This window comes from Ambystoma mexicanum, chromosome 6q, assembly GCF_040938575.1.
Source record: "Ambystoma mexicanum isolate Mex_15411 chromosome 6q, UKY_AmexF1_1, whole genome shotgun sequence".
Taxonomy (NCBI): Eukaryota; Metazoa; Chordata; class Amphibia; order Caudata; family Ambystomatidae; genus Ambystoma; species Ambystoma mexicanum.
In genome coordinates, this window is record NC_090937.1 from 1257444280 (window position 1) to 1257516368 (window position 72089).

The window sequence follows — 72089 nt, forward strand, 5'->3', positions numbered from 1 at the left end:
ACTTTGTAGGACGTGAAGAGTTTTCTTTGTTCAGTAGCTGTCTTTGTCAATCTTGTTTTTTCCTGTAATTGTAAAAGAAAGTTAGTTGGTATATGTGGTAATGGTGAAGTAGTTTAGTAGCAAATAGTGTTATTTATTGACATGGACGCAATTATTGGAAAAAAGAGTGAATAATGTTGTGCTATGCGTGGAGTGCTAAAGTATGTTGTTACAATCTGGGGCGTGCTTATATAAACTGTGCACTGATTGAATTGGAAAATTGCACCATATTAGCAGTAGGGCAAAGTGTGCCTTAACAGTGGGATACATTAGAAAATGATTGAACCGTGAAAAGTGCAGTTTGGCATATTATAAGCAACAGGGTAAAAATTGGCATGGTGTAAAAAGGATGCATTTTAGTGTATTTTTGCAGTAGAGAACAGTTTGCAATAGGGCTAATATTGAAGGGTATTAGCCGCATAGCGAAGGTTGCCTTAAGGTAAAAATGTATGAAAAATCTATTATTTTGCAGTTAAGCAATTTTTGTCCTGGTGCTTTTAATATGGAAACTGCACTTGTTGTGGTGCAATGGAATTGTAATGTGTAGGGGTGTTTTTTAAAGTAGGGAAAAATGTGGCGTAGGGGTAATACAGTCCGTGGAACTTTGCAGTTACGACAGTGTATGTTGTTAGTTCATGTGTTAAAGTAGTGGCTGGAAAAGAGTAGTCTTTTTTATGTAAGGAAAAGAGTTGTGTTTAGGTTTGCATGATTTTTGTAGGAATTTGTTGAAAGGCAAAAAATGTATACATACAAATGTATTTGCAAAATATTATAGCCACTCTGTTAAGAGGCACTTGTAATACTGTGCAACTATGTGACACGTGGTAGTATTGGGTGTAAAGCACTGTATGATATGATATGATATGATTATGGCATTTGTAACGGGCCTATACACAAGTGTTTCAAGGCGCGACGAGGCGGGGGGGACAAGGGGAGACAGACAACGATCCTACTAGGCCAGGTGTCATTCAGATCGCGCAAGTGCAAGGGTAGAGGGGAAGGGAAAAGTGCAAGGGGAAAGGGAGAGGAGAAAGTGCAGGGTTAGTAGAATACAAGATAAATAATTAGGCCCAGCTGGTGGCAAGTGCAGGGTAAGTGCAGGGAGGAGGGGCTGTTGGGATACAGAGACAGTCCCGTAGTGCAGGGGTTGCCAGGGAGGCAGTGCAGGTAAGAGTGGCTGAGCCAAGGACCGAGATCGGTGAGTGGCCCAGTTGCAGATTCAGTGCAGGTTCAGTGCTTTTAGCAGGGGAGAGGGGGAGAGAAAGCAGAGGCAAAGAGGAAGATTTTGGGGTGCTTCCGTAACCGGAGATGGTTCTCCTCAAGTTTCAGGGAGGCAGGAAGGCTGTTCCAGAGGGAGGCCCCTGCTACGGAGGGAGATCTACCCCCAACTCGTTGCTTGGAGAAGCAACGAGTTCATCTGTACATTTAGCTGTAAGGAAAGCAGCTGTGTTTTAGTAATGCCTAGGTTCATTTGTATTTTAATAAGAAGAAATGTACAGTGTGTAGGTACAGCAGTAGTATGAACATTTTAATATTTTTGTAAAGGAACGGAAATGTAATTGGTAAACACTAGTATGGTACTACTATGTGGTATTTAATGTGAGCAGGTGGAGAATGGTGGCACTATAAGGGATGTGATAGCAAAGGTTGGAAAATATGACTTTTATAGGTAAAAAAAATGCAAATGTGCATTTAGTAGAAAAAGAAGGTCAGGCGCGCACTCTGGTTCCAAGTCATTTAATCCTGATGTAAGTAATAACAGGGTTGAATCCCAACACAGTTCAAAAAATAATAACAGGGCTGAATCCCAGATGCAAATAGTCCCAACAATGTTCAAAAATTACCAGGGTTAAATCCCAACTGCTACAGTTCCAAAGTACAATAGTTAGTTCTACTCCTCCAAGTACTTTCAAGTCTCAAACTCTCATCAGGGAGGCTGTGTTAGCTGTGTTCCTTTTCAGGTGTTGCTAATTACTTTTTTCAATTTCAGTCTCAAAGGATTCTGGTTATTGTAGTGATGGCACAAGTGTTTCATTCAGGAGACCATGTGTGCATTTAGAGCTACAACATTTGTAACTTTTTTTTACAAGTAAGGGAAATGTAATTGCAAAGGATTTGTAGAATGCTGTTTAGTGGCAGTTGATGTGAGGAAGTCCAATATTCTAGCAGTATATTTAACTGCTACTTAATGTGAGCAGGTTCAGTGTATTACAATACATGGAATTTGATTGCAGTGGTTAAAAAAGAGCATATGCTTATTGAGATGATTATTACACGGTAAGTGGAAGCAATCCTTTATACATATTTATGAAGGTGGTGAAGAAAATTACTTTTAAAAATAAAAGCACACCTGTTCTGTGTCTTGTTAGAGGTAGGTATCGTTGAATCAGCAAATTCAAAATCTGGGAGAGTTTCACAGTACTTTTTGATGCAGGAGGCTGTGAATGGCAGTAGGCATGTACTCTGAGAGTTGAATAGTACTTCTGAAGGGTTGAACTGAGGTGATGGGAGACAGCTGCGGGTATCAGGTGGCAGACAGTTTGGCGAGCGAGGCTGGACGGACGGCTGCAGGCTGGCCTACTTGTCAGCTCAGGGTCAGGAATTGTCTCAGTGCTGGTCGGTGGGTCTGAAGCACTGGTCGAGGCATCTTGGATGGCGTGAGCGACTGCAGCATATCAACAGTCAGTGGTGCAGTCGGTTGCAGCTCGAGGGGCTCGACTGGCTCAAAAATGTCCTTTAAGGTGGACATCAGTGGATGCTTGTCGATGCACTCCTAGCATCTTCACTGGGCTTGTGTCGTCCTTTAAGGCAGACGGCTCAAAGCTGAGGAGAGTGTTGCAGGCAACTGCCTTGTCCTTGGTTTGGTTCAGAGACTCTCTGGCACTTCCTACCTAGGAAAGTTTGCTGCAGTGCGTAGCAGGACATGCTATGTGCTGGCTGGGTACCAGTTCTGGAGCTGCTGGAGGGTCCTCTGGATTCAGTATCTCCCTCTGTTCCCTGGGAGATGTTGAGGGGAGGGTCTTGCTTCCCTCTTTGGAAATCCTGACCTTCCTTCACTGGCGGAAGCAGCAAGGCAGACTGCACCTTCAGCCAGGGTCCAAATGAGTTCTTCTTGTATTCCTTGTAAAGTCTTCAGATGATCTGCCCAAAATCAGGGTGCAGCCCTATTTTGAAGCCAAATAGGCCACAGTGATTGCTGTAGGCTAAGCCTACCTTCTTGAAGCTGCAGCGAGTACAGACTTTCTGTCTCCTGCAAACCACATTTGCGTACCTTCTGAATGGAGTCCCCCTGCAGAGGATGTCTACTGTAAACACCTATTTCCAGACATGACAGTTCACTGTACTTGACACTTTAGGGCAGGAGCTGGCTTCAGGTTGACACGTGCATATCAAAGATGTTGGGGTTTTCTGTCTATTTTGTTAGCCCTGCGACCAGGTCCCCTGTGGGCCTGTTTGAATGAATTCTGATTAGTATGCAAAGCTGCATCATTGATAATTAGGCTGGCCATGGCAGGAGGAAAGATGTGACGCTCACCTGGTATCCACGGGGACGTCACTCAGCCTGTTCTGACTTCTTACGACCTTGAACCCTTCCCTGGAGTCTACTCGACTGGAGACTGGGCCTGAAACACAGGATTGGTAGAGTTTAACTCCCTATTGTCTCTGTGTGCTTGAACCCATCTTCCCCGGGGTCCAACCCTTCCCCTTGATCCACAGCTCACTTTGTTTTCTTGGAAAGTGTCCTGTCCGTCCTGCTTTCAGCGCAGGGGTGCGTTGATTGATGTGGGCTTGTTGCTACCTAGTTACTTCACTAGCGAGAGTCCGACAGGTTAGTATAATGAGTCTTTTGAACAGTTCTCTAACTTCGTTCCTTTCCTTCCTTAGATGATGGCCGGCGTCCGGGGATGGCGGCGTGCTGCTGAGATGAGTAGCGCTGACGGTGAGTGAGAGCGCGATGCACAATGCGCGATGCGCCCCTTTTGTATTTGTATTGAACTGATTTCTTTTTCTGTGTCTTTAAGGTGCCGCAACGTTTTCAGCGTGGATGCCGGTTATGAAGAAGAAATGCGGTGAGTAAGCGCGGTATCCGGCACCTCTAGATGTTTCCACGCTAACCGGGAGTGTTTTTTCCCTCTTGCAGATGGATGAGAAGTTCCGGAGACAGAGTTCCCCCAGAGCGACTGGGATTCAGGTAAGCATTTGAAGCTTGTACAGTCTTTAAAAATAAGCGAAGATTTGCTGAATGCTTACTAATGTCTTTTTTCTGTTCTTTTCCCTTTTCCTTAGGAAGCGGCGTGCTGGGATGGGAATGACACCGCCGAAGATGCCCGCAGAACAGAAGGAACAATGAATGATGGGCAGAAGCGCCGCAAGGTAAGGCAGTTCCTAACGGTGTTCTTGCAGGAGCTGAGCGCAGAAGAAAGATGCAGGCCTACTGGAAACCGATTCGAACGCGGTGAGTGTCACGCTGCAGGTGCAGAAAACGCAAAGCATGTTTCTCAGCCTGGGCGTGGCTTAAATAGTCTCTGGGTATCCCAGGTATCTCTGGGCTGAACGACACCCAGAAAACTAGACTGCACATGCAGTTCTGGGAACCACAATGTGTGGGGGCATCCATCTTGTCCCCATCAATGCACTACAAGTCCAATCCCAATGTTACCCTATGGGAGTGAGTGAGTCTGGTGCCACAAGCACCAAGTCTGACTTCAAGTGGGTCTTTGGAGGGATGGAGAGGCCCTTGAGGGCCATGTAGGTGATTGTGGCCTGGCTCCAGCCTGACATCTTGGCGGGCTGGGGACATGAGGGGCATGAATCATGACATTGAGATGCCTTGATGTACTCTTGGCTGTCATAGCCCAACTAAATAGGATAGGGGCGGCGCCTGTAGGCTGTGTCCACCCAGAGTACATGGGTCTATGTGTATGTTGTGTAGTGAGCGTAGGAAAATGTGTACAGATTAGCCCCACACATTTTGCAGAGGTTTGTCTATCATCACTCAATTTCTTGTGAAATGTTTCTAAAAAACAGACGAGCGTACACCCACCATGCGGATGGTCGAATTCCTCACATGTGTAGAGTTTTTGGATGTGATTGGTAGATGGATGTGTGACTGTTTGAAAGTAGCCAATGAGGGAGTGTCGCAAACATAAAAGTAAAAAGGGTAGAAGGGCTGCACTGTGCGACAGTGTACATGGACGTCTGCGATAGACCACCATCTGGATCTTTTAAGGATGCCCTCCATGGAAAGAACATCCGCGGACATCAGGGGATTAACTAATGAGGTTTTTTGGTTGTGGAGTAGGAGTTGAAGTGTGCAGGAGCACACAGTAGCAACTGTTTTCGTTCTGGTGTGAAGTGGTAGAAGGACGGCTATGACTATATAGAAGCAGAGTGTATGAATGCTGTGTGATTCATGGATACACTGTTGAAGGTTTACACAGAACACTGTCCCAGGAGGATAGCTCAGTGGCAACGTGCTTGCCTTGGAAGCAAGATGACACGAAGCAACACAGGTTTGATCCTCGGGCCAACGCTTAGAAACCTCTGGGTATTTAAGCGTGTTATAAATATGCAACTATGACAATAACAGCAACAACAAAAAAATTCTGTAACAGCATCTTGATGCCCCTGAGCTAAGTGAGCGCTTTTAAAAGCAAATATATAAAATAAATAAATAAAAATACTGTGAGATTTATGCTAATATTGGATTAGAAGTAGTGGAGGTCTTCTGGTATGAGTTTGAGGATTAAACTGGGGGGCATTATTACTGTTGTGTGAAAATATGGTTCGGTTTAAACATCCAGATATCATTGTAGTACATTGTGGAGGCAACAGTTTGGGGTATGTGACTGGAGCATCATTGCAGTTTGCCATGAAGGATACATCCAAAAGACGTATGGAACTGTTCCCAGGTTCAAAGATTCTTTATTCACGGATAACTCAAAAGCAAATGTGGAAAGGTTCAAACTTGTTTTGTCCACAAATTTAAAAAAGCAAGACAAATGTGAATAAAGCTTTTTTACAGGATGTAGAAATGGCAATTTTCCACAATGAGAATATAAAGTTTGATGACATGAACATTTTTCGAAGAGATTGGGTACATTTAATAGATGTTGGAAATTAGATTTTTCCTTCAATGTTCAGAATGCTGTGAAACAGTTTTTTTTCTTAAAGAATGAAAGCGGAACACATTAAATATGTAATAAAGCATCTGTTAGCAGGCATGGTAGATAAAAACAAAAACCACAAAGTTTTAAGCAGTTTTTTGTAGAAGTTATAAAAACAAATCAGTACAGTGTAGCGTTTGCTAGTATAGTACATAAAACATTTTTTTTCAAGAGCCACCATTGCAGAACAAAAAAAGAACATTGAGTTTAAATCCCCCCTTTAATTCTCCCTGAAGTCTGCGGACATTAAAACTGTCCATGGACTATATGATTGCAGAAAAGGAGGCTGGGGGATGAGTCATTTTGTATTACTGTCACCTTTTCTTTTCTTTGCAAATTACCTACAATTTTCATTAGCATAACATTTTTAGATATTCTTATATACTCTTATAGGGCCTCATTACAAATCAGGCGGTCCGGAAATAACAGTGGCTGTAAACCCGCCAGCACCGTTGTTTCCGGACCGCCTGATCCCGACTCCTGCAGGCGGGAGGTGATGTTCCCGCCAGGTTTGACCTGGCTGGTTTAACACTGCCCGCCTGCAGGCGGACGAGGAAACACCGGCAGCATTACGAGATGCTGCCGGTGTTTCCATGATACCCATTCCCATTGAGTCCAGTAGGACTCAATGGGAGTGGGGATTAACACCATTCCGCCTCCGTGATTCCCGGGAAACCCGGGTTGTAATGCCCCGGTAATTCCGGGAATCACGGAGACGGAATGGTGATACAAGTCCGGCGGTAACCAGGCGGTTTTACCACCTCGGTTACCGCCGGACTCGTAATGAGGCCCATAGACTCTTAGGGCCTCATCATGAGTTGGGCAGTAGCCCTTAAATGCGGCGGTAACACTTGGTAACACTTGGACATATTTGAAAACCATTGCACCATGACAAGTGCAGTTTGGCTTTGTAGAAGCACCTGTGCAAACATTGCTCTACTGCCAGAAAGATACATTTTTGATGCATTTTTGCATTTTTGCAGCAGGCCAAAGTTTGCCCTAGTGCTAATACCGTCTAACTTTGTACTAGCACGGTGTAAACTTTCTGTAATCTGGCCCCTTTTGTGTATAGGTCCTGTTTAACTCTCTCTCTCTCTCTCACTCTCTTGCGTGCATTCTCTCTCTCTCTCTCTTTTGCTCCTTCTCAAAAAGAAGCATTATACCCCATGAGCCATCTCTGGCACTGCTGACTCTGTTGTTGCTGCTTATTCTGCTGCAGTTTCTAGTGCTTCTGTGGCCCAGTGGTTTCATCCAGTGCTGCTGGTCCTGCTGCTGCCTTTTCTGGTGCTACTTCAGCCACTCCAGTTTTCCCTTGTATAGATGCAACTGCAAAGGCCGGCGTGCTGTTCCGGCTGCATATGTTGTAGTGCGGCATAATCTTGCACATATGTCTGAATCTGGGTAAATGCAATCATTGCTCGTTCCTGAGTACTAGAACCAGTCCCGAACAATAAAGGGATACGTCAACCCTGGAATAAGCCTTGCCTTGGGAATCTAATGAGTCTGCAGACTCTGCTACCCTTTGCATGAGATATTCAGATACATATCACCATCGCTGGGTGCTGTCCAGTCCAGGCGGATGTCCAAGAACCTGAAGTACAGCTGCAGTAAACTATGAGTGTGCTAAGCGAACGGTAATAACACCTTAGTGAATGCAGCACTTGAAGACAGTAATTAAACCTAGCAACGTTGTCGCCTGACTGGAAAGATATTTACCTGAATGCGCCCTCCACCATCCATACTGGCCTGTTAGCTCTGACCTTTGACTCTACGCCTGACTTGAAGAGCACTGGGTTTCCAGACAGAAATTAGGGAGCCCTGCAGAACAAGGGGGAGTCAACATATCTGATCAAAGGTGGGTGGAGAGTGGGAGTTACATGGAGGCATCTGAACTGCCTACTAATTATTATTACAATAGAGAAAAAAGCTATGTAAATGGACCTATTCTAACAGAATGCCAAACATATCACTACGTATGTCTCCGCTTGAGCAATGCTACCATGCAGCATTCCATTCTGTAAATGAAAGTTCAGTTATGGTTTTAACTTTGCATTCTGGGACTTGTAACCCTGAATTTATAAGGGGGAAATCCAGGACCACAAGTCCCAGAATAGAAATGTAAAACCAGGATTGGACTAGCATCTCCAGGGACGTAATTTTGGGGTTGCCAGGGGAAGCAACTGCTACCCCTGGCTCCCCCTCTGATACTCCTCGACCTGTCCTCTGGGCCACTGGACAAAGAGGCAGTGCCAGGAGCAGATATCTATGTTGCACCTGAAAAAGGCAGTTGTTAATGCTGCTAAATGTGCCATAGCAATGTTCACCTTGAATCTAGATCTCGTTAGCTGGAGAAATAACAGGGATGCAGGAAAAACCATGAAGCCGCCATCACTAACAGGTTGGCAGTCCATTAGTGAAGAATTGCTGAATGGTTCAGAGGCGGGGCTGTCTGTGCAGCTCATACCCAGTGCTGTAGCAGCAGGAAGGGTCTGGGGGCTCGGTCTAGCTACCTGGGAATGGGTAAGAGCAGCATGAAGTACTCAGTGTCAGCACAGCACAAACACAAATCGCATCAGATTTTCTCGTTGTCTGCTTTGCACATTCAGTGAACCATTGGGCCTGTAATTTGAGGGGTGTGTCCCAGTGGCTTCTGCCACCAATCCTGCCAGGGCACTGTGTGACCTAACCCAGAACTGCCAGACCGGCATCACAGGCAAACTGTAGATAGACGCAATCTGAGATAATTAATGTACATGAAGTTGCCCTCCACCTTTGAAATAAACCATCTGTTGCTTCCTAAAGCAAAAAATATATATATTTGGAAGGACAGCTCTGGAGCAACGCATTTGCTTTGGGAACAAGAGGAAGCTGGTATCAAGCTAGATATAAAGGACCAAAGACAATAATAAAATTGGCCTTTTCTATGGGTAATGTTATGGAGCTGCTGCTGCTGTTTACATTTAAACCATTTTTTTAAAACTGCAATTACTGTGACCTGCAACACATCCTTCCGCTCTATTTAATGTTATGGAGGCTGGTACTGGAGACTTAAGATATTGTACTAATGGCTTACAGATGTTAGGAGAGAGTGTTTGAGACGTGATGTGTTGTAAAAGAGTTGAAATGCATTGAATGGAGATATAAAAATGTTTGAGGAGGGTAATTAAGGCTCACACTGTTGGGGTTTTGAAGGAGGGTACTGGGGACTTAAATTGCTAGTTTGCTTGAGATTGATGGTGGTGGAGAATGCTGGAGGCTTAAGTTGCTGGAGGGTGGCAATGTGTAAACATGAAGGTGTTGGAGCAAGGCATTGTAGGTGTTGGAGGGCGGGAGTGGGTGCCAGACATTTAAAACTGTTGATGGAGGGCCCTTAGCGACTCGCAGTGGATGTTGGGGTGCCCGTGGTGAAAATGATTGGAGGATATTCAGGCTCTGGGTGACTGGTGGAAGTGGGTTTCTGTGCAATGGTTCAAAGTGCACTATTGACAAGAAAATCCCTGCGCGTATTGTCCAAGTGTAAAAGCATGAAGTGGTACAGCATCTGATTGTCTTCTGGTTGGACTTGTGTTGGTCAGTTGCTGTTTCCAGTACATGGCCAGAGACATGGCAGGCACTGGAGGTCTTTGTTTTGGGGTTTAGGCCACTTCGAGATGCTCTGTCTGTTTAGAGTTTAGCCCGAGTGATGTACAATAGTCCAGGCTTTCATCCCTGCTGGTAGGATCAAGTGAATTAGTCACTTGAAGTTCAGGTGTTCTCTGTTCTTCTGAAATATAAAAAACTGGGTGAGTTTCTTGAAAAATAAGTGCATTTTATCATCAGCACTGCCTCCTAAAATCTAAACATTACTACTTCAATGCTTCTATTTCTTCAGAATATTACTACCTCCTAAAACACTGGTCACAAAATGTCTTCTTTTTCTTTTAAATTGAATGGCTGTTTCTCCTCCCTCTTGTGCATACTTTAGTGTCACATGTGTTTATCTATGTATGTACCTGTAACATTGGACCAAAACGCACACACATATGTTGTTTGACCCTCACTTGCCCCACCCCTTTCATAAGTTCACATCCCATTGTGTCTTTCTCATGAACGTGCTGAGCTCAAATGTCATCGCTAAATGCTTCTTTTAATTTAAAAAGGAATAATTTCTCTCTGTCTTTTGATTAATTGACTATGAACTGTTATATTATTAATATTACTTGGCTTAAACCATCCCCTTTCTTTTATAATCAAAATAATAAAAAACAAAAAAACATACAGCAAGACAAAACCAACAATAACACAAAAGGGACAAATGTCTTTGTCTGCTGTTATTTTTCTTTTTTCTTGGCGCACCCATAGATGAAATATCCTTTACTTTCTGTAAAAACCAAATGGAGGCAAAAGTCATGATATACTAACAAACGAAAATGTACTTTCCATTTAATACGTCTTTTCCCTTCTCTGCATGTAGTGCATTAGCCTTGCCGCTAATATTTCCTTAGTGTGATGATGCTCGGGTCATCTCCATTTTTTCTCTGGCCACGTTGGCCACAATCTCATCCTTTTAAAATAAAGATGGTGTTGCACTATGCTTTATCTTTTTTCTATGGATTTGTTGGCAGGCCTGCTTTTTGGCTCCCTCAGTGCAAATCGTCTCTGTATATTTACTTTGCATAGTCTTTTATCCGATGATATAAGACCACAGTCTCTTCTTTCTTTACTGTAATTATCCAAGCAAAACATACTTAACACTTAGTGTTACCCTTCCTAATATGCCTACCCATGAAACTGAAAAGAAGTGTGTGAACTATTTAAATGAACGCATGTGTGACATATATGCATACAATGCTTGCCTACCACTTTAATTTTATGACAAAATATTTCTTTGTTCTTTTATTAAAACATATCATATATCAAACATACCTCCAATACTTTACATTGACACAATCATAAAAGGGTTACTCCACTTTCTTGCATCCAGGGGGCTTCTCTACCTTCTTCAATATAGATGGCCATACTTATATATCGCCTGTACCCACTACACTCTACTTAGGAGAAATGCTATCAGTGTGAAACCACTGCATTCCTCACTATCTTTCACTTGTACTCACCTGGATACTCTTTCCTCTAATAATAATCAATGAGGAGATCCACACACTTCTTGTGTCCACAGGTACCTACCTTTTCTATCTTTGGTCATCTCCCTCTGTCATTCACTAACACTTACCACTTCCTATAATGTTTCGTCCAATTGTATCAATATATTCCACTAAGGCCATATAAAAATTCTTCCTGTGCTCCAAAAATGATACTTTTTCATCTGTAATATAAATTACCATGTTTACATAAAAACATTAAATGGACGCAGTAGCGTCCATGTAGTTATGGTTAAGTTGGTGTTTCCATAGGAAGAGCACTTTTTGGGTGACTTATAACTTCGCTCCCTCTGGACGAATCCTCACCAAACTGTGCAAAAAAAGTATATGGCCCAGTCTGAATTTTTTTGCAAAGTTTGGAGAGGTTTGATCCAGGGGGGGCAAAGTTATAGGGGGGGTCCCAAAACTTTTGTTTTTTCCTATAGACATAATGGGAAAAAACTTTGCGCACGGCTTCAGCCCGAACCGCTGGACGGATTTACACAAAATTTGCGGCAGGAGTGGCGGCTTGGTCCCGAAAGCGTGCTTTTGCAAATTTGGTGTAAATCCGTCCAGTAGTTTTTTTAAAAATGTCCAAAATGTAAGGCAAAAAAATTAGGGATATCTGTGTTCGTTTCGCGGACGGACTTCCCTGTTCGCTCCGCGGACAGCGCCCCGATTGGCCCATGGGCTTGCGTCATGTCCGCAGACATGCGACGTGTTCGCTGATTGGATGGCGTGGGGCGTGGAGCGCGTCAGATTTTCTGTGGCGCCCGCCATCTTGTATTCGCCGTCGACCGCATACAGCACGGTGAAACTTGGATTAGAAATTGTATTTAGTGGAGTGTGTTGGTGTGTAAGAGTGTCTGGGGAGGGTGGGGGAGTATGAGATGGGTTCAATATTTTGTTTTTTTATGTGCTATACGCTTTTGTTGTGTTCGATTTGTCCGCGGAGAACACGGCTGTTCGGAGATTTTGTAAATAAATTAAATGGTGGGGTGTTCAGAGGACTGAGTATGTGTCCTTTTTGTTCGCAAGGAAGGTAAAATTGAGCTAAAAACACTCGCGGTGTATTTAAATGTTCGTAAATACACAAACTGGGGTGTCCTGAGGACGCTGTCCGTATTGTAATCTGTCAGGTTGAATGTGTTCTAAGAAAAAACGCGGGGTCCCGAAATGGTTGCAATTACACAAAATGGGGGTGTTCTGAGAACGTTGTTTGTATTGTTCGTTGTCAGGTTGAAAGTGTTCTACGAACCCTCCTTTTGTCCGCTGATAGTACAATTTCCTATGGGCCTCACCCGACTTTTTGTCCACTAAAGAAACGATAAATCAGGCTGGTGTGTGCCGACATTATGTGATAATCCTATGACTAGCGCTATTGACCTGGCTGACTTGCTTTTGCGACACTAAATCATATCTCCCGCCCCTAAGCCTGACATTATGAAAGCATTCATATTCCCCGCCTCTCTCTGTGACGTTACAGGGTGCGTCATCAAACGCGCCCAGTCGTCTCCAGTCCTACGCGACTTTACACAGAACCCGGAAGACAACACACATTATGTCACAACACAGCGCGCCACAATTCGGAATATGAAACTGTGATTTAAAAGCAAACAGCAAGATTGTAAATTTTGTAAAGTACATTTATTTGACATCAAATGTTTAGAGAATATTCAGCAATTTGCATTTGTCTTTGTTGTCGATCCGCAAAAGTTCATGTTGAGCCACTCGATGTTCCGTTGCGGTACAGAGGGTGTTAGATCAGCTTAGAACACAGTGCGCCACAATTCGGAATATGAAACTGTGGTTTAAAAGTAAACAGCAGGATTGTACATTTGGTAAAGTACATTTATTTGACATCAAATGTTTAGTGAATATTCAGCGATTTGCAATTGTCTCTGCTGTCGATCAGCAAAAGTTTATTTTGAGCCACGCGCTGTTCCTTTGCGGTAGATAGGCTGTTGGTTTATGATAAAAGCAGTAAATGGTCGCACTGATAATCGGTTGCTGCAACAACGAGGCATTAGGCCACCATAATGGTTGGTATGTTGCTTCTAGCCGCTAGTACTGCGTAAGGGCATATTGGTCCTTGGCGATTGTCCCATAAAATGGTGAGGGTCATGAAGTTGCTTACATGGAGCTGCACCTGGCAGTTGAAAAATCCATCCGCTAGAGTCTGAAAATCGTGACATTGGCAAAAACGGGGGAACATACCTGTTTTAAAAAACATAAATTAGTCTCACCAGCCGATCTTTATTAAAAATATTCATTTTATTTATTAGGGCGTGAAACTATTTGCTATTAAGTATGTTAATAATAAAATAATAATATTTTCGCATTTATATAGCGCTAAGAACCATCAGGTATCTCAGCGCTGCTTATTATTACCCACGGTGCGTGGTGCTCATTTATCGACCACGGAAGGATGAAAGGCTGAGTTTGGCCATGCCAGGATTCAAACCTGTGTTAGCAAGCTGTGCACGGATGTCAAAGCGAGCGCTCTACTCGCTGTGCCACTTGACCGGCTACGGTGAAGTGGCACAGCGAGTAGAGCGCTTGACCGGCTACAGACCAGTTAAATTATTTCTATTATCCCACCCTGTGTCGTCTGCCTTTTTCAGAGCCCTCTAAACGACAGGGGATCAATTTGGCGGTGATAGTGCGCGGTAGAAAACAATATGCCACATTGAACGAACAAGTACAACTTGACCGGGCTTTAATGCCACGCTATTGTTATTATATTCCGGTATAAAATAATCTAAAGGGTTACTTACATTATAATTGCATTTTCCATTGTCCAAGTGTAGTGCAGTCCCAAAATACGACTCTGCGTGTGCCAACGATCTTACTCAAAGTGATATAATATGCAAAAGTGGTTTTGTTTCAGAAATTTCATTTTTATCGTGTCTTACGTTTTTGCTACAGTTCTTCAAAAGACGTCTTTCAGCACAATCTCTGTCTGTCAAGGTAAAGAAAAATAGAACCTTATACTGGGAGTCGTGGGCCTCTCCGGGCCGCGAGAAAAAAATGGAAGCAGCTGACCTTCACTGTGAACGAGCATAAATGCTTACTTTGCAACATTCTGTGTAAAGCCATCTGTGAGAACTTGCTGTTTACACTACATCTCTGTATATTGTTTGCGTGCTAAGAAAAAAAGTTTGTTTAAGGGACGTTATGGTTCCAAGTAAAGCCGAAAAACCCCTGAAATTCGCCAGTTATGGTAAGCTAAGCAACCATAGCTCGCGCCACCACCGTGTACTGCTAAGACTAACACCCAGGACATCAAAGATGTCATCGCAAATGTCATTGATGACATCAATGATGATATCACATGTGTATTTACTTTTTACACAAACTCTGTACAAGGGATTCTTATTATAATGTTGACAGAAAAAATATTAAGGATCATTGGAATAGATATCTTGAGCAATGATCCTTAACACTTTTTCTGTCAACATTATAATAATCTTGTGTACAGAGTTTTTATAAAAAGTGCTTCTTCTTACTTTACTCCTAAAATCTTCAAATTACCTTCTCCAAAGCAACCCTTACATTCCAGAACAGCATGGCATTTCCCATAAAAGATAAAGAAATGCCATCTTCCATAAAATAAACAGCATTACTGGAATCAATATTATCATTATTACAGAAGGAGATACCAGCTCTAAGCATGAAAGCACACATGCCTTGGTTGATTGCACACCTAGCAATGTTTTGCTGAGGACAAAAAACAGAACTATTGTCCCATATTGCCCTAGGTACTAATCCAGAAAAAATAAGTTTGGCATTTGTAAGGATGTTCATTACTAGTTGAACCAAGTGTTCCAAATCTGCCAACAAAGTAGGGGCACTGGCATAGCCGAAATGGAAAGCACCATAGTGCAAAACTACCACATGGGGACTGTTCATCCTGCCCATATCTTCACAAACTTGTACAATTCCCTATACATTGCAATCAGGCACAGTGCTCCACAAGACCTCCACTCAGATGTGTTTACCACATGCCTACATTGAGCATGCTGCTGTAAACCATGCACAAACATATCCCCAAGCACCAACACCCTGACTTTCTCCCCCTCTGTCATCTTCACTGCACACAGTCTCTTTCAACACAAATCCACAACCACAACATCTGATTGGCTGATCCCTACAGTCCCCTTTCCATGCTGGATTTGCAGGAAAACCACAGTTGTGGCACGCCCTGTCTGCGGACAGTCACGGTGTCCGTGGACAGCGTAACTCTTACACAGCCCTTCTACCCAGTCCACATCACTCTCTGTGCCATTCCCTCATTGGATTCAGCTAAGCAGTCACACAACCATCCATCAATTACATCCAAGACCTCTACATTTAACTCCATCATCAGAGTTCAGCACTTCAAATGTACTATTGATCACTCTGAGTACAAGTCTCATATCATTGGAAAGCACCTTCTACAAAAACTACTGTACAAGTCTCCAAGATTTCTACATACAGCTACAGGCATAGCCACATACAAGAATACAAACTTCAGGTATGCATATTTTCTGCACAGTATATGAACAACTCTTATGAATGCATATAAACAGAGTAACTGGCACTTAACCTGTAAAATCTATTTTAAAAAAGTACTGTCATTTTTCCCATCTGCTATAATCAACTCTCACTTCCAAACCTGTCTGCTATCTAATTTCTTTTTTACACACACAGCTATCTAAAAAATTATAATATTACAAGATGGGAGAAATAACAGTATAATTATAGAAAAACACTTAGTAGTGTATTATAAAATTACACACAGTCAGGATAAGATTATGCATCTTCATACATTCACACAGATAGACAGTATCAGTGAAAAGCTCCCAGCTGAAATAACACCACTGCCTATGAATCACATTCTTCTGCTTTATTACCCATACCTTCACAAATGCATACATGCCATGCTTCTCTATACAATTTCCGCCATTTACCTTATATAAATTGCAAAATAAGTATATAATTATTTCTTCCATCTACTAACATTCAATAACACAGCCTTAAAAAAACCAAGTGAGTTTCATACACTTAGTATTCTACTCATTTGCAAAGCATATTGAACTAACATATTTTGTAAGGAAAATATAAAGCCTGCACATAGTCAAAGGAAACTGCATTCACACACTATGTTCACTTATCAAGAATACTACTACAAAAACATAAAAATAAGCTTCTAAATTAACATCAGTGCTATAAACACACAACATTACTAACTTCTTTCTTTTACAATTGCAGTGAAGACCACTCTCCTGAAAAGCAGCAACATCTAAAGTACAAACAACATCTCAGAAGAAACCTTTTCATTCCAAACAAAAAAAGTAAGTACAATACTACCATAATATTCTTACGGTTACTCAAGCTCACTGTGCAGTTGATTCATGGAATTTGTGTGCCAAAAAACAGAGATTTGTACACCATTCTGCCCACAAATCCCTATTTGTTAAAAAGCGATTAACAGGCAGAATAGCACACAAATCCCCGTTTTTCGATGCACAAATGACATAACTCAGCCCCTAAAATGTTAGTATTACAGAACAAAGAACTGTTTTAATTCTATACCATTAGATTTAGTATTACTAACTTACTTTGTACTGTCATCTGAACCCAAGTATAGTAACACACAAATACAAGAATAGCCTTTCCAACTACTTGTAGCTCCCAATGCACAATCACACATCACCACATACATCCTTACCATCATACTCACACACTCATGCACACAGCACACATACATTGCAGAACAGCCCAACCCATACCTTACTTTTTTTTCAACAGACCCCAAAGAATGCCTACCAAGAACCAGGTCCGTAGAAAGCAATGCAGAAGTAGAGCAAATGAAAATAAAAGTGTCCAAAATAAGCATCCATCTCTAGCAGAATTTGTACAAAAAGTTCAAACAAAAGATCTAATAGAGTCATTAAGCGAAACAAAACAAGCTTCCAGAACAAAAACGTTCCCTCCTCTTTCAAAATGTAAAATGAAACAACATGTGATTAACAACAATTCAACTACCATTACTGCTAACACTGCTCCTATAAATCTTGATGTAGTGGCAAGTAACCATACCAAAAAAAGTATATCAGAAAAAATGTTCCGCCACAGAGTCCTTCAAAATCTTATGAAAACAGGAGAAAATTCATGCACAACCCTTAAAACCTACCATAGAAAATTAATTTTAGAAGCTTTGATAGACAGTGCAATCCTTCTCAAAAGGAAGTTATTTATTTTAGTGTTAAACAGAATGAAACCACTAACAAAACTAACTACTAAATTACAAAAAAGACTCCTAAATAAACGGAATATCAACAAAAATAACTTCTTAAATATCTGTGGAGGTGAATGGAGTCTCACCACCAGCACAGAACCATATTTCAATGAAGAAGCATACAAACAAAAGCAAACAAACCTAATTGCCATGCATAACAGTGGAAGAGGCTATGAAAAACTTAACAATACCATTATGGAACAAGAAATACTGCTTACAAAAATGACCCCAGAAAATTCAGTATCACCTCTCCATTCAACTGAACCAGAACGTCCAGTATACAAATGGCCTTGCACGTCAATGTGTAACATTGCCAAACAATCTTTCAAATGTTTGAGCCAGTTCCTCAATCAGTATATGAAAGGGAGACAAAATTAAAATGAAACTACTACAAAATATGGATACCTGTCCAGTGCCCAAACACAAAGGACTACAAGGACATTCATTAGCCTGCATTTCAGGACCTATTTGCAAAAGCCCCTTCCATCATATCAAAATGATATCAACACATCATTCAACTATAAGAAATCTAGTCTATAAACTGTACTATGCTAAAAGTCCTGCTTTGGCACTAGCTAATTTAAATAACAATCTTCTACATGGTACAGCCAAAGACCTACTTGAAGAAATAGAGCATATCCAGTGAAAATATTTTGGAAGTGAAAGCCACTTACAAAATGCAAAACCTTTACAACAGACTAGCAACAATTGTACAGATGGCAACCTTCTACTACACACATGCAAAAAATAAATACTAAAATTTAAAAGTGCATCCGCTGATGTACCAAACCATGTGTGTTTGTGTGCTGCTGCAGAACTTTTTATAAAAGTAACACAAAAACTGTAGACGTAACATACAAAATAGAAGACAATGAAGATTCCAAATGGTTTGAATTAGCTCTGTACCTTATAGTGGAAAACAAATATGAAATAAATGACCCCTTAATACTTTGCACTTACTGCACTACAAAACTTGACAACAACCAAACTCCTTCACGTGCTATCACAAATAACTTGGAATTATTCCCACTACCCAAACCCTTGCAACAACTCAATGTATATGAGAGCATCATAATTCAAACAGTGCACCCATTTCATGCAATAACACGCCTTCAACCAAAAACATTAAAATTACCTCCCTCTGAATTAGTGAAAGGCATTCGTGGCAAAGTAGTTTATTTACCATTAGATCTGAAAGAAAATGTGAACACTCTGGGAGTACAACGTCCAATAGAGCAATCTTTAATTGTCTTAGTAAATGGTGTACCTACAAAAGACAAAAAAATTTGGCAACAACTCGCAGACTTACATAAAGTTAGACAAACCTTGCAATCTCTAAAAGACAATAATGAATACTACAAAGAAATGAATATTGAAGAAAACTTGAAGGAAACCAATGAAATAATTCAAGAGTCACCAGAAACTGGTCAATTTGAACTTCTAGATCCTACTATACTATCCAATATTTTAGACCATTATGCAATTCATCCATTACACTCTAGTAACACCATAGATGATGCACTAGAAACGTACCAAATGCGACAAACCAAAGGATCACCAATCAGCATATGGGAAAAAAGTATAGAAGCACATGCTTTTCCTCTACTCTCTCCTACTGGAAAAGGAGGAAGGTAAGATGATAGACCCATTCAGATAACAGCATCAGAATACCACTCGTTACGAATGTATTCTGAAGATCCCAGATTTAGACAAAATGTGGTATACATATTCCACCTACTCTTTGAAAGTGAACTAGTAACTCTATGCTACGAAGTTGCACACACATTAAAATCAGGTACCATATTTCAAAATATGTCAGCTATGCAATTACTACAAAAAGTGCAAGAAAAATATGAGGTTCTACAATCAAGCATAACAAATCTGTTAGCAACCATGCGTGGTACTAAAGAGTACTGGTTCAGACATCACACAGATGTAAGTTGTATGATAAGAAACATTGGACCGCCCACTTGCGTTGTTAAATTAAGTTGTGCAGAATATGCATGGGAAGATTTACATGATTTCCTACGCATAGCAAACAAAACCAAAACAAACATAGATATACTAACACATGGAGAACTTTGCTCTCTAGATCCTGTTAATGTTTCATCATCATCGCTTCATTGTTATGATATGATATGATATGGCATTTGTAACGCGCCTATACACAAGTGTTTCAAGGCGCGACGAGGCAGGGAGGGGGGAACAAAGGGAAGACAGACAACAATCCTACTAGGCCAGGTGTCATTCAGACCGCGCAAGTGCAGGGGTAGGGGGAAGGGAAAAATGCAAGGGGAAGGGGGAGGGGAGAGTGCAATACAAATAGTAGAATAGAAATAAAATAATAAATAAATAGGGCCAGACAAGTGCTGGGGAGGGGGTGGGGGGGCTGTAGTGATACAGAGACAGTCCCGCAGTGCAGGGGTTGCTAGGGAGGCAGTGCAAGTGAAGAGTGACTGGGTCCAGGACCGAGGTCGGTGAGAGTGGCCCAGTTGCAGGATCAGTGCAGTTTTGGTGAAGAATTTAGCAGGGGAGAGGGAAAGAGAAAGCAGAAGCGAAGAGGAAGGTTTTGAGGTGCTTCCGGAACCGGAGATGGTTCTCCTCAAGTTTCAGGGAGGCAGGAAGACTGTTCCAGAGGGAGGCACCTGCCGCGGAGAGAGATCTACCCCCTGTTCGTTGCTTCGAGAAGCGGCTGACCCTGAGGGAGTTGGAGACGGATGAGCGTAGGGCTCGGGAAGGAAGATATTTAGGAAGAGAGAGTTGAAGGTATTTAGGCCCCAGGCCCCAGAAGGCCTTGTGGACAATGCAGAGGGTTTTGAACTTAATCCTCGCAGCCACTGGGAGCCAGTGTAGAGATTTCAGTCCTGGAGAGATACGGTCCCTAGGCTTGAGGCCAAGGACAAGTCTCGCAGTTCTGTTCTGGATGAGTTGCAGAGGGCAGAGAGTGGAGGCAGGCAGATTAAGATAGAGGCTTTTACAGTAGTCCAGCTTCGAGAGAACCAGGGCTCGGGAGACAGTGAGCTTCTGGGGGAAGGAGAGGAAGGGAAGAATACCTCTGAGGAGGTGCAGCTGGTAATGTGACTTCTTAGAGACGTCAGATATATGAGGAGAGAAGGAGAGTGTGGAGTCGAAGATGACCCCGAGGTTTTTTGCCTTGCAGGTAGGAGCAGGAAGAGGGCCAAGAGAGGCCGGCCAGAGAGCTGCAGGGAAGGAGGGAGTGGGTGTGCCGATGAGTAGGATCTCAGTCTTACTAGCATTAAGGCAGAGGTCATTGGCAGCACACCAATCCTGGATAGCAGACAGACAGTCAGAGATGTGGGAGGGAGAGGAGGAGGCCGAGGGTAGCCTGAAAATGAGCTGGGTATCATCCGCATAGCACTGAAAGTTGGGGCAGAGGGCGGCGATGCGGTGGGCAAGGAGTGCCAGATACTGGTTGAACAGCCAGGGAGAGAGATTAGATCCCTGGGGAACGCCACAGGTGGAGAAAAAGATGTCAGAGAGGAAGGACCCAAGTTGGACCTGGGAGGGTCGATTGGAAAGGAAAGAGGTCAGCCACGCCAGAGCCTGACCAGTGATACCCAGGTTATCACGGAGACGGTTGAGCAGGATGGCATGGTTGACAGTGTCAAAGGCAGAAGAGAGATCGAGCAGAATGAGAACACACGGAGTGTTGGAGTCGAGGTTTAAGAGCAGATCCTCACGGATGTTCAGGAGAGCAGTTTCCATGCTTCTGGCCGCTCCGAAGCCAGATTGATGGTCATGGAGACTGTCAACAGCTTCAGCATGGAGGTTAAGCTGGGAGATGGCCAGTTTCTCCAGGAGCTTGCCCAGGATGGGAGTGATGGAGATTGGGCGATAGTTAGCCGGACAGGAGGGGTCGGCAGAGGGTTTCTTAAGGAGAGGGTGCACAAGGGAGTGCTTGAGGGGGGATGGGAAGACTCCAGAGGCGAAGGCATGGTTGCAAAAGTCAGCCAGGGCAGGAGCCAGGGAGTCGATGTGGTCCTTGATAGTTTTGGAGGAACAGGGGTGAATCTGTTTAGACAAGACTTTCATAGATCGGACTTGTCTGGAAACCTCGTCAGCAGAAAAAAGGGGAAAGGCAGAGAAGGAGGGAGGAGGGGTGGCTGCAGAAGGGCCAGAGGAGGAGCAGGGAAGAGAGGGGGGGAGGTGATAGGAGGAGAGTGAGGACAGGATGTCCTGAGTTTTAGAGATGAAGTGGGAGGCCAGTGCAGTGCAGAGGGCCTGGGAGGGGACGGGAGAGGTAGAGACTGCAGCAGGGTTGGCAAGCTCCTTGCAGATTTTAAAGAGCTCAGCCGAGTTGTTAGATGCCGCAGAGATGCGGGCTTGGATAAGGGCTCTCTTCTTGGTGAGAACAGAGAGACGGTATTGCCTTTGGAGCAGGCGGCAGGCCAGTTTGTCAGAGGATGAACATGAAGCACGCCATTTCCTCTCTGCCACCCTGCACTTGCGTTTTAGGGTGACGAGATCCGAATCATACCAGGAGTTACATTTGGCTTTGGGCTTCAGGCGGATTTTCATGACAGGGGCAAGGATATCAGATATAGCAGATATAGCAGAGTGGAGCAAGGAGAGGGCTGTGTCAGGGTGGGAGTCAGCCGAAGGGGGAGGAGGGGGCGAGAAGGTGGCAGCGAAAGCCGCGACTGACACGCGCTTCATGGGTCGAATGACCGAGAAGGTGGGTGGCAATGATGAGGGTGGCTTTGCCTGTGGGGTAGGGAGGGTGAGGTGGGAGGATAGGAGAAAGTGATCACTCCAGGAGAGAGGAGTGGAGAGAGGGACAGAGAGGGGAAGGTCAGAAGAGATCAGAGCATCAAGAGTGTGCCCTGCAGAATGAGTAGGCCCAGACGGGAGAATAGAGAGTGAGAGAGAGTCACAGAGGTCACGAAAGAGTCCTGTGGGGGGCAGGCTTTCCTCAGTTCCTCCCCTCTGAGAAGTGCAACACTTCTTTCGGAGAAAAGAATACCAAGCCAGCGAACACCACATATCTACATGCTTTCATGGATTAAAGATGCTCCTACATTTGGTCAAGACAGTGATTCCACTGTTTTACAGTTTATCGAAAAATATGTCACTTGTGAAATTCCATCAGAAGCAACAAATAGTGATCTTCATGCACAAATTGTACAATTTCAAAGACACAAATGTGGGAAATATTGTCATCATAAATACAAAAACAAAGGGAAAAACTACACCAAATGCCGCTTTTGTTTCCCTAGACCAGTTATATAAACAGGTGAAGTGAACAACTTCATGTCTTCAGACATAGTATGAAAGGTAAATCACCTAAGAACACATATTACATAAAAAGAACAGAAGAAGCAAAATATATCCATGATTACAATGCAATCATTGCCCTCTTATGGAATGCAAACATAGATGTGCAGTACATTGCAGACAATTCCACTGTAGTTGCACGGTATTTTACAGCCTACTTAACCAAAGCAGAAAAAAACAGAGCTGCAAGACCTCTGGAATGACCTATCATCGGACAAAACACTGTCTCAAAAATTTTACAGCTTAGGCATAAAATGCTCTCCCATAGAGAATGTGGCTGCTATCAAGCTGTAGATCGTAAAACCAGTACTGCTTTTTATGGAAAATTTGAAAATATAGTATGGCTAAGTCTTGGTCCTGCTAAATCTAGATAAAGAGTTCTCAAATCATATGACCACATAGAAACAATAGCCAAAAATGATCCCAACAGCCAAGACATTTTGAAAAACAATTTACTAGACACGTACTACCCAAACAGAAGAACCACTTTGGAACACACGTATACAATCAAAAGATTGAGGAGAAAATTATTGAATGGCCCAGGGATCAGTCCCCCCTAAACAACGGATTGCGCAAGCTTCCAAACTAAGGAATCCCGTTGCCTTTATGCTGTGCCCCACAGGCGGGATAAGGAACACTCTTGAACACAATACCTGCACTTATTAACCAAAATACACAAGACCACTAAAAAATTGCATATTACAAAACATGATTTTATTAAGATAATAGATTAAAAAATGTATTAAACAATCCATATTCCATAATCATAAAAAACACTTCACATAAACCAATAATTACCTAAAATTCATACCATACAACTCTATGCTCACAAAGTGCAATCGTGCTTCCTTTCTACTAACACACCTCACATACCAATGTTAGTCCACATTCTCTTTGCCATACAATATTGTACAGACACCTGTCGAATACACAACACAGAGAGCTCGCAAATTCCGAATTGTTCCCTCCAGACCGTTCGTGTCCTTATTTAGCGAATCCTATACAAAGGTTCTCATTAATTTAATTAATCTTCAAACAGTGTTGCCTTCTAATAAAGCAACCTCAATGCCCAACATGTTTCGTTCTTTTAAACCATATTAGACAAATGACAGAACTTCTTCAGGGGAATAAATTCGACATACAGGTCTACATGGTCTTCTCAAATTCTGTGTGATCATGTTCCTCTGTAACCCGGGGTAGCACAAAAAAGTTAAGCTGTCCACAGTGTCATAGGCGCATTCCCAAAGTAAAACGACCCACTGTTGTAGTTAACACCACGTACACTGATGCCACCGTCTTTATGTAGCTATCAAAAGGAAAAAGACCCAGTCTTAATAGCTGATGGCTGGTTTAACTTGCTCCTGTAGACGGGACCGCCCATTGTGTTGGTCCCTCCGATTTACACTGGGGCGAGGAGCTGCTTAATTAGTTCTTCTTAAACAGTCTTCATGCAGTTGGCGTCCTCTGTCCTCTCGTGTGTGCTGTCTCCACCGCCTGATGCACTTTGGAAACCATGTGTCTATATCACATAGCCCAAAACTTCACATACAAAAATAATATAAAAGCCGATGAAAACAAAGGTAGATACAGAGTGACAAATTGTGAAGGCAGCTTAGTGAAACTTACCAAATGAAGCTTAATTAATCATATCAAATTGCCATTAAAAACTATTCAACATAAAGAACTATATTACATATCCCTGCTACAACTTTTTAAACCATGGAGAAAAGAAGAGATACTAGGTATCTATGACTCTTATGAAGACACTTTCAAAGCAAATGAAAGCACTATAACTGATGTAAACTTTACACAGTACAAAACAATTTTGCACAATGAGCAGCAACACGAAGAAGAAATCCAGGCTCAACTAGATAAGGACACTCTTGACAGTAGTTAACCTTCTGTAACAGGAACCCAAGAATCACTGGGACAGCCACTAATAGCAAATGAGACAGAATTAGCTATGGCAGAAGTAGAAAACACCATGTGTCACTATGAAGAAGATAGAAAAGACTTAACTGTTTTAAAATCAAAACTAAACAAAGAGCAGCATACAATTTTTCAAGAAGTAACACAAGAAATTGCACGTGGTGTACAACATGAAAATAAAGAATGTACCTGCCAAAATTACAAACCTATACTACTATATGTCAGTGATGAAGCTGGTTCAGGCAAAACATTCTTAATCAAAATCATCAGCAAGTTCCTTCAACAATTGACAAACAACAAACTGTCAGCTGTTGTAACTGCCCCCACAGGTTTAGCTGCCTACAACATAGGCAGTGTCACTTTACACCGATTACTACTCCTTCCAGTAGAACACCAAAACAAATTAGAATATTACAAACTTTCTACAGAAGCTGCAATGGAATTACGCAGAGTGCTAAAACAAATGATAATGCTGCTAATAGATGAGGTGAGCCTGGTCTCCAATCTAATGTTGGCTTTGATTCACCTGAGATTACAAGAAGTACTCAAAACAAACTACAAAGAGCTCTTTGGAGGAAAACACATTATTGTTTTCAGAGATCTTCTTCAATTGACACCAGTGAAAGGTGAACCTATTTTTAAAACCTTAGGACACAAACTCTGACGTGAAACTGTTGGCAGCATAGGAAATGTTAACCTTTGGCAACATTTAAAATACAGAGAATTAACAGAGAACATGCACCAGTCAGCAGACCTCATCTACGCCAACATTTTAAAAAGTATTAGAGTTGGTGTACTATTGATATTTTATTTCTATCGTGCTCATACACAAGTGTTTCAGAGAACGACAAGGCAAGGGAAGGGGGAACAGAGGAGAAACAAAAACAACAATCTTACTAGGCCCAGTGACATTGAGAGCGCGTAAGTGCATGGAAGAGGGGGTGAGGGAGAAGAGCATGGAAGGGGGAAGAAAAAGGAGAGTGCTGAACAAGGAGGAAAAAAATAATAATAAATAAATAAATGAATAAATAAAAAGGCAACAAACAGAGGGAGTGCAGCCACAAGTGGCAGTGCTGGGTTTGAGGCAGCAGGCTGGGTAGGTCTGATAAGTGCAGGAAGAACAAAAAAAGAGGGTGGGGGCTGTATGGGTACAGATACAGAACCCAGTGCAAGGGGTGGCCCAGAGGCAGTGCATGCGGGTGGCAAGAGGAGCAGGTAGCTGGGCCCGGAGGAAAGAGGGTGGCCAGGTACATGGTGCCGAGGGAGAGTAGAATCAGCAGGGCAGAGGGGGGCAAAGGCAGAAGCAAAGAGGAAGATCTTGAGGTGCTTCCGGAACCAGAGATGATTCTCCTCAAGTTTTAGAGTGGCAGTGAGGCTGTTCCAGAGGGCGGCCCCAGCCGAAGACAGAGATCTACCCCCAGCTTGTTTATTTGAGAAACAACTGACCCTGAGGGAGTTAGAGGTAGAGGAGCTGAGTGCTCAAGAAGGGAGGTATTTGCGAGGGATAGCTGAAGGTATGTTGGACCCAGGCCCTAGAAAGCCTTGTGGACAATGCAGAGGGTTTTGAATGTAATCCTTGCATCCACTGGGAAACAATGGAGAGATTTCAAGGACAAGTCTTGTAGTCTGTTTCTGGATAGGTTGCAAAGGGCGGACAGTAGAGGCAGGTAGATTAAGAAAGAGGCTGTTGCAATAGTCCAACTTAGAGAGAACCAGAGCTTGGGAGACAGTGAGCTTCTGGGCGAATGAAAGGAAAGGAAGAGTACCTCTGAGAAGGTGCATTAGGAAGTTAGACTTTTTTTATACATCAGCGATGGGGGCGGAGAAGGAGAGTGTGGAATCAAGGGTGACACCAAGGTTCTTGGCCACGCAGGTTGGGATAGGAAGAGGGCCAAGGGAGGCTGGCCAGAGAGTGAGGGGAAAGGAAGGTGATGGTGTGCCGATGAGGAGGATCTCAGTCTTGCTGGCATTCAGACAAAGATCGTTGGTAGCACACCAATCTTGAATGGCAGTTAGGCAATCAGTGATGAGAGAGGTGGAGGAGGTGGCCGAGGGCAGACTGAAAATGAGTTGAGTGTCATCCACGTAGCACTGGAAGTTTGAGCAGAAAATGGCAATACAGCGGCCGAGAGTTGCTAGGTATTGGTTGAAAAGCCATGGCTAGAGGTTAGACCCCTGTGGAACACCACAGGTGGAGAGGAAGATAGATGATAGGAAAGACCCAAGTTGGACCTGGGAGGGTTGATCAGAGAGGAAAGAGGTCAGCCAGGCCAGAGCCTGATCGGTGATGCCCAGGTTATCACAGAGACGGTTGAGCAGGATGGTATGGTTGACTGTGTCAAAGGCAGAGGAGAGATCAAGTAGGATGAGGACAGAGGGAATACTAGAGTCAAGGAGAGGGGAGGGAGTGGAGGAGAGGGTGAACAAGATGTCCTGGATTTGTTAGATAAAGTGAGAGGTCAGAGCATTGCAAAGAGACTGAGAGGCAAAGGGAGGGGTAGAGACTGCAGCAGGGTTGGCCAGCTCCTTGCAGATTTTAAAGAGTTCGGCCGAGCTGTTAGATGCCACAGAGACACAGGCTTGAATATGGACTCTCTTCTTGGTATGGGCAGAGAGATGGTATTGCCTTTGGAGTAGGCAACAGGCCAGTTTGTCAGAGGATGAATAGGAATCCCTCCATTTTCTCTCAGCCGCCCTACACTTACGTTTAAGTGTAGCTAGGTCGGAGTCGTACCCGGAATTGCACGTAGCTTTGGACTTCAGGCGGATCCTCATGACAGGGGCAAGAACATCAAGAGTATCAGAAATAGAAGAATAGACAAAAGACAGGGCTACGTCAGGGTGTGAGTCAGCCAGAGGGTGTGGGGGGGGAGAGTAGGTGCCAGCAAAAGCCTCGACTGACACACGCTTCATGGGCTGGATATCCAGGAAGGTAGGTGGCAGTGTTGGGATAGGCTTGGCTTGGGGGGAAGAGAGAGAGAGATAAGAGGAGAGGAGGTAGTGGTCACTCCAAGAGAGGGGAGTAGAGAGAGGGATAGAGAAGGAGAGGCTAGAGGAGATCAAGACATCAAGTGTGTGCCCTGCAGAGTGCGTTGGGCCAGAGGTGAGGATAGAGAGGGAGAGGGAATCGCAGAGGTCGCGAAAGAGCAAAGGTGAGGGACAGGGGGAATCAAGGTGAATGTTGAGGTCACCAAGGAGGAGGAGTTGAGTGGTTGATGCCAGAAGAGAGGAGGAGAGGTCAGCCCACTCAAAGAGAAAAGAGGTGATATGACCAGGGGGCCGGTAGAGAGTGGCAACAGTAAGAGAGTGACTAGGAGAGATTGAGAGCCTGCAGAGGCATTCGAAAGAGGAGTAGATCTGAGTGGGAATGATAGTGATAGGAATCCACTCTGGAAAGATCAAGGCTACACCCCCTCTGGTCCGAGTGGACCTGGGTGCTGAGAGGATCTTGTAGCCATCAGGGAGGAGAGTGTCAAAGCTTGTGACAGAGCTGGCTGTGAACCATGTCTCTGTAAGAGCAAGGACATCAAGGTCAAGTTCTTCAAGGAGGTGGCAGATGTCAGAGGAGTGTTTGACAGCAGAGCGAGAGTTGCAAGATGGAGAAGGTTGCCAGCCTTGAAGACCTTCTGGGGAGGGGTACAAATCAGAGGTACACCCTGCGGAGTTGTGGAGGTAGCCAGAAGAGGGGCAGAGGAGGGCAGAGGAGGGAAGAGTGGGCAAGGTAGCCAAGGAATGAGAGGAGGGGACAGCTGGAGAAGAAAGGAAGTTGATGAGGCGAGGTAACCTCAAAGAGGAGGAGATTGGCCTGGGGACCTTGGACCATGACAGTGCCATTTATGTAGACGTTAAGGATGACTCTAGAGGAGTCTAAAGAAGCCATGAGGACTTCCCAGTGCGTGCCACCATTTATGGGAGAGGAGCAGACAGGACAAAGCAGAGAGATCATATGGGGGGTCCATAGATCCGGCGATGGAACAACAAAGAAGATGTCGGTGAGAGTCTGTCTGGAAGAGGCACTGGTATAGGTATCAGCAATAGGAAGACCAGGGTTGGAGGCCAAGATATCCTTTTTAAACTTCTTCGTTAAATGCAAAGTGCACCCAAGTTTGACTTTCAAATTAAATGCAAAATATACCCAAGTTTGACTTTCAAGAAAATGCAAGCTAAATGCAAGCTAAATGCAAAAATACACCCAAGTTTGACTTTCAAGCTAAATGCAAAATACACCCAAGTTTGACTTTCAAGCTAAATGCAAAATACACCCAAGTTTGACTTTCAAATTAAATGCAAAGTACACCCAAGTTTGACTTTCAAATTAAATGCAAAGTACACCCAAGTTTGACTTTCAAGCTAAATGCAAAATACACCCAAGTTTGACTTTCAAATTAAATGCAAAGTACACCCAAGTTTCACTTTCAAGCTAAATGCTGAAAACACCCAAGTTTGACTTTTAAGATACATAAGGCCCTGTAGTTAAGGAGTCAAGTGGGAGTCAGATGGTAAGGGTGAGTACACACACGACTACATTTTGAGAACATAACAAGGAGAGCTGAAAGAGTACCAGCAGAGGAGGTAGTACAAAGGAAGTCAGAAAGGAGGGATTAACCCAGGCAGAATGTGTTAATAGAGTCATGGTAGTCCAATAGTCCAGGGTCTGGCTATGGCAGTACTCCCATGCAGCAGCCAGTGAAACAGACAGGGAAGCTGACAGGAGCCTTTGTGTAGGCCTGGGTGCACTGGGCAGGCTCCCGTCTCCCCGTTGCTGCTATTGGTCTATGGCAACCTGGGCAACCAATGGGAGGGGGAGACCAGTGCAAGCACAGTGGAGCTTAGGCAAAGGAAAAAGGTGCAGCCATCTTGGAGGCAGGCAGAGCACAATGGGCCCCAATGAGGGAGAGGCAGAAGAAAAGTAAGTGTACGTTTACTATCTCAAGAAGCACAAGCAATATTAAAAACTCGGCACATCCATGCACTTTATAGCCATAACTCATGTGCTTCTGATATCATGGAACAATTGGCACACACAAATGTCACTTGTATGTCCTTGATGCCAACTCTTGCAAGCTGTTCCAATGAAACAATGTTGAAAAAAGAAATGCAACCAATAATTGAAATTTGCTCAACAGACAAACTGGGCGTACATGGTATGACACTACCCATGTGTCAACAAGCCACAAAAAGATGAAATGCCGTAGAAAACTCTATTTCCAACAACAATTATCTTCAAACTGTAGAGTAATGCTTAAACCTAACCTTGACGTGGAGCAAGGACTAGTTAATGAAGCACTTGGTGCAGTTGTTGGCTTTCAAACATACCCACATGACAACAACATTCAGTTTGTCAATATTCTCTTTGACACACTATCAGAAGTAAAAAGAAAAGGACGCTCAACAGCTCGATTCCTTCTTTTCAAAGACATGTATGTACGCAGAGAGCAATTTTCTCTAACTATAGGTTACGCAGTCAGCATTCACAAATCACAAGGTCTTACCCTAGATAAAGCATTAATAGATATTGGGAGCATAGTCTTTAAAGAAGGCATGAGCTACGTAGCACTATCACGCTTACATACACTTGACGGTCTATTTCTAAGCAACTTTGATGCAAGTAAACTAAACGCTGATATTCCTTGCATTTTAGAATACAATAGACTACGTTCACTGTACACCCCATCTAAAAAACCCTATCCTGTTCCACAAAAAGCAAAACGTTATAAAAGAAAACTACTTCAAACGGAAATGCAACTGGATCTCACTGCAAATCCTCCAAAGAGAGTAAAAGAAGCTACTACTTCATCAATTACTACAACCAAAGAAGAATGTACTACTCAAAGTAACTCAGATACTTCTTCAAAGAAGCAACACACACTCCAAAGAAATGACTTGCACACAGAACTATCTGGTCCATGCAAATTTTCAAATGTAACTGGTGTAAATTGCTACGCAAATGTAGCAATAAATATTATATTTCAATGGCCAGCAATTATTGACAACATTTATTTACACAATTCAGACCAATTGTGTTTGCAAATGTTAGTCCTTCATAGAAATGCAACCAACAATCCTGACAACACTTACGGTGTTCATGGAATAAGACAAGAATGACTGTGCTGGAATGGTGAAATTCACTATAAAGTCACAAAAGATCCACAAGAATGCCTAATGTACTTACTACAATTACTGGAAAACAAAAATATACCTATACATGAAATCGTCCAGATTTCATACATGTGGAAACATACATACATGCACCCTCTGCAGCAATGTGGCACAGTAACAAATCCCTAATAAACGCTTTGTGTATCTATCAATACCTAACTGTGAATCCATTCCATTTCAGCAACTTGTACAAAAGGCAAACCATGGCAGATTGTGTACTACCTGCAATTCAGATAATCGCTCCACCTTACAAATACAAACACATAGTAAATACGTAATACTAATGCTTTTACGTTACAATGCAGATGGTACAAAAACAGCTGCAAGCTGACTGGATTCACACATGGTCAAGTATCACTTGGTAAGAAAACCTTCACAACAATAGGTATAATCTACCATGCAGGAGCCACAACCAATGCAGGTCACTACACTGCATATATAAAAAAAAAGAATTGTGGATGGTTCAAATGTAATAATACCATTACTCTAAAGCAAAGATTACCATCAAATCTTATAAACGCTTATTTAATATTCTTAAAACCAAAATTGAATAACTAATCTGTGCATAAACATTGAGAGAACTTCAATTACAAAACTATAAACAGGTACAATACGCCAACAGTTATCTAACTGCCTTAACATTCTGCAACAACCAAACAGATAAATCAACACCACTAAATTATAAGAAGAAATACACAGTTAGAATACGCCAACAGGTATCTAACTGCCCCAAAATTCTACCACAACCAAACAGATAAATCAACACCACTAAATTATAACAAAAAATAAACAGTTAGAATACACCAACAGGTATCTAACTGCCCCAAAATTCTACCACAACCAAACAGATAAATCAACACCACTAAATTATAAGAAGAAAAAACAGTTACAATATGCCAACAGGTATCTAACTGCCCCAAGATTTTACAACATCCAAACAAATAAATCAACACCACTAAAATATAACAAAAAAATAAACATTTAGAATACGCCAACAGGTATCTAACTGCCCCAAAACTCTACCACAACCAAACAGATAAATCAACACCACTAAATTATAAGAAGAAAAAACAGTTACAATACGCCAACAGGTATCTAACTGCCCCATTATTTTGCAACAACCAAACAGATAAATCAATACCACTAAATTATAAAAAGAAACAGTTAGGATACACCAACATGTATCTAACTGCCCCAAGAATCTGCAACAACCCAATAGGTATATTAGCAAAGTTAATAATATAAATAAAAAACTATAATCAGTTACAATTCGACATCAGGTATCTAACAATCTGCAACAACCAACAGATAGAACATTAGCCAGAAACAACAAGTAAACACTAAAAACAAAGAATAAAATGTACTGTACCATAACAAAAAAAAGGTTTTTTTTAATCCAACATGGATTTTTTTTTCCCCACAGACCCAATGATTTAAGCAACAAACACAGAAACTGAGCAAATTGCACAGTGCACTGGTTTGTAAACTACTAAATATGTGGGTCGAAATAAAGCAGGAATGTCTATTATGCAATGTAATAAATCTATATAAACTACCTACACTAACATGATCTTTTCTTTTATCACAGAAATTGAAAAAGAATATCTGCTCCAGTTACCCACGTCATGTAAAAAATATATCCAATCACAAAAAATCAAACAGTAAGTATATTATAATAAATACAACTCATAAATACTGCTCCATAACACAACCATTGAAGCAAACATCTAACCATACATCACAATATAAAATGTTTACTTCCATGGATATGTTGTACTGCAGTGCTTGTTACCAAACTCTACAATCTTAATGACATGACGTAGGCAAAACATCATATACAAACTATACAAATCAACCACAACACAAACTGTAGATTTCCAAATATTTGATATATATATATTTGATTCTATGGGTGTGATATGGGTGTGATATGCTGCAGTGGTTGTGGCCAGGGCCTAGAGTCTTGGGTGCATGGCCTACAGCCTACGGCCTTTGGCCTTAGGCCATGCACCCAAGACTCTAGGCCCTGGCCACAACCACCGCAGCCATATCACACCCATAGATCACACCCATAGAATCAAAAATCTAACTCTGCTATATGGGCTACTTATATAGAATCAAACATTTTAACTGTGCTATATGGGCTACTTATATAGGATATTAATTACAATCAACACTGTACTAACAACCCCAAACCAATATCATACTAAAGTAAATTAGCCAGAAGCGCATTTTTTTATGTCCGCAGACAGCAGCGTGACCGCAGACATGACAAGCACCTCAGGGGTGCCTGTCACCTAAACAAATACAGCATTTGACCCATCTCTTACTCCCCCCACCCTCCCCAAGCACTCTTACACACCAACACACTTACCAAAGGTCTATTTCTCCCCTGTTCACCGCCGTGCTGTCCGCGGATCCAGTATGTCGGACGCATCAAAATAAAACAACGCACCTCACACTTCATTCCAGCCAATCAGCGAACACGTTGCATGTCCGCGGGCATGACGCAAGCCGATTAGCCAATCGGTGTCATGTCTGCCGAGCGAACAGGGAAATGTGTCCGCGGAGCGGACATAGATATCACTATTTTTTGTGACCTACTTTTTGGTCTTTTTAAAACAAACTACTGGACAGATTTTCACCAAATGTACAAAAGCACACTTTCAGGACCAAGCCGCTGCTCCTGCTGCAAATTAGGTGAAAATCCATCCAGCGGTTGAAGTACACATTATTTCGTAAATTTTGGCTTCAAGAACATTAAATACGCATTTGTTAGGTTAGCTGGCAACCTCTGCTTTAGAGTAATGGTGCTATCATTACATTCAATCCATCTAGAATTCTTTTTAATATATGCAGTGTACTGACCTGCATGGTAGATTATTCCTACTGTTGTAAAGTTTTTCTTTCCAAGTGACACTTGACTGCGTGTGAATCCAGTCAGTTTGCAGTTGTTTTTGGTGCCATGTGCATTATAGCGTAGAAGCATAAGTATTATGTAGGCACTATGTGATTGTATCAGTAAGGTGGAGCGATGGTCTGAATTGCAAATACTACATAAACTGCCATGGTTTGCATTTTGTACAAGTTGCTGAAATGGAATGCTCTCCCTTTTTGGTATGGAAAGATACACAAATCGCTCATTTGGGATTTACTCCTGTATCACTTTGCTACAGAGAGTGCATGTATGTTTGCACATGTATGAAATTTAGAAGATTTCATTTACAGGTATGCTTTTGTTTTCCAATACTAATAGTATGTACATTAGAAATTCTTGTGGATCTTCTTGTGAGTTCATAGTGAATTTCACCATTCCAGCACAGTCGTCCAGTTGTTGCCTTACTCCATGAAAACTGTATGTGTTGTCAGGATTGCTTGTTGCATTTCTATGCAGCACTAACATTTGCAAACACAATTGGTGTGTACTGTGCAGGTAAATATTGTTAACAATTGGTGCAATTGAAATAGAATATTCATTGCTACATTTGCATAGCAACTTACCCCACTTTCACTTGTAAATTTGAATGGGCCAGCAAGTTCGGTATCTGAGTGCATTTTCTGTTTTTTCTGTTGCTTCTTGCCGACGTGCCTGGTTTACATTCCCTAATAGGTTCTTCTATATTTGCGGCAATTGATGAAACTTTAGCTTCTTTTCTTTGCGGAATTTGCGGTTACATTCTTTTGTATTTCTGCTTCATTTACTTTTCTTTTACCACGTTTCACTTTATCTGGAACAGGGTATTGTTTCATATGAGGGGTATACAGTGAACGCAATCTATTGTATTCTAGAATTCAAGGAATATCAGCTTTGACTTAACTTGAATCAAAGTTTATTAGCAATAGACCGTCAAGTGTACGTAATCGTGATAATGCTATGTAGCTCATGCCTTCCTTAAACACTGTTTCCTATATCTATCAATGCTTACTCTAGAGTAAGACCTTGGGATTCATGAATGGTAACTGCTATGCAAGAGTTAGAGAAAATTGCTCTCTATGTACATACATGTCTTTGAAGAGAAGGAATCGAGCAATTGAGCGCCCTATCCTTTTCACTTCTGAAACTTTATCAAAGCGAATATTTACAAACTGAATGTTGCTATCACGTGGGTATGATTGAAATCCAACAACTGTGCCCAGTGCTCCATTAACTAGCCCTTGCTCTACGTCAAGGTTACGTTTAAACATTACTCTACAATTTAATGATAATTTCAATATTTTTTCCAACCCAGCTGTGTTGGAGATTGAATTTTCTAAACTATTTAGTCTTGTTGTGGCTTGTTCACACATGGGTACTGTCATACCATGTACGTATAGTTTGTCTGTGGCACTAATTTCTATTATTGCTTGCATTTCTTTCTTTAACATTGTTTCATTGAATTTGAAACAGCTTGCATTAAGGCCATACAATTGACATTTTTGTGCGCTATTTGTTCCATAACATCAGTTGCACATGCATTATCGCCATAAAGTGCATGTATATGCCGGTTTTTCAATACAGCTTGTGCTTCTTGCAATAATACACCAACTCTAATACTTTTTAAGATGTTGGCATAAGTGAGATCTGCAGATTGCTGCATGTTCTCAGTTAATTCTCTGTATTGGAAATGTTGCCAAATGTTAACATTACCTATGCTACCAACAGTTTTCTGGCAGAGTTTGTGGCCTAAGGTTTTAAAAATCGGTTCACATTTCACTGGTGTCAGTTGTAGAAGATCTCCGAAAACGATAATGTGTTTCCCTGCAAAGAGTTCTTCGTTATTATTTTTAAGTACTTCTTGTAATCTGAGATGAATCAAAGCCAAAATTAGGTTGGAGACCATGCTCACTTCATCTATTAGTAGCATTTTCATTTGTTTCAATACTCTACGTAATTCCATTGCAGCTTCTGCAGAAAGTTTGTAGTAGTCTAATTTATTTTGATTCTCTACTGGAAGCAGTAGTAATCAGTGTAAAGTCACACCACCTATGTTGTAGGCAACTAAACCTGTGGGGGCTGTTACAACAGTTGACAGTTTGTTGTTTGTCAATTGTTGAAGGAACTTGCTGATGATTTTGATTAAGAATGTATTCCCTGATCCAGCTTCTCCACTGACATACAGCAGTATAGGTTTGCAATTTTGGCAGGTACAGTCTTTATTTTCGTGTTGTATACCATGTACAATTTGTTTTGTTACGTCTTCAAATATGGTACGCTGATCGTTGTTAAGTTTAGCTTGTTGTTCAGTTAAGTTTTCTGTATCTTCTTGATACTGATACATGGTGTTTTCCACCTCTGCCATAGCTACTTCAGCCTCATTTGCTATTAGTGGTTGTCCTAATGGTTCTTAACTTCCTTTTACAGAAAGTTGACTACTGTCGGAAGAGTCTTTATCTTGTTGGGCCTGAAGTTCTTCTTCCTGTTGCTGCTCATTGTGTAACATTGTTTTGTACTGTGTAAAGATCACATCGGTGATAGTGCTTTCATTTGAAAGCATCTTCATAGCACTCATAATTATCTAGTATGTCTTCCTCTTTTCTCCATGGTTTGAAAAGTTGTAACAGAGACATGTAATATAGTTCTTTCTGTTGCAGAGTTGTTAATGACAATTTCACATGATTAATTAAGCTTTGTTTGTTAAGTTTCACTAAGCTTCCTTCACAATCGGTCACTCTATATCTACGTTTGCTTTCATCGGGTTTTACATTATCTTTGTATGCAAAGTTTTGAGATATGTGGTATAGACACATGCTTTCCAGAGTGGTACTCCTGTTCGGATAGTATGTGTCCAGTAAATTGTTTTTTAGAATTTCTTGGCTGTTGGGATCATTTTTGTCAATTGTTTCTATGTCCTCATATGATTTTAGCACTCTTTTTCTAGATTTTGCAGGACCAAGACAGAGTCATTCTATGTTGTCTGATTTTCCATACAAAGCAGTGCCGGTTAAACGATCTGCTGTTTCATAAGCCCCACATTCTCTATGAGAGAGCATTGTTATGCCTAGGCTGTACAATTTCTGTGATAATGATTTGTCTGATGCTAGGTCATCATCCATACAAAGCAGTGCCCGTAGGTCATCATCCATACAAAGCAGTGCCGGTTAAATGATCTGCTGCTTCATAGGCCCCACATTCTCTATGAGAGAGCATTTTTATGCCTAGGCTGTACAATTTCTGTGATAATGTTTTGTCTGATGCTAGGTCATCCCAGAGGTCTTGAAGCTCTGTTTTTTCTGCTTTTGTTAAGTAGGCTCTAACATATCGTGCAACAGCAGTTGAATTGTCTGCAATGTACTACACATCTATGTTTGCATTCCATAATAGGGCAATGATTGCATTGTAATCATTGATATATTTTGATTCGTCCCTTCTTTTTATGTAATACTTGTTTTTAGGTGATTTACCTTTAACACTATGTCGAACTGAAGACATGAAGTTGTTTACTTCACCTGTTTCTGTAACTGGTCTAGGGAAACCAAAGCGTCATTTGGTGTAGTATTTATCTTTGCTTTTGTATTTGTGGTGACAATATTTGCCACATTTGTGTCTTTGAAATTGTAAAATCTGCCCATGCAGCTCACTATGTGTCTGTTGTGAAGGCATTTCACATGTGACATATTTTTGGATAAACTGCAAAACAGCGCAATCACTGTCGTGCCCAAATTTCGGTGCACCTTTGATCCATAACAGCATGTGAATATGTGGTACTCCTCTCGCTTCATATACTTTTCTCCAAAAGAAGTGTTGCACTTCTCCAAGGGGAGGAACAGTTTTATTGCAAATAAAGTGTAGCATTGCAATGAAACGATGATGGAAATATCTTGAGACATTAACTGGATCTAGGGAGCTAAGTTCTCCAGGTGTTAATATATCTGTGTTGTTTTTGTTGCTGTTTGCTATGCGTAGGAACTCATGTAAATCTTCCCATGCATATTCTGCACAACTTAGCGTAACAAACCAAGTTGGTGGTCCAAGGTTTCGGATCATGCAACGCACGTCTCTGTGCCGTCTGAACCAGTATTCCTTTGTACCACGCATGTTTGCAAACAAATTTGTTATACTTGATTGTAAAACCTCATCTTTTTCTTGTACTTTTTGTATTCTCTGCGTAGCTGACATATTTTGAAAGTGCGTTCCAGATTTAAGAATGTGTGCAACTCCATAACATAGTGTTGCTAATTCACTTTCATAGAGTAGGTGAAATATGTATTTCACATTTTGTCTAAATCTGGGATCTTGCGAATACATTCGCAATGAGCGGTATTCTGATGCCCCAATCTGAGTGGGTCTATCATCGTATCTTCCACCTTTGCCAGTAGGAAATAGCAGTGGAAAAGCACGTGCTTCTATACTTTTTTCCCAAATACTCATTGGTGACCCTTTGGTTTGTCGCATTTGGTAAGTTTCTAGTGCATCACCTATGCTTTCATTGGAATGCAATGGATGAATTGTGTAATGGTCCAAAAGAGTGGATACTGTAGCTGGATCCAGAAGTTCAAATTGTCCAGTTTCTGATGGCTCTTGAATTATTTCAGTTGTTTGCCTTAAGCTTTCATCAATATTTATTTCCTTGTAGTACTCATTATTGTCTTTTAAATATTGCAATGCTTGTCTAACTTTCTGTAAAACCACTAATTGTTGCCAAATTTTTGTTCTCCTTTGTTGGTACTCCATTTACCAAGACTATTAAAGAATGCTCTATTGAAAGTTCCACTCCTACGGGGTCATTACGACATTGGCGCTAAGGGGTTAACGGCGCCGTAAAAGGCTGCAGCACCGTTAACCCCTTAGCGCCTAATTACAAGGTCCCTTTGCGGGACCCGACCTGAACGGCTGGTCTGGGCCAGCCATTAAAGTAGGGACCCGCAAAGGGACCTTCGAGGTAATTACAGTACCGCAATTTGCGGTACCGTAATTACCGCCTTCCCCAGTCCCATTGAGCCCTATGGGGCAAAAATGGAAATGGGGAAGGGCCAATGTTCAATGGGGAATTACCGCCCACCAACCTTGGAATGGGGTGGTAATTCCCCATTGAACATTGGCGGACTCGTTACAACACCGGCAGCAACCATGGTGCTAATAGTGCCAGGGGTTACCGCCAGTGTTGTAATGAGGGCCCTAGAGTGTGTACATTTTCCGTTAGATCTAATGGCAAGTAAACTACTTTGCCACAAATGCCTTTCACCAATTCAGAGGAGGATAATTTTACTGTTTTTGGCTGAAGGCGTATAATTGCTTGAAATGGGTGAACTGTTTGAATTATTATGCTCTCATACAAATTGAGCTGTTGCTGGATTTTTGGTAATGGAAACAATTCCAAATGATTTGTAATAGCACGTGGAGTGTGGTTGTTGTTTACTTTTGCAGTACAGTAACTACAACATATTAGGCGTTCAGTTATTTCATATTTGTTTTCAGCTAAAAGGTACAAAGCTAATTCAAACCATTTAGATTCTTCATTGTTTTCTATTTCGTATGGTATGTCCACATTTTTTGTGTTTCTTTTGTAAAACGTTCTGTGGCAACACACACACACACATGGTTTGGTACTTCAGCCGATGACCTTTTAAATGTTACTATTTCTTTTCTGTATGTGTGTAATAGAAGGTTGCTATGTGCAGAATTGTCGCTACTATGTTCTAAAACTGTTGCATTTTCTACGTGGCTCTCACTTCCAAAATACTTTTTCTGAATACGGTCCATTTCTTCTTGTAAGTTTTTGGGTGTAACGTGCAGAAGAGTGGTATTTACATTGCCTAATTCTGAAGCTGGACTTTTTGCATAGTACATTTTATACACTAAATTTCTTACATTGGAATGATGTACTGATATTCTTTTGATATCATGGAAGGTACGTTCGCAAATAGGCCCAGAAATGCAGGCTAATGAATGTCCTTTTAGTCCTGTGTCTTTCCGCACTGCACAGATATCCATATTTTGCAGCACTTTCATTTTACTTTTGTCTTTACCTTTTACATATTGATTGAGAAACTGACGTAAAGATTTGAAAGCTTTGTTTGGAATGGCACACATTGATGTGCATGGCCATTTGTATACTGGACGGTGTTGTTCTGCTGAATCGAGAGGTAATTCTGAATTTTTAGGAGATAGTTTTGTAAGCAGTGTTTCTTGTTCCATGATGGTAGTATTGATTCTCTCATACCCTCTTCCACTTGGCAATTGTGTTTGTTTGATTTTGTTTGTATGCTTCTTCATTGAAATATGGCTCTTTGGTTGTTGTGTGACTCCATTCACCACCACAAACTTGCAAGAAATTATTTTTGTTCACATTCCGTTTATTGCTGAGTTTCTTTTGTAGTTTGGTACTTAGTTTTGCTAGTGCTTTCATCCTATTTTCTTCTAATATGAACAACTTCCTTTTGAGAAGGATTGCACTGTCCACGAGTACTTGTAGAATTAACTTTCTACGGTCGGTTTTAAGGGGTGAGGATGATTTTGGTTCTCTTCTTAGTAGATTCTGAAGGACTCTGTGATGAAACATGTTTGCTAAAATACTTTTTTTACTATGGGTTCTTCTTACAGTATCAGGATTATTAGGAACATTGTTAGCTGTACTGGCAGCTGTTTCTTTGACAACATTTCTGTGTTTTGTGACACTTTTTGATGGAGGAGGTACAATTTCGGTAGTTGAGACTTCCTTTATTATGTTACCCAACTGCATTAGCTGGTTTGTGCCAAGATTCTCTACAAATTCTACAACAGGTGGATGCTTACATTGGGCACCTTTATTTTTCTTTGCTCTAATTCTGCGTTCCTTTCTACAGAGTTGTTTTCTGGTAGGCATTCTTTGGTGTCTGTTGAGAAAAAATATATACTTTGGTCTGTTGTCCAATGTATGTGTGCAGTGTGCATGTGTGCATAAGTCTGATGGGGAAGCTCTTTGTCATGGTGTGTCAACGTATAGTGAACTCTAACAATCATTTGGTAAGGCTACTTTACTGTTTGTAAACTACTACAATGTGCTTCAGATGAGAGTACAAAGTAGCCTACTTGTGATGAGAACCATTATTAATAACCGAAATGCCAAAAACTTGCTACAGCAACTTCTTTTCACAATCTAACCTTCTAAGGATTATCTATGTTATTTCAGTACCAAACACACAGGGATTTGTCAGCCATTCTGCCTGTTATTCTTTGTTCAATAAATGGATATTTGTAGGTAGAATGGTTTACAAATCAATGCTTGCGTTGGTGCCTAAAATAAAGAAATAACCCACGCCCCCGCTTTAAGGAGTGGTTACAATATAAAGGTTGTACTGTACTTACTTTTTTGTGCAAGATGACCAGGTTTCTTCGGATATGTCGTCTGCAGTATAGATGCTGTTGATTCTCAGGAGAGTAGTCTTCACTGCGAATTAAAAAAACAAAATCAATTACTTTCTGTGTTTGCAGCAGTGATGATACTGCAGACATTACTTGTGATTCTTTCGTCAGAGGATTGAACTTTCATATTTCAACCCAGTGCCCGTGCACATTTCACTTCACTCTGTGCAATCTTTGCATAGTACTTGCAATATGGTACTTGAAAGTCCTTCAAAATAACTAAATCTTTTAAGGGTATGGAAATGCTTTGTTCTTTACAAAGTGTACTACACATAGAGAGAGGTTTGTAAGCGATAGGGCAAAGTACTAGATGGGGAAACATTTTGTTCTTATTAATGAAAAGCACAATGTCGGAAAATCGGGAGACCCTCAGAAGGAAATGTCAGCACTACAATCGGGAGCACTTACTATTCTCATAGCATTACTGTAGGCCGTACAGAGCACAGAACTCCGACATTTTCACATGCAAAATTGAGGTCTGCCCTAAATAGGCATGCTTGCAGCGTATGTACAGGTTATGCGGAAGACAGTAAGCAGTCGTGCGATTTGTGAATGACAAATTGGCAATCTTGCACTTTAAAGGGGGAGCTTTGTCATGTATTCCCTATGGACATTTAGCGGCATTATTTTGTCTAATTTAAACATAAGGCTTCCACATGTTCTCTGATTAAAATATACATACCTGTACTCTATACTGATGCATGCGGACATGTATGGAGCTGTATATAGAAATTCGCAATCCTTGCACAGTAGCTTGTGAAGTAGGTGCTTTGCAATGGTATTCGACTTCCATTTAGAATCATCGACAGTAATTTTGAAGTGCGCAATGTTGATGACAGAGTTAAAATTAGCAATGTTCTATGTGATTGGTGGATGATTATGCGACCCCTTAGTTGTGTCCAATGAGGGACTCGTTTTGGAACCGCTTTAGAAAGGGTGAAAGGACTGGGTAAGAGTTACGTGCTTGCACGTAGGCAACGCTTGTCCGCTGGTAGGGCTTGTCACATACGGGTTTCTACAGCAAATCCTGAATGGAAAGGCGACTGTAGGCATCAGCCAATCAGATGTTCACATTACTCTTTTGTGTGGAAAGTAGGTGCGCACACTGAAGATGGCAGAGGTGGAGAAGGGCAGGGTTTTGATGCTTGGAGACATTTTTGTGCAAGGCTTACAACACTATGCCGAGAGTAGGCATGTGGCACACCATTTCAATGTGCAAGGAGTGGAGGTGGTGAGGAGGGCTGACACTGATGCCAATGCTGCGGCAATTCTGCAAGTTTGCAGAGACATGCGTAGAATGACCACTCCTCATGTGGTAATTTTGCACTACGGTCCTTGCCATTTGGGATACCTGACTTCACGTACTTTGTTGGCAGATTTGGCACAGTTGGTTGAAGCACTCATGACCATCTTCCCAACAACGAAGGACATTTTTTCTGCTTTACTCCCGAGAGTACAATGGAACAACACTTCTGTTTTCTGTCCAGATCAAAGCATCGGGAGGTGTATCATCAATCGCGGCATGCGTGCATTCATGCTACGAGTTGGTATTTTTTTTGTAGCCACGATAACATTGTTCCATGCAATGCGCATTACTTTGAAGGAGAGGATGTTGCGCTATCTTCTTTGGGAAATGTGATGTTCTTTTGGAACGTAAGGCTTGCTTTAAAGAAGGTTCTGTAATGTTTGCAAGAGTAAAGCAAGGACAAAAAATACAAAAAAATACATAAAGTACCAGATGTCTGTATGGTATCTGGCCAAACATTTAAAAAAACGGCTTTTTTCAGAGCCTTCCTTAAAAGGGAAAAAGGGGAATAGTACTTTAATGTACCGTCGTCACGCTCTGATCCTGTACATGTCCGCGAACATGCCGGTAGTTAGCAGCCAGCACATATCACCACCGGGGATTCAAGGGTGGAGCCGCATGTAAATGAGAATGAGCGGAGCTAGGGATTGGTCCAAAAAGTTCAGTCGGTGTGTTCTGATCAACGTACTTTAGTAAGACCGTCTTCTTGGTGACAGGAGACCACTCACCCATGGCTTGCCATGCTCGAAAACAGATTATCTGGATTTTGGGAGACTCATGGATACATTGGTTGAAGGTGCATGCAGAAATCTGCAGTTTATCTACAAATCTCGGATTTCCACATGCAGAAGTTCAGGCGTGCGTGGCATGAGATGGCTGGACTTGGTTCCTCTTTTTGCTACTTTACTGACAGAGTGTCCTCCAGATATACTGATCATTCATTGTGGAGGAAAAAGTTTAGGCCATGTATCTGGAATTTCTTTGCAATTTGCAATGAAGGAAGGACTCGCGAAGCTCATGAACATGTTTCCAAATTGTCAAATATTTTTTTCCCGTATTGCCCAAAGACAAATATGGCTGTGTTCTTCTGCGTTTGGTCCACAAATGGAGAAAGCAAGACGCAATGTGAATAAGGCTGTGTGTGCAATTTTAAGAGATGTTGGCATGTCCTCTTTCCACAATGAAAAAATTTTGTTTTGCAGCACTTTCATTTTCCGCAGAAGTCCACCTCACATATGCTGGCAATCAGATTTTTCTTCGCAATGTACAAAATACATTGCAACCTCTTTTGCAATCACACTAACCTATTTTACAATCCATTTTCCCCAATCCCCTGTTTTTGAACCACACAACACACCACACAACACACCACCGAAAGGCTCTTTTCAGAGCCGCTACTTACTCCAAACGTACACTTTATTGTGTTTGTTCTGCTTGCATCCTCCCTTTTTTCCTCTATGACTGTCCGTGAACTTTTGCAGAACTCTGCAGGGGTCTACGGCCATCACTTCATAGTTCTATTGTTTTACTGAAAAAGGCGGCTCTGAAAGGAGCATTTTGTGTAATTTGTTTTGTTTTTACGTTCATTGCTTAACAGCACACGGCACACTAGGAGAAGAGGCGAAAGGAGGGCAAGAAAGGGACACCAGCCACAGGGATAAAAAAGGACAACTGAACAGAGAAAGATTTAGGGTGAGTTTTATTTAGGTAAGGAGCAGATTTTCTGGTGCTCGGTGACTGCAGCCTCAAAAGCACTTCGAAAACTCTCCCCCCTGCAGAGTACTGCATCACAATACGTGCACACTACTGTCACCTTTGAAAGGTAAGGATCAACAGCATTGCGAATGGCTTGTGAGGCAGCTGGAGGGAGGCGCTCCCCCACAGGAATGTCTCTTGTGGTGGGATGATCGGATACCAAGGATTCTGTGGAGGAACTCAAACGACCACGCTCTTCACCTGGCACCACCTTGCGAATGTCCGCAGTGTGGAACAAAGTGAGGTGTCGCTTCATGGTTTTCGTACCAAAACTGTATGCTCCAAATCTCCAGCGACTCAACACCACCTCGCACTGGTTACACTTTACCAGTTTCGCACGTGCTTTTGGTACTTTCCCATAAACGGAAAACAACCGCCACACCCACGACTCCTGCCGAGTGCTCCTAGTGCGGAGTTCCTGCACTTCATTCTCTTCCTCCTCTTCTTCCTCGATCTCTACATCCTCACGCATATATCTTTCTGCAGGCTCTTGGTGAGGTGTTGGTGGTGGCAGGTTTGGGGGTGGTGCAGAGGCTAATGACCCAACAGCAGCCATGGAAGCCATACCGATTAGTTTCGTTTTGGTCACTACAAGAGTAAAGGCAACACACCTCAATCTGCTATAGCTAGAAGGACAATGAAGATGCGCTCGGGGTGTGGCCTTTTGTAGGGGTGCAGGGGTGAGCCTCGTGACTGTCTTCATCCCTACAAAATGGTGCGCAAATTTTACACAGCAAGTCCGGAGGTGGCCTATTGTTTGGGATGTGTGAAATTACATTTTTACACTCTACAATACTTTGCCTTATGTCTACAAGTTCATTTGTATTGTTGCGGAAGCACACCAACCGCGGAAATTAGTCCCCACGCTCAGCGTAGGTGTGGTCACATGATGACATCCTCAACACATCTGCCCCAGTAATGAAAGTCCCCTGGACAGCAAATGCAAATTATCAAATGTGCGCATGCGCACAAGTGTCCTACGGACAGTGTTCGGGTTCTCAAACTACTTCAAAGTGTGACACAAGTGTGACGGACAGTTAGGAACAGGCGCGATGTTCGTAATATGTACGTTTCTACTGCGCATGTGCACGCATGCTATGTTCACTGTAAGGACAGTTCCAGTGGGCTTAGGACAACTCCATTTTGTTTGCCTATGAACTTGCCGGCCACCGTGCCTGTTCTACGGACGGCAGCATTTTGGCTGCGCCCGATACGGGCCACTATACTGTACTTCACACACTCCCATTTTCCTCATTTACATCCATTCCGGACATCTGGTGTGTTCTACGAACATGTATTATCTCGTTTCCAAGTGGTACGCCGGGGTAGTATATCCTTTGGACACCCCTTTCTGTTTATGTACGCACAATTTCAACAGATGGTGCAGTCACACATCACATCCGTCTTACTTGACATTAGACAGCACCCACATTCCATTCCTTGCGGATAGGTCGAACAGGTGAGCTGTTCGTGAACATTTTACGTTTAAAAAAAAAAAATCTACACACAAACTCTTTCTCTACAACTACTGTACAAAAACATTTCAAACACACACACACACACACACACACACACATCATTCTAAAGAAATACCGGGGGAAGCGGACACTGAAACAAATATGGGGGAATTAGGATTCTACACGGGCTGGTTATGAGGAGAAGATTTGTGAGGGGAAGAAGGGATGGATATTTCGTCAAAACGTCTATTTTCCTGTTCAAGATTTGGGGAAGGGTCCCTAGGGAATGGAGAAGAAGGGCAGGTGCAGGTGGTGCAATGATAACAAACTTTTCCTCTCACACAGTCCTCCACAAACTCCCGTAAACTTTGAAAATTGTCGTTCAATATGTCCATTTTCTGCTCTATCCTTTTTATCCTGTGTTCTTCTGTCTCATTTGTTGCCCGTTCTTCTTTTCTTTCCTGGTCTGTTAAAAAAAAAACATACGTTGAATGCCTCTAAAATACTGGTCACTATTTTGCATATGCAGAGCCCTCTGTACCATTATTGTCGCTGTCTTCAGACATTTCCCCATGCGGGAAATACTCCTCCAGCCACTCGAAAGTACTAGCCATTTCTGAGTCAAAACAACAGAAAGAAATTATTATTTCTGCACCACATACCACAAAAAAAACATCACCCATATAAAGAAATGACCTGCACTCACTCTTTTGCTGTAATATCCCTTTGTCCTACTGCGTCCGTCCACTGTCATTCCAGGCTGCCGAGTTTCTATGAAGTGATTACGCTGGAGGCATCCTTTCTTTTTTTATAGTGCCATCCACTTTATTCTACATTGTTATTAAATGTGTTGTTTTTTTTCCCAGCTTCAGGTTTCCATATTTACGTATTACTACTTATAATATATTTATGTCCTTCTTCTAAGTTGCACATTTTTTGTGTAAGACAATAGTACATTTTCAGCTATCCCCCGCCTCTTTGGGTAATGTTGATCCTGTCCAACCCCGTCCGCAAACAAGCTCTCAGTCCATCCCTTTCCAATATCAATAGGGAGGGGGTTCTGTATGTTCTATGTTAAATGTATGCCAAGTACGTAGATTATACTACATATCTCTCAAAATCACATGATTACAGTGTATATTCTGCTGAACGACTTCATTGCCACAATTTCATGCTTAAGTTCTATCTTCCAAAAACCTATACAATACCCTACAAAAAAAAACTTTGTTACAGGGACGTTATGCTTAAGTTGCCCTCCCAAAAACCAGTGCAATTCACTACAAAAAAAAACTTTGTTGAGGGGACATTATGGTTATGTTGCCCTAACAAAAAACTGTACACTTCACTAAAAAAAACTTTCCTCCTCCCCTTTATGCTTCAAATTAAAACCGAAAAACCCCTGAAATTCACCAGTTATGGTAAAGTAAGCCTGCAACTCTGCCACCACCCCTGTGCACTGCTAACACTAACACCCAGACCATGAAAGATGTCATCTCAAATGTGAATGCTGACATCAATGACAACATCACTTGTTTAGCCCCTTTCTTTTCCTTCCCTGCCATACATATATATGTGCATTCAGTAAAAGAATTTCACTAAAGGAATGTTATACTTCACAGTGCAACCAAACACCACTGCACATTCCCCCATTATAGTTTCATACTCAAAGATCAATTGAATGTCAAAAACAGTGTAAAGCTTGTTCATTTACTCATAAAAGTGAAGCGATTATTCGCAAGATAACAGTTACAGTAAAGTAGGATGACTTCTACTCTTCTGTCCAGGTGGTCAAGACCCGAACTCGGGCGCCTGTTCTCTTGGTCCGGTGCAACCGGTACTGGGAGGATCATAAAGAAAATCATATTGTTATCTTTTGTCTTTTCTTTCTTTCGCTCAACTTCCTAGTCATCAACCACGTTTACTTCAATTATACTGAAGCGGCAACTCCGTAGTATATTTCCCCCTATTTTGTGACAAGCTGCTGGAGTGTTACCTCTAGGTGCTTTATATCTGGCATGACATATATATCTCTTTGTTGTTATACCAAACATGTTGCAAAAAAGTGTAATAATGGTATAAAATAAATAAGGCTCCCCTATCCTATAGTGTATGTAACTTCAGTCTTGTGCTGTTAGGAGCGCTTGCTTGCATTACTATTACTTCCCCTATTGCAGGCACATTTCATACTGAAAGGTGGGTATAATTTTCTTAATTCCTGCTGTACTCATGTAAGAGGTTGTTGGGCCTGATCTGGTGTCACTGACTATTGCATTAACCTTCTCTGTTGAGTAATTTGCATTTATAATTGTACTTTTATTCTTGGCACATGCCTGGTACCATGTGTGATTTTAGGATTATTAGTTCAATGATTCTGTGCTATACACTGGGGGATAAGCTATCCACCCTCTTTCTGTCCTTAGTTACTTTTCTGACCAGTGTCCTCACTGTATAGTTACTTGTAGTACTCTCATGTGCCTTCATTGCAATCTCTATCTCACCCTTGCTTTCCCATGCCTGTTTCTTTCTCACCACCATTTGTCCCCTATCCTTCCTCAATCATTTTCTCATTTCCCTCTTCTGACTTACTTCTGTGCCTTCTCATTATTACAAATACTATAAAAAATAAATGGTGTGCATCTGCTCTCCTTTTTGATAATCTACTAACACCTCTAAGAGCCCTTCCAGTTGTTGCAGTAATTTCCATGCTACTTAACGTAAGGGTGTGAAACACCTCTGTATGCTCATTCATCATTGGGCTCCCTGACCCGAAAGACAAGGCCGCAACAGCCTTGGCCAAGGACCTTAAAGAACTAGGTTTCACACAAAAAGTCACACAAAAAGTCACTTACGCCACCCATGCAAAAGGTCACACCCTGGACTGGGTGGCTGGCCACAATTTCCTCTCCACCATAACTTCTAACCTGGCATACCCATGGACAGACCACAACTGCATTAAATTTTCCATCCCCACCAAACCCATCACCAAAACTCTCTCTTATGCTCCACCTGCCATTGTCAGAAGCTCAAAAAAACTCACAGCCAATAATCTCTGCCCACTCCTAGACACCAAGGAACTCAAACCCCCATTCTCCAATTACCCAGAAGTCCTGGCAGATATCTATGCCCGCACCCTCGCAGAAGCAATCAATGCCATTGCCCCCATCGAAGCAAAAAAAGGGAAGAAATCTATGAACACCAACCCTTGGTTCTCCGACGACCTAATTGCCCTCCGCGCCGACAAACGGACTGCCCTTTCTAACTGGCAATCCAATCCCTTTGAGGCCACCAGAAATACCTTTAAAAACCTCTCATCAGTATACATATTCGCTGCCAAATCCAACAAAATTAACTCTCGCATCTCCAAGGCAAACTCCAAGTCCAAGGAGCTATTTTCCATTTTCAAAGACCTTGCCTCCCCTCCTGCAAGCCTTGACGAAATAATCAAAGACCAAGCCTGGTGTAATAGTATACAAGAAGCACTTCTAAACAAAATCTCCCTCCTCCAAGGTAAAAATACTTACCCAGCGCTCCCTCTTACCCAATTATGACCTCTCAGATGAACCTTCCCCTATCAGCCACAAGCGTCCTCACCCTCTCTTCACATTTAGAGACGAGACTGAAACCGAAGTCACTGCACTCATACAACACATCAAACCCTCCACATGGAAAGGTCATTTCTGCCCACCGAATGTCATTGAAGACAGTGTTGACTCCCTGGCCCCACTCATCACAGCCTTCCATTAATGCCTCAGTTTCCTCAGGTATCGTCCTCACGAGCCTCAAAGAAGCATGGGTTGTCCCGTTCTGAAAAAGCCCTCCCTAGACCCATTATCCCCTAACAACTATCGTCCCATCACAACCATCCCCTTCCTTCTTAAAATTCTTGACAAGGCTGCAAATAATCAAATCCAAGCCCTCCTTCTACAACTCAACCTATCAGCCGCGTTCGACCTCGTAGACCACAAAACCCTCACCTCCCACCTTACCATGCCACCTCTTAGATCACTGCCTTCTTAGAAGGAAGAGCTATGAAGGTCTTCTCTGACATGGCCAACGCTGCCCCAACCATCATCCACTGCGGTGTGCCACAGGGATTGTGCACTGCCCCCACACTCTATAATCTGTTCACCAAACCCCTCTTTGACAGGCTTGACTCTCTCGGCAAAGCTTTGACAAACTATGTCGAAGACACTCAAGTCCTCCTCCCACTCACAGGCTCCTACGACCAGGACTCGGCAGCGCTTATCCAAATCTACTCAACCATCCAGGCCTGGATGGCCACCAATGGCTTATGTCTCAATGGTGATAAGACAGAGCTCATTATCCTACGTCCAAAAGCCATGCTGAACAAACTGAATACCAAATAGGATAACTTCACCATTGATAACACAACCATCCCAGTCTCCCCATCTGTTAGGTTTCTTGGCGTATATCTGGACGCCACCTTATCCATGGACAAACGGGTCAGCGCCATTGCCTATGCTGCTGCTCACACCACAACACGTATAACTGATGTTAAACTCTTCCTCACTAACCAAAACTGCCTGTGCATCGCCAGAGCTACCATTGGTGCCAAGATAGATTATTGTAATGCCCTACTAGCAGGCACCTCTGAAAAAAACTTTAACCAGCATCAGACAGTACAAAACAATATGCTCAGAGGGGCCCTCAACATCCCTAAAAGAGACCACATCACCCAAGCAAAGAGACAGGCCCATTGGCTCGCTGTTAAGGAAAGAATAATGTTAAAAACTCTTACCTTAACCCATAAATGCCTTAATCTCTCCGCCCCACCATACCTCTCCGAAACCATCTACCGAGATACCTCCACACTCCCTAGAAGGACATATCACGCTAACCAACTCAGCATACCCCTGATAAAAAGTGCTAAAGCAGGAGATATTAGCTTCACTTATTTAGCCCCCAAACTTTGGAATGCCCTGGCCAACGCCCTGCGAGCAGAAACCTCCCTCACCACATTCTGCAAGGACCTCAAATCCACCCTGTTCAACTGACCTATCCCTCCTACTGCATTCTCTTGACTATCACAAACTGTAACTAAGTAACTAAGTATGCTTGAATAACTATTACTGTCCCCGCGTCCCAGTGCTCGTGCAGCTTTGCTCCACTGTAACCATGCATGATTTTTTCTGTTACCTTCACACGTAACAGATTTGTAGCTGTAATAGCGCTACAATGCCTTTGGGCTGCTGGCGCTTTAAAAATGTTAATAGATAAATAAATAATGTGTTGGAAAGCCAATGGGCAGGGCATCTTTCCACTTTCTCAAACCACTTTTCAACAATGTGCCTAAACTTTAAAAATGCTTTCTTTCCATTGCTTTCAGGAGGGAGTCGTTACACATCCACCTGCCCCTTGCTTTCCCCGCCACCCAGTTCCCCACCACTACTTTTACCAGGTTGTGATTAGACCACGGGACCATTTCAACCTCTGAACTCGAGATTTGGCCTTTGAGAGTGAGCTCCACCAAGACCAGGTCTATCCTCAAGTAGGTGTTATGGAAAGGAGAGTAAAATGTGAATGGGCTAATCCCAACCTCAGAGTCCACCAGGGAATCAGATAGCCCCAGCTCTTCATTCACACCCATAAATCTCTCTGAGATCTTCTTCTCTGCCCTGGTCACTTCTGTCAACCCCGATCTGGAACGATCCCAACGGGGGTCGAGAACCATATGAAAATCTCCCCCAACTACCACAGACCCTCAACGAAGGCCCCTTCAGCTTGTCCTTTAGACCCTTCCAAAACTGTATCTGTCCTGTGTTGGGCAGTAAACTGAACCCAGCATCAGCAGACTCTCCAAGAACTGGCCCTTCAAAAACAAGTATCTCCCTTCCACGTCTACCATCTGAGCCGCCACCTCAAAGTTGAGGTGGTCAGAAAGTGCGATCACCACACCTCATTTTTTCACTGTGGATGAGGCTCAGAACACGTTTTCCACCCCAAGCCCTCTCATGTTCGGTTCTTCCCCCCGATACCCAGTGTGTCTCCTAGATCATCAGGATGTCCAATTGTGACCTTCGCATTTCCCTCAACACAGGGATATTTCATTGGGGAATTGGCCCCTCTAACATTGAAGGAGCCGAACGTTATGTCAGTACCCATAACCCCTTCCTTGTGTATCCTCTAGCTGGGTGTGGTGAGTCCTATGCTCAACCGTGAAAACGCATTGAAATAATACCCCACATCCATACCTCCCCATGAACTCCACCTCAGTATTTGTGAGTCCTAATAAATAGTCCCCTGAACCATGCCTATGCTCTCCTCCCTCCTTATCCTCTCACCCCCAATGCATCCAGGCTTGATCTACCAACAATGTGACCTCCGACTGGACCACCAGCAATGCCCTTGATGTCCACCCATGCATGCCTTTACCACTCTACTTCTGAGCCCCCCCTAAACTAGGGTCAATTTTTACCAAACTTCAGAGTCAACGTAGAACCATAACAGTGTTCACCGCTAGGAACATGTTGATTGCAACTATGAATTTGATGACCCCCTGCGTCCCCCAAAAAAGAAAAAAACTCTGCCCCTGTGTTTTCAGACATACCATTTCACCCCAGCAACGCCCTCCTCTTCCACCCCCTATTGGTGAAGGTATGTGCCTCCACCCTACCATTCCCATCTCAACCACCACCCCCACCCATCCAAGCCTGTCCCCACCAGGTTTCGCTTCAATGCAAAAAGACCAAAAAAGGATAAGTAAGGATGGGAGAACCAGTCCCAGTCCTCGGCGTTCAAGAGGGTCGCTCCAAGGAAGTGTTGAGCTACCGGAACTTCCGTGATCCTGGCATGCCTCTCTTGTTGGATTGCTTTGTGTGCCATTTCTCTTCCCTGGGTAGATTCTCTCTGTGGACGGCCCTTTTATCATGATGGTCCACCAATTCATCCGGGACTCGCTGTATGTCATCTTCTGTGATCAGGTGGTACTTAAACCCGTCTTTCTCAAATGAGATGGAGAATGGGAACCCCCATCTCGAGTGAATACCCTTCTCATTAAGCCATTTGGCCATCTCTCAGCTTAACCTTCATTCCAATTCCGTTGGCTGTCTCCATGACCACTAGTCTGTCTTCAGAGCTGCCAGAAGCACGGAAACTGCTCTCCTGAACATCTGTGAAGATCTGCTCTCCAACCTTGACTCTAACATTCCCTCTCTCCTCATCCTCCTCGATCTCTCTTCTGCCTTCGACACGGTCAACCATAACATCCTGCTCAATCGTCTCCGTGAAAACCTGGGTATCACTGATCAGGCTCTAGCCTGGCTGACCTCTTTCCTCTCAGATCGACCCTCCCAGGTCCAACGTGGGTCCTTCCTTTCATCTATCTTCCTCTCTATCTGTGGTTTTCCCCAGGGGTCTAACCTCTCGCCCTGGCTTTTCAACCAATACCTGGCAACTCTCGCCCACTGCATTTGACACTTTCTGCTCAAATTTCCAGTGCTACGCTGACGACACTCAACTCATTTTCAGGCTGCCCTCTGCCACCTACTCTCCCTTTCTCATCTCTGATTGCCTAACTGCCATTCAAGATTGGTGTGCCGCCAATGATCTTTGTCTGAATGCCAGCAAGACGGAGATCCTTCTCATCGGCACACCTTCACCATCCTTTCCCCTCACTCTCTTGCCTACCCCCACCTGCGAGGCTATCATCAGGGTCATCTTTGACTCCACCCTTTCCTTCTCCACCCACATCTCCGAGGTCTCTAAAAAGTCAAATTTCCTACTGCACCTCCTCAGAGGTACTCTGCCTTTCCTCTCCTTCCCCGAGAAGCTCATGGCATCCCAAGCTCTGGTTCTCTCTAGCTTGGACTATTTTAACAGCCTCTTTCTAAATCTACTTGCCTCTACTCTCTGCCCTCTGCCCTCCGCAACTAATCCAGAACAGGACGGCGAGACTTGTCCTTGGCCTCAAGCCCTGGGATCGTATCGCTCCAGCTCTGAAATCTCTCCATTGGCTCCCAGTGGATGCAAGGGTTAAATGGAAAACCCTCTGCATTGTCCACAAGGCTTTCTGGGGCCTGGGTCCAAAATACCTTCAGCTATCCCTCCGTAAATACCTCCTCTCTCGAGCTCTTCGCTCCCCTAGCTCCAACTCCCTCAGGTCAGTCGTTTTTTAAAGAAACAAGCTGGGGGTAGATCTCTGTCTTCGACTGGGGCCTCCCTCTGGAACAGCCTCCCTGCCACTATAAAACTTGAGGAGAGCCATCTCCGGTTCCGGAAGCACCTCAAGACCTTCCTCTTTTCTTCTGCCTTTGCTCCCCCTCTCCCCTGCTGATCTGTTCTCTCTTGGCACTATGCACCTGGCCACCCTCTGTCCTCCGGGCCCAAGTACCTGCTCACCCTGCCACCCTCCTGCACTGCCTCTGGGCCACCCCTTGCACTGGGGTCTGTATCTGTACTCATACAGCCCCCTCTTTCTTCCTGCACTTATCAGACCTACCCTGTCTGCTGCTTTAAACCTAGCACTTGCAAATTGCAGGCTGCACTACCACTGTTTGTTGTCTTTATTATTTATTTATTGTCATTTATCTGTTTCTCCTCTGCTTCGCACTTTCCACTTCTCCCCGCTTCTATGCACTTTTCCCCTCCCGCTCTTCCATGCACTTGCGCATTCTCAATGTCACTGGGCCTAGTAAGATTGTTGTTTTGTTCTCCCCTGTTCCCTTCCCTTGCCTTGTCGCACTCTGAAAGACTTGTGTACGAGCGCGATAGAAATAAAATATCAATATCAATATCAGTGGGCTGCACAGCCTGCACCTCGCAAAGGTATAGGATGAGAGGTCCTGGAAGATTGTAATTCTTGAAATAACAACAGGGTCAATTAGGCTTTAAAAGCCGGGAATGCTACTGCCTTCCCAAACCGTAGAAACATACTGGTACACAAAAGACGGTTTACTGGGGAAACAAAAATATGCTTGCAAGTGAAGGCAAAAAGAAGTGATTGTAGTGATTTAAAGAATTTTCCAAATGTGAGACACAAGATGGTGAGCTGTTCTGACCCTCAGGAAGGACACCCTATCCCTGCCGGGGGGGTGCCTGTCTCTAGACAGCGGATGGTGCAACGCCTATCTAAGAGGGATAGGAGGAGAGACTGTCCCTAGCTCTCTGCATGTGGTTATCTATACACCACGTTCAATTTCTGTAAACAACAGCCTAAAAAAACGGAGGGGGGGGCAACCAACAGTATTGTGAGTGAGTACGAGAGGGGGATTAGATCTCGTAGTCATAAACCAAACTACTTTGGTTGGCATGTTGTCGATCCAGAAAAACAGACACTCCTTGATCATGGGGAAATGTACTATGTTGGCCGAAGACCAACCATCTCATGCTCTTAGTGTTAGTAATACATAATCATAAGCTTGACCGAAGTGCGGCCATTTTAAGGTGACAGAAATCGCCATCTTGTTTTCTCTAACGTTTGCTTATTGCTTCCTGTTCTAAATGCTTAGCTGACATGATATTCTGCTTTACCAGTGTGCAATGCAAGGCCAAGGGAAATATGCTGAAACATAACGTAGCAACCCTGATAGAAATACCCGGTCTCCTCCCGCGCGCTATCCTTGAAAGAGGGCAGAGAAGCATCCTAATCAGCCCACAGGTGCCAGTGTGTCTCGAAAACACAGTGAAAATACTCGGAACGAACATTAAATTGCTTGAATTATGTTCTTCTTTGCGGCCCCCCTTCTCGAGCCCTGTAGAGTCCTGGAGAGCGAGTTGACCCCCAGGACCCAAATTGAAACTAGGAGATAGGAAGGCCTGGAATTTGGCTCCCCCTCCCACATGTAGCTTGCTAGCGAGAACAGAAGCATTCTGTTCTTTTCAACAAAGACTTATGTCTGCAGCCTTACAAAATTGCAATTAGTTGCAAACTGTTGCTAAAACAAATGTTTGAGGTTTCATACTCGTCACGATTGTCAATCATCGTGCTCAGCTCAAAGGAGATGTGCAAGGGGCGGTTTTTGATGTGACACTACTGATTGTAAGATGTTAGTTTTGTATATATGTAACTGAGGTTTGTGTCTCGCTCTCTTGCGTCTCCCGAGGTCTGTTAGACACACGTCGCGGGGCGTGAGACCAGTTGGCCAACTGAGACTATTTACTTTGCAATAAACCCTAGCTTTTGGGAATACAACCTTGTGTCTGGTGTATCAGTTCATGTGTGATGACTGTGCCTTGTTTCCACATTCGGGGTCCCTCAGGGGCCCCTTCAATGTATGGGCCACAGACATCGGGATTTATAACAATTTTTCATTTACCGGCGTTTCCCCAGTGAGCAGGCTGCAGCAGTTTTTCCCAAAGCAGTTAGAAAGGCTCGGATCTGCAGGGGACTTGTATTCCCCCTCACATCACCTGTCTCCTGGACCCATTGCAAACATCCAGGACGCCAAGCAGCCTGCTTTTGCTGCCCCATTGAGAGGCCAGCAGGAAGACGTGATTAATACATGAAGCTTTTTGCGTCCTGAAGAAGATGGTCTAAAACCACAGGTGAACCATCGAAACCGGTCGACCAGACCTGTTGTTGCTCCACCACAACACCACACGATATCCCCAGGACCAACAGGGGGTACTGCCACAACTAAAAAGAACCCATACAGCATGGGTTCTATCTTTAGCAAACCCCATTTTCAGTGGGGCTTGTGTGTTTTTAAGAATCATTTGAAAAATCTAAACTCACGCTGTTTTACATTCCCAGTGATTGGGCAACCACCAACATGCAAAGAGTATCGAGCCATCAGGGTAAATAAAAAATTGTTATAAATCCCAATCTCTCTGGCCCACACACGCCAACAAAAGTAGTTTGAGGGTCAACAGCTCACCATCTTGTGTCTCACATTTTGAAAATTCTTTGAATCACCACAATCACTTCTTTTTGCCTTCACTTCGGCCCTGTGGAATCTGTCTATTCTGGGCTTCTCTATTGAGTCGTCACCAAATAGGACCTCTCTTTCCGGAATCTCAAAAAAGCATAGGTTATTTCTTCTCTCCCTATTTTCAAAGTCATCCATCTTCAAGGTGATTTCCGACTCTCTCCTTTCCAGTCAGCAATTCTCATGTCGATCTGCGTTTCCAGAACATCCAATGAAGACTGGTAATCCTCTACTTGTTGCAACCTGTCATCCATGTTGTCCACTCGCTGGTTCAACTTTTCCAGTTTACCCCCTATGTCCACTCTCATGCCTCTAATTTCCTCCATCAGGGAAGCTATGTCTTTTTTAGTGGACGTTTGGTCACTTGACTCCACCGCCATGTTTTTCTCGTGATTCTGGGGTGAGCAGGGGGAGACACAAGAATATTGAAATTGGTGTAGGGCTGCCTTCCAGTCCATGTGTGTCCAGGTGCTTACTGTTCATCTGCAGGAGGAGCAGGGGAGTCAGGAGGTGGCGGGCCCTCCAATGGCTTTTCCTACTTAGATTCCTTTAAGTTGCGTGTCCCCACACTCTGCAGCCAGCCCTGGCTATCAGTGGTGTCTGGCCTCCCACCTGCCCCCTAGTGGGAAGGCTTTGTTCAGGTGCCAGGTTGGTGGGCGGCAGCACAGGGTGTCGTCCGATCCCCAAGGTTCCTTGTGAATTGGTGAGTGAGCTGTGTAGTGGGTGTGCCCATCTCGCTGCTCCTGTAGGGGCCCTTGGGGGCTGCAGTGCTCTCTCAGGGCTTGGGAGATCATGGGGCTAACTGGGGCAGTGTGCCAGACGGGGTGGAAGCCAGAAGGTGGGAGCACATCAGCACCACACTGGCCCCTCAAGCGTGTCTTGCGGCTTCGGGGGAAACGGATTCCGGGGTTCCCCCAGAGGAACCACCCCAAGGAAGATTCTTCACAAGGGGGTTCTCCTGTTGCGCTGCTGGCACAGGCGAGTCCCTCTGACCGCTCTCATGTTAACAGGGGGAGGAGGCGGCGGACTACAAACTCACCGGTGTGGGAAGGAGGGTGGTAGCCAGCGGGCCTTCCCCAATGCCCAGTGTCCAGATCGGGCCCCTTGCTTGATGCAGGCCCTCAGGGCGGGCTGGTATGGCCCAGACCAGGCCACAGCCTCCCGCATTGATTTGGTCCAGGGTTGCTGGTTCTCAGTTCTGAGGGCCGCAGTGACCTCCGACTCCTCCTCGCTTGGCGGCTGATTGCTGTAACCATTTCTTCCGAAACACGGCCACAAGGTGCTCCGCATGGGGGCAAGGGGACCCAGTCTCAGACCAGTTTGGGGGGCATCAAAAGGGGGCCCGAGACCTCTTTGCTTTAGGGTGAACGAGAGCTGAAGTTTGATGTGCGCTCAACCGCGCACTCTGTGGTGGCCACCTTCCTCCTGGCTATTCTAAAGCCTTATAACACTGTACAGATGATGACCTTCATGTCCACAAAAAACCAAGGGACAGGTGACGCCTTGTGTTACAAAAGCATAGCCACACCGCGCATTTTGATGAGGTTGCTGAGAAAGTTTCCCTTCGAATGTAATCTCCCGCTGTCAACACTAGAAAAAAAAATCATTGCAACCCATTGTGGGAAAACACTTGCTTGGATTAAAAAAGGTTATAACCTTTGTAGAATGACAATCTTACTTTTAAATGATACATTTATGGCATGAACTGGATGTAGTAAGATGCCAACTATTTTCCAATCATCACATTATTATTATTATTATTATTATTATAATTATTATTATTATTATTGTTGTTCATTATTATTATTATGGTACTTATTGAGCATGTACCAACAGAGCGCTTTACAGAAGTATACAACAATACAAAAACATAACGGAGCGCTTTACAGAGGTATACAACTGTACAAATTTATAACAGAGTGCTTTTCAGAGATAACAACAGAACAGATATACAACGGGGATAGGATACAGAAGGGCACAGCGGTGGGGTACAGTTGTACCGGGTGGCGGGTAGGAGAGCAGCGGCCCGCATCTAGTGAGACAGGTGGTACGAGGGTCGATGTGATGGCCTAGGTGTTGAGGATGAGAGACTCCTTGAAGAGGTGGGTCTTGAGTTCTTTTCTGAATTGTAGGAGCGTGGGGGCGAGTCTGATGCTGATGGGGAGGAGGTTACATAGTCTTGGGGCATAGGCAGAGAAGGCTTGTTTTCGGGTCCTTTCCTTCTGCATGTGTCCTGGCTTCCAGTGGTGCGCTGTCTGCTGGAGATGCTGAGTTTCTCTGCAAGGCAGCTGAGTGATTGCCTTATAGATGATGCAGCAACACTTGAAGGTGATTTGTGCATGCAATGGGAGCCTGTCAAGGTCGATGAGGGCTGGGATGATGTGGTCGTATCTGCGTAGACCCTTGATGAGGCATGCGGCTGCATGTAGGAAACTCCTCAGGGGCACAATGGAGGATGACTGGAGGCCTTTGAGAAGTACAGCATCCCCATCCAGGTGGGATAGGACCAGTGCTTGAACGGTGAATCTAAAGCTGTCTGGAGGGAGGAATAACTTGAATTTCCGCAAGAGGGAGAGCAGATACCTAGCTGCCTGAGTTTTCTTTGCTGTGTGTGTCTTGAAGGAGAGGTGTTTGTCGAAGTGGAACCAAAGGCACTTGGCGCAGGAGGTGAGTGGAGGTGTGAAACCCTCAGAGTTCATGGTTGATAGCCAGGTCTGTATGTCTGAGTGTTCCGTGTTGTTGGTGAGGAGTAGGAATTCGGTTTTGGAGGGGTTGGGCTTCAAGTATGCACTGGACATCCAAGACTGGATCAGCCAGAAGCAGGTTTTGAGCCTATGGATGTCCTTAATGGAGTCGATCCTAAGGTATAGCTGTGTGTCAGCGGCGTATTGGTGGCGGTTTTGTTTGGCTAGGAGGCCTCCCCTTGGCTCCATATATAAATTGAAGAACACTTGGGAGAGGATGGAACACTGTGGGACTCCACAGATGACGGGTAGAATTGGCAATCTAAGCGAATCAATCTGAACAAATTGATGGCTGTTGGTGAGGTAGAACTTGAAACCTTTAACACAAGAAAGAGCTGGGGGTGCAAATGTATATATTATACTGCTACACCAGAAACAAACCCCAAAATAGGTAGAGACCTATAACATAACACAACAAGTGCTGGTGAGCAGTGCTCGAATCCAGGAGGGAACACTCTTCCTTTCTAAGACAATGGAACAAGGCGCAACCTTATGTTGTGTTGTAAACAGATAGCTAACACAGGAGAATTCAACCAACTGTTAGTCAAAGGATTTAGTAAAAAAAATATATGATTTTATTCATGAACATCAATAAAAATGCAAAACGAAAGCAATTAATATTTCAACATACATTGCATAATATGAAGATTTATTCCAAACAAAAAAGAATGCACCGGGAAAGCGCCAGTTGAAGTAAACAATTTCCTCAGCTGAATTTTCAGGCTAGACAGTAAAGTAAATAAAGCCTTTTGGTTAAGAGAGAATTTCAACTGTTAACGAAAAATGTGCTAAAACACAAATGATCCATTCACTGACACACCAATACATTCCCATTCATCCCAACATGTTTCATTCCCGAGTCACTTCTCATACACTAAAATCAAGGAACATGCTTCAGGGGCACTAATTTGCCTGTGAACAATTTAGCAATGTATGCTATAAAGAAAAAAAAACACAATGGTATTCAACTAGGATCCAGTTAATTGGATCGATGGTTTGATCATCCAATGAGCAGTAAACTAGTTTCTACTTCATCAACCATCTTCACTTGGTCGATTGGAAAGAGGGAGTGTTCAAACCAATGGCCAAATGTTTCAAAATCAAATTTGGAAGCGGGTGTCGGGAATAGCCTCTCACCCCGTGGTTGCGAACAAGACTAACGTCCCTCGAGGGTGAAATATTGAGACAAGGGTTCTGAGTCTGACCCTTGGTTTGAGCCGACAATTTCACTCTCCTACCAATGAGTGTGTTTATGCTGTGTCACACCGACAACGTCCCGTCTGGCATATAATCAGAACTGCCAATGCTTGTGGATTAGGAGCCACAAAATAACTAGCATCCAAATCAGATGGATTTAGGCTGGTGATGCACGGTACGGCAAATGTTTTCTGGTAAACAGTTTTGTGGCACTCTAACGTAATGTTGACCGTCTGTCCTGGGCTCCGTTAGAGAAGGTAACCCGTCATTAAGCTTTGGCAAGTTGAGGGTCCAGAAACCGTCTGCAAATCAGGGCTTCTATCGAGTCCGGCAGGAGACCGTTTCCAAGTAATGCCTATTGCTTTCTCACAGCGGCCTTGAACCAGTGTAGGACAAGGTTGCTGATCCCCATGCACCGATTTGGGGTGTCTGTAATGCCTGGTGGTCTACTGTGTGGAAAGTGGCCGAGACTGGGTCGAGTAAAACCAGGAGACAGGGGTGGCCGTTATCAAGGATGTTGATGGTGTCATCGACCACCTGTATGGTTACTGTCTCCATGCTGCACCTGGATTTGAACCCAGATTGGTAGGTTTGAAGGGGATTGTTGGTGTCGATGTGTTGCTGCAGTTGTGCATCTAAAGCTTTCTCGATGATCTTTCCTAGGAAGGGAAGATGGGTGATGGGGCGATAGTTACCTGGGTTGTCGGGATCCAGAGTGGATTTCTTTAGTAGATGGAGGATTTTTCCTGTTTTTAAGGTCGATGGGAAGGTGTCTTGAGTTAGGGAGCTCTTGATGATCTCCAGGTAGGAAAGGAGAGGTGCTTCAGGAGGGTCTTGAGGATCAATGCTGAGAGGATGTCATCTGTATATGATGTGGCTTTGAGTGTGGCCAGGGCTTCTACCAGGTCCTCTGGCGATAGTGTCTTGAATGTTGTGCAGGGTGTGGAGATGTGAGGTGGGTCTCTGCAAAGCTAGTTTCTATGTGCTGGTTAATATTGATGATTTTGTCAATGAAGAAAGTGTTGATGGCAGTGGATTTATTTTGATGGAGTGTGGTATGGCCAGGTCGGGTAACTGGTTGACGCAGTGCGTGACCGCTTTCAAGAGGGCTCTGCTTTTGTTTTTGGCTTCTGCAATGGTGTCCTGATAGTAGGAGGCCTAGGCTGTGTTGATTAGTTGTCGGCGGGTTGCTCGGAGTTCCTTGAGGAGCGCCAGGTCGGATGCAGGCCTGGAGCGGCGGCAGGTTTTCTCTTGTTTCCTGATGACTCTTTTGCAAGTGCGTGTAGGTCGATGCAGGCTGAGAGGGTGACGTTGAATGCTTCCAGTAGAGAGTCACAGTTCAGCTGAGGGTGTTCATTCCATGTAAGGTGGAGGTTGGTGAAGTGTTCCTTGAGGGCTTCCACCAGGAAGTTCTTGAAGGACCTGAAGCTTTCTATGATGGGTTTTTGCTGGAAGTGCTTCATTGGGTAGGTGTTCAGGATTTTGAAAGGCACGGCTAGGTGGTCAGACCAGTCAAGTGGGAGAGGAGAGCTGTAGTTGAGGGAAGACAGTGCTGTGATGATTAGTTCGAGAATGTTACATTTCTCGTGTATTGGGTCTTTCATGTGCTGTGTGAGGCTGAGGTTGTCGAGAAGGCAGAGGAGAGCTTCCTTCATTGCTTTAGTGACCTTGTTGCCTGGGAGGTTGAAATCGCCTAGGAAGATGTTGTTAGCATGTGTGAGGGACATGGTGGTGACCAGGTTGGTGAAGTCTCAGGTGAAGGCAGTGTTGGGTGATCTGTAGATGAGATGGAAGGTGACTGTGTTCATCTGGGAGCGTGGGAAGCAGTAGGAGATGACTTTGAAGGAGCCAATGTTGTCAACGCCATGTCTGGTACAAGGCCACAAGGTCTTCTGGATGACTGTGAGGCCTTCGCCTGTCTTGTTCGGCCAGTCTCTGTGTTGGATGCTGTTCCTGTCGGGGCCCAAGACATCTAGGATGTGGGTGAAGGTGGGTGTCAGCCAGGTCTCAGTGATGAAGAGGGTGTCACGGTTGTGTGTAGTGATGAGGTTGGTGATGTCTGGTGCATGGGAGATAGCTGAGCGGACGTTGGCAAGCATCAACTTCTGTGTCGTGGATGGTGAGGGTGTGCTGATGGACCTGGGGTTGATGTGGGTGAGGATGATGCATTGCAGAGTCCATGCTTTAGAGGAGGGGTGGTGCCATTGGCGTTGCCTGGTGATGGTGGGGATCAGTGATGGTTGATGAAAGTTTGAAGTGGTGGGGCGGTAAACATGGCACGAACAAGTGCATGCGAGCGGGAATAGCAAGCAGGCTGAAACCATACTAGGAGAGTTTGGGGGGGTTAAAAGTATGCATTCTGCAGTACCGTTTTCAAACAAAAAGACTAAAAATGAATTGGCTTTACAGACAGCTCTTAAAAAGAAGAATTAGAGGAGTAGTGTGCTCAAAAATATTATTGCCTTAAAAGATGGGCAATAATCCAAAACATATATTAAACATACTTTTAATGAAAGTTGCTATGTAAACTTTTGAGAAAACGAGGCTCAAAGTGTTTACATGGAAACATCCATTTTGCCATTTCAGGCAGCCTCCTCAGCTCATCTCAAGCTCTGCCCTGTCGGCACTAAACAAGCAGCAAAGCCCCCTACTGGGAGCTTTTGCTTACTGCAGCCAGAGAAGAGCTCAACATGAGCTGAGGAGGCTGCCTTCACTTTCATTCTATGTTTTCCAAGCCGAGGGAAGCACAGAAAACGTAAAATGAAGGCAAAAAGCAAAGGTGCAGCAATTACAAATACAACATTATTTGTGATTGCCGTGGTTGGAAAACCACTAAAATCATAAATACAAGAACGATGTATTCCTGACTGCCACTGATTTCGCGTGGAGTCGCCTGGGCTCCCCCAACACGGGGGAGCCCAGGAGACTCCAAGCGAAAGCCGCCGCAGTCAGAATAACAACGTTGGTGTATTTGTAAATATTGCAGCATTTACAAATGCATCAATGTTGTATTTCTCACTGCCGCGGCTTTCGCTTGGAGTCTCCTGGGCTCCCTCAGGGTTGGGGGAGCCCAGGAGACTCCAAGCGAAAGCCACTGTAGTGAGAAATACTGTTGCATTTCGAAACACAACTGTGTTGTGTTTTTGCCTGCAGCGGCTTTCACTTTGATTCTCCTGGGCACCCCCGAGGGAGCCCAGGTGACTCAAAGTGAAAGCCACTGCAGGCAGAAACACTGTGGCCTTTGGAAACACAACCGCATTGTGTTTCTGTCTGCAGAAATGTTCACTCTTAGTCTCCTGGGCTCCCCCAACCCTGAGGGAGCCCAGGAGACTCCAAGCGAAAGCCGCGGCAGTGAGAAATACAACATTGAAACTGAAAGAAATGTCAGTGTGTCCAGAAAATGTAGCAATTAGGTACTTCCTTATATAAGAAACTTTCCGAATCAACTGTCGCATTATCATCTGCTTTGATTCCGTCTTAACTTAGTCAAAACCAAGGAAACAGAAAGGATTTGGCAAAACTTAGATCAGGTTGCTGGTGAATGTAATTTATGTGGTGAAGATTATCCTCAAGATTTGAGTCATATTCTTATAACCTGTACAGCAACACAAAGAGAAAGACATTTTGCAAAGTTTGTGTATGATACTGAATGGCTTAATACTCAGGAATTCTGGAATGAGCTTTCGACTGTAAAAGACATTTAATTGTCGATTGCATTGCTAAAACTCTTAAATGAACTGCATTTTATTCCAATAACAGCGTAATTCAGATTGGTTCAGTTGATATTCAATTATGAAACAGTCTGATTGCTTTGATGCATATTTTAGAATGGATATTTGTTGACCAATTTGTCCTTTTCCTTTTTTCTCTTTCTTTCATTTCTTAATTTGTTGTGTAATTTTAAATTGTGCCAATGTATATTCTTTTATGTGTAAAAAAGTCCAATTGCAATGAATGCACAATAAATAAAAACAGAAAAAACATAAATCTTTCTCCCTGAACCACACAAAGAACACCTAGTTTATACAATTTGCAACAGATAAAATACTCCCAAAGGTTTTGTTACAGAGACAACCCCCACACATGATTGTTTAAACCTATACAATGTATTGTTTAAACCTATACAATGTAACCATATTCCCTTTAGTTCCCACACTTCTTATTGGATACATTCATCTAAACACCATCCTCTTCAACTTATAACACCATGTTTCATATTTACTCTATACCCCTTCTCTCTGGGGCTTTTCCATATTTGGTCATAGTCCCATCTTCTAGTTACACAGATTACACAATTTACAAACCATTTCAATTATCACAGGTTCTATCTGGTTAGAACCCTTTACCCCTATTTGTGACGCACACGGCTATTATATGGAAATTGCATTGATCTAAAGAGGTGGAGAGCGAACACATTTCTTTTTGATCTATTGATGCTGTTTTTATCGCCCAAACATGTTGGTGTCCACATTTCATTCTAAACTATGTGACTTACCATTTCAGCCCACATGTCCCCAACCCACACCTTGACAACTACATTAAAAATCCATGATCTATCGGTTCCCCTTTCCCTGTAAGCAGCCTGCATCAGGTTTATTTGTCTAGCCCTAACAGGTGGCTGGAATCCTCCTGTGATTCAATAACAGACTATATACTTACAGAGATTGCATCTCCCCTTCACAAAGCACCTAGACCATAAAATGACTGCCCAGAAACTGACCATCTCATATTCATCGGAACTGAGTTCAATTGCCCAACCAAGGTTTTTAGCCAGTGCAATTCCGAAATTGTCAGAGACCTCTGCGGCAAAACAGATCTTTATATCCATACTGCCCAAACCCTATTTCCCAAGAGAGACCCATGCAAGTGTACTTATATATGTATGTTCAGGACTACTGTGTGCCCTCACACTGATTTTCCCTTTGCAAATCTCTTACCTCGCATGCACATGTAGAGGTCACCGTTTCCTGATTGTTAAGCGCTATGTGGTATGACACACCTGTATTGCGTTTATATTGTTTTAGCAGTTTTTACACTTATCTTGCTGTGCACATGCATTTTGAAAATGTATCAACTAAAACACAAACAACACTAAAAATAATGCATATCTCATTCTCATTAGCTACATTAGATTCATACTAAATTGACACATTATATCAACATCGCTATCACCCCAGCCACCAATATGGTATGCACAATTAAAACTTCTCTTTACCCGTGGAACCCTTATCAACCACCCCAACACAACAGTACCGAATGTACCCTTGTACTGAAAGAGTGGAAAGATGTCAGCACGCATAAATCGACATCATGTAGCGCTGAGTGAAATCTGATGAGGGCAGAGTGATGTCATGAAGAAGATATACGAGGATATACTGAAACGATATGAAAATACCTAAGAAGTAACAATGTAACTGAAAGTGACAAGAGAAACATGTATGAAATGATCATATACAAAGAAGGCGAAGTAACTTTCTGACCAATAAGAGTAAATACACAGTAACACAAGGTAGTTGAGACATAGAGGAGCTTGCTATGGAGGAAAATATAACGTGGCAAGGATGGCCATGATAGGAAAATGGACCTGGATCCAGCTACCTCAGACACAGACCAGGGGTGTAGAGTCAGGAGACATTGAAGAAACAGTTTTGTGTGCAACGTAAAGAGGAGTCTATGTTGGCCTGGGATCAAGGGTGCTATTTTAAGGAATAATTGCAAGGCACAAAGGGGGGCAGATGGATAAGCCATGCACATAAAACATATTTCTCTTAGATTAAAGAAAACAATTGTAAGAGCCAATTATTGGACAATTAACAATGGATGAGGCACCTACAAGATGGAGCAAGAACACCCAGCATAAGTAAGTCAAATGGCAGTAAATAGGAGGAGGTGGAAATGCAAAAATTGTGCTCTCCTTACATGTGATTCAGAAGTTAAAAAATAAGGGCTATTCATTATGCTTCAGATGAGGATTGTGATGTGCTCACACTCCCTTGAATGTCCCAGAACAGAGAGAAGACTATAAGGTCAACTACAGACAGGAAACTTTGGTTTATGGTTGGACTGATGAGAGATGATGAACTAATTCGGAAAGTGGGGAGTATTCTGATGTGACTGAAGCACCTGGGTTTTGTTTTGCTTATGTGCTGCTAACAAGCCGAACGCCCAGGGTTGGGTGAGAATGCCAACCAATCAGAGGGTCTATAGGGAAACAATGTTGCATAGAACAATTTATGTGCTCTAATCTGTATCATATGCATTTAGAGGTAGTTTAAGGCATGCCCTACAGATAAGGAGCAGCCAATGAATTACTATCCCCTTGCATGCCATAGGTACATATGTTCCCTTAACCAATTCTTCCCATTAAAGGTTTTGTAGTTTGCCACATAGGACGACATCATAGATGATGCATATTGGGGTATATACACTTTGTACAATCAAGTTTATTTGTGAGTGGGTGAGCATCAGTCTGGTGTTCATCAGTTCGCCTGCTTTATTGAATTGAGAATAAAGTAGTATTTTTCCATATTTTCTGAGTCTGTCCGGTTATTCGGTCTGAGATTTTCATTGGTAATTCCATCTACACAAGAGACGCTTCAAGGTGCTAGAGCACAATTTCGCCTTAGTCTTCAGCCCTTAGTTTCCGACATAGAACAGATGTTTGTTAGATCAAACCAACGGGTTGTCAAAACTCTCTCAAGTCTTTGATCTCCACCGGTCCAACACATGATCTTTGATTTCTTTGCATTCAATTTACTGTTGTGTGGCAGAAGGAACAACATTTGCAGCTGCCAATTATGTGGGTTCATAAATATATAGATCTGTATGAATCTGTATACATCCTGTTAGTATATATTTGACTTCTGGCAGGGTCAACCGGGATCGAACGGTGTGACATAAGGGACCCCACTGAACGAGACACGAAACCTCAACAGCGCTGCACGATCCGATCCTTGGACGATAAGCGTGTGGTCCGAGACGGCATCTTGACGAGGGTCCACTTACCGAGGCGGGCAGATTTGTCAAAATCACCATACACGAGGTAAGATTAGTTAGGTACGATTCTTTGAAATCCGATCTGACCTCCTTAGGTTTGTTCAGGTGAGTCGTGACCTGACTCTTAATTCAACCCTGAAAATTTGAATTCGGCGCATTGTATCTGCAGACACAATTATTGACCAGGTAACACCAATAATTTGATATGCCTGGGAAATTGTCTACCTGCTTCAGGGCATTGTTCCGCAGTGATAGACAATCTTTGGAATTCAGCCGTCCCGCACCACAGGAGAGGTCGCCGGCATGTACTATGTACTGTAAGCATGGCATTGGAAGTATAGTATTTAATGACATTTGGCACAGACAAACCAGACATGCCTCTGAACTTCAGTGGCCAATCAATGGTAGTTTTGAAATCCCTCGTATTGAGTATTTAGAGTCAATTCTATTAAAGAAAAAGGCTAGACCTGCAGCATTTGATGTTTTGCAGAATTGGAAAAAAGAAGCGTTGCAACAACTTAAAAGTAGAGAGAAGCATGCGCGCCGTCATAAGACGAACGCCGTAAAAGCATTATTGTATGACCAAGATAAACATTCTGAATCGACTAGAAATATGGACAGGGCTTTCTCACTTGGAATTCAAAAAATATATCCGCCCATAGACCTCCATGCTTCCGATGAATTTATAGATAAATTATTAAATGAACGAAGGCCTGGTGCCTCTGTGCCACCTCCGTATGTTCCTCTTCCTGCTGCCTTGCCTCTTCCTCCTGTTATTCCTGTTCTACCTGCTGTTGTTCCTGTTGTTCCTGTTCCTCCTAATGTTCCCCTTCCTCCAGCTCCCCCACCTCTTTTTATCGCACCAGTTACAGTACCTCCATCGAATTTGCCTGCTCCCTCTCTTCCAAGTGGTCCTGAGCCGCTTGTAATCGATCGAGGTACAGGGTCAAAGGTTGTCACTCGCAATACTGTACCACCGGAGAAGAAACGTGAGTTAATTGCATGGGCTAAGCATTGTATGGAGAAGGATGATCAAGTTAGTGTTTTTGCCACACTTTATAATATGGATACATTTCCTGAGAAAAATGTTTTTATTGAAGGTTTAGGGATTCAGTTATGTATAATGTGGGGTAGATTAAATAATGCGGATCTCCCGCAAGGGTTAAGGGATCTAAATACTCTAGCGTTTTCTAGAGACACTGTGGAGAAGGTAAATGAGCATGTCGAGAGGTTATTTGGGTATAGAAAGGAGTTAGAAAAGTTACAGAATGAGGATGACGAGGAGGAAAATATGTATGTACAGAAACGGTTCCTTCCTTGTCGTAAATCGATATCTGAGGAAGCACTAATTTGTACGAAAGATGCACTTAGATGGATTTGGGATATGTCGATAACTCCTGTTGAAGTATATGACATGTATAGTCAGTATACGCCAGAAATGCAGAGGAAAGTGATACAGGTAATGATTGAGTACCTACAGGATGATTGTGTAAAAAGAAAGATTAGTTGTCCCACAGAGTTATTGAGTATTTACAAGAGAGCTTTTTCACTTGACACTTCTTCGACTGCTTTAGGTGCTCGATTTAGATCTGTTGCTTAGTAAGCGTTCGGAGTCACCTACTTCTCTGTTGCCTATGAGAGAGGTACCTCCGACATTTGTCCCAAAGGTTGAGATTCCTGCTAATGTTGCAGCAGGTACACCTGCTGTGGACATTCCCGCACATTATATATCGCAGTTTGTTCACGTCCCGTTTTCACAACAGGAAGTGAACACTATTAGACAATCCATTCCCGATATTAGGAAAAATCCGACAGGATTCTATAAAGAAATAGAGTCCGTTTTGCAATCCTCAGTATTCACCTTAGGCAATATTGATTTGTTATTCCCTGTACTCCTGCCCGTAGATTTATGGAAACAAGTTAGAACTATTGACGACATACCAGGGTTGGGAGATACATGGGTGAATATAACTAGACTCGATGGAGAAAGGCCATCTGGTGAAAGACCGCCTCAGGTGATACTAACTTTGCCTGATATAATTATTGCAAAGTTAAAAACTATAATTCCAGAAAAAAGAATTATATGGGACAAACTTACGGCCTGTGTCCAAGGAAAGTCTGAGGGTGCTTCTGAGTTCTTTAATCGGTTTGAACAAGTATTCTCGGATTTCAGTGAACAAGACTTAGGCACAGAGTCTGGGAAAAGATTATTTGTGGACAAATTTGTATGTGGATTGCTGCCTGACATCCACTCACAAATTATGTCTTCTGAGAGCGCTTGTCAGGCGAAATCACAATCAGAAGTACTGCACATGGCTCAGTACTATGAGAACCATGTCAATAATGAAAACGATAGGGTTGAAAAACAAAAAGGCGATTTGAAAACTAAAGTGCTATTGCAGCAAATTGTTAGAGGCCCCAGAGGCGGTAGTTCTCAGGTTAGAGGTCAGTATGTCCCATAGGGGAATGTGCCCTTGGGTCCTGTGAACATTAACCAGTGCGCTTATTGTCGTCGAGAGGGTCATTGGTGCGCACAATGCCCCGTCCTTCAACAAAGGTCAAATAATACATTTGGAAATATGGATAGGCGATCCTGAGGTCGCCCGGGTGTAGGGGGCCCTAGTAGAGGTCAGTTTACACAGGACCCTCAGCAACCTTTCTCGCAGGACAATCAGACTCCGAGTGTGGACACCAGGAACATATTTGATCATCCTTCCGCTGCATATTTATCTGAAGAGCTTCCTTTTGATGATATTCTGTTTCGTTAGGATTGCCCGAAGCAGGGTTTGGAACCTACACCTATTCCCGTCAATCAGAAAGGTCCCTACATTGAAATGGTGGTGGGAAATAGGACACATCAGTTTTTGATAGACACTGGAGCACAGAAGTGTTCCATTGATCATTCACGAGTTCCAAACATTGCACTGTCAGGGCAAACCAATGTTACTGTAGGGTTTTCTGGTACACCAGTTGTTTGTCTGGTTTCTTTGCAGGTACCTATTTCTTTGGGTCCCTTTACGGACCATTATCCATTTCTGTTGACTTCGGATTGCAGAGAGAACTTGCTGGGGTTGAATCTGTTAAAAGAATTAAATGCAGTGATTTATTGTTCTTCTGATGGAGTACTCTTGAGGATTTCACCACAGCAATTTTCTGTCTTGCAATTCTTGACTAGACCTTTGCCTCCAGAATTCATTAATGTTCCAGAGAGCTTGTGGGCTGTCGACGACAATGATGTCGGTGTTTTACAGATTGAACCTGTCAAGATAGTTTTGAAACATGGAATTGAGCTGCCACGCATTCCCCAGTATAGGATTTCAGTTGAGGGTGAGCGAGCTTTGAAATGCATTGTTTCCGATTTTGTGCATCGCGGGGTGATTGAAGAAATTTTAGGAAGTTTGTGTAACAGTCCGATTTTACCCATGTACAAGAAAGGCGATAATGCAATTCCATTCCATTTCATAATTGATTTACGTGCCATTAATAAAGTCGTGGCACCACAATTTCCAATTGTGCCTGATGTAACGACAATCCTAACCATGATTCCAGCTACAGCTACTTACTTTAGTGTTGTGGACCTGAAGAATGCTTTCTTTAGTATTCCTATACACAAGGATTGTAGATATTTGTTCGCGTTCACCTTAGGGGGACGCTCGTTCACATTTACTTGTGCACCTCAAGGGTACACAGAGAGTCCTAGCATTTATAGTAGGGCTTTGAAAGAACAACTTGATACCCTTGCATTGCCCTCTACCTGTACTTTGCTTCAGTACGTTGATGATTTGCTTGTAGCCGCTGACCCTGTGAGTGCCTGTAAGGAGGGCACTGTGTTATTGCTTATCCATCTAGCTAAGCATGGTCACAAAGCTTTGCTTAAAAAATGTCAATATTGTTGTCAGGAGGTCGCCTATTTAGGCTATCTCCTGTCAAAGGAGTGAAGAAGATTGACACCTGAAAGAATAAAACACATTTCTGGCATGTCTGTCCCAAATACACAGAAGGAAGTTAGAGCCTTGATAGGTATGGCTTCTTACTGTAGGTTGTGGATCCCAAATGTTTCACTAGTGATGAAACCGATGTTGGCTTTGACAAAGAAGGGCATTTCTTCGCCATTGCCATGGAACGCGGAAACACCAGCAATCGTTTGACTTGCTTAAGACTGCATTATGCTCTGCACCAGTTTTGGGCACACCAAACTATGAAAAGGCCTTTGTGTTGTTTGTGCATGAATGTGATGGATGTGCTTTGGCTGTATTAATGCAGGAACATGGAGGGAAGAATAGGCCGTGCGGTTACTTTTCTTCTGCCCTTGATCCTGTAGCATGCGCTTTGCCAAGATGTTTGCGAGCTGTCGCTGCTGCTGCTGCGTCTGTAAAACAGAGTGAGGGAATGGTCCTAGGCCATGATCTAACCCTGATGGTGCCTCACTCTGTAGATG